Source organism: Magallana gigas, chromosome 5, assembly GCF_963853765.1.
Source record: "Magallana gigas chromosome 5, xbMagGiga1.1, whole genome shotgun sequence".
NCBI lineage: Eukaryota > Metazoa > Mollusca > Bivalvia > Ostreida > Ostreidae > Magallana > Magallana gigas.
The window spans coordinates 33643641-33704588 of NC_088857.1; the positions used below are offsets into that span (position 1 = coordinate 33643641).

Consider the following 60948-nt stretch of genomic DNA (forward strand, 5'->3'; position numbering starts at 1 on the left):
GCATCCTGGTTATTTGGATTGTGCTTCGTTATTCCTTTCAATTAAGGTATGGTGTAAAGTTTCCTTTATGCGACAGCAGATGCTACTGTCTGAGTGTAAGTAAACCCTCCCCCACTGAAAGTAAACCTGAGCCCCAAGGCTGTGGTTAGGACCGTTGTTTCTATAATAATGTACTGAATGATTGATGAAACTACATTGCTATAGGGAAATATGTAATGAAGAATCAAACCCATATAATACAGACTATATCATTCCCCGGGGTCCCAATATACAAACTGTGAGAAAACATCAGGTGAGAAAATGATACAGTGAGAGAGTGCGGAGAAGAAATCTCGCAGCCTTCGTCATCTGGTTGAGTTAATATCATTATCAATGACAAAGGTTCGAAATTCCCTCAAACTCCCAATACTAGCTAAGGTGTACAAAAGGTTGACCCGCACACATCTGTTTTATTTATATATCACATAAAACTTGGATATGAATTAATTAAACAATTATTCTAAATAACATTTTAATGCCCCGCATTGAAAAAAAAATCGTGCGTTCAAATAATGTGGTGTTTTTTTTCTCTCTCAATAACGAGATGATCAAATGAATGGAATTAAAAAATAAAAAAAGAAAAGTTGCGAAATCGAGTATTTTCATTTATGTTCTTTGGTTAACATAAACCTCAAATTTACACTGTACAAAATATCACAAATCTCCTCTTAAAATTTTCTTTAGAGATAAGATGTTAAATTCGTGTCTATTTTGCCAAACGCTATAATTCTGATGCATAGATAATTGTCTACCTCATATTCTTCTTAAATTTGTTAAGTGCAAGATTTCACATCCCAGATGATATCATGAAATTATCCTAAATTAGATTTCACCATTGAGTATGGATTTTCTCAATAGGAATATTGGAGATTGCCCGCCATTGTCATTTTACAACGACATGTGCGAGGAAATAGATCAATAGTTTGCTATGTCCGCGCGCGCATCTAGAGTTTTTAAGGAAAGGACGTTCGCGGATGCTACTACAGATACATGTAAACACAAGTGATATGTATGTCTCTTTTACTTATATCTAACCACGGATTTGTACTGCATAAGAGAGAAACTTCCGGGGGTGTTAACATATCATGCTGCATCTGAACAGGACCGCATTCAAGTAGTATAGCGACCACATCCATTCCAATCATGAGCTATCTCTCTGGCGTAACGTGTCGAACATATGGTGAACTGGAAGCATGAAATCAACCAAGTGTGGCGATTTCACATGATGACATTCTGTCAGAGAAACCGTTATGTAGTGGTCGACTTCTTGGTTTGAAAAAAAATAATTCTGTGAAGAACGAAAAAAAAAATCAATAGGAAAAGGCCCAATTCTTCTTTAAAGAGACAGAGGACAATTAGCGTAGTGAGTGTGGATTAATACCACATGATCTGAAAAGCTTTACGCGGGCTACAAATTGGTAGTGATGTTAGACGAACTAGTGTCTTCTCGGTGTCTGCAGTCATCGGTTAGGCCCTGTGTGGGCTGTTTTTGCTCCGTGTCCAGGATTAATGCTGCACCATGTGCTTCGCTTTGACTGCACAGTGGTCGGTAATTTAAGCCACGCGCCCGTTTATCCCCTTTCATCAGCTTTTGTTCACTGTTTTGCAGGATATCTTTCCAAATTTAGTCTAAAGGACTTTCTTTTCTTCCAAGGAATTAAAGAGCGGATATTGACTTTGAAGCTGTTGTGTCTAGAAGGTAATATTTCTTGATTTGAATACTGATTTTTACAATTTTGGTGCAGTGGGCTTTTTGGGTTTTATAACGATACAAATCTTTGCATTCTTAAGAACACATCAAGGAGATTTGTTTGAAATGCCCAGAAATTCTCATTGATGAAAAACTCGTGTGATTTTTGTTTGTTTATAATCAGGTTGCAAATATAACATATTTACATAGGCCTTTCATCTGGCATCAATATGTTTTCATTTATCAGGCAGACCATTAGCGTATGAGCAAATACCTATGGTGAAAGGGATTCAGCAAATATAATGAGAGGAAAATTTCAATATTCAATTAATCAAATTTTTACTTATTATCACTACTTCACACGACTTTCTTCTGTAAAATTTTACGCATTCTGAAAACCACCGCCAAAGTACCAATTGTTGGATAAGTGTGATATTCAATAAAAAAATCTATATTATAGCTTTGCTACACACAATATAACAAGCTACATTTTTTCCCTCTTCCCCTAAAGTTGCTTTGATAAAATCTACGAGCTGTGTAATTAGAGCATAATTTACATAGGCCTGAGCAAGATTTTTGATATTTTAAGAGATCGCTTATCTGATAAATAATGATAATATTTTCCGACAACATTTTACACTGACGCAGTATGATATTATTTCGTATTCATAACACTGCACTTCATAGCATAGAAATTTCAATGAAATTCCTGCCCTTTGCTGCTTGATCAAACGTTTTACTCGTTTAATGCCGAGTCTCAAAGCGTGGGGGAATTTTCTAGCAGCGTGAAGAGATTGTGTAATATAAGTGCTACCGATAATTATGAAATATCAAAAATATTACCTTCATATTTTTCTGATGAAAATTGGAGTAATAAACATCTGCGATGAACTCTCTAGAATAGCAAACTATGGGGGAAAGAGTGTTAAATAATGCAGGTATTTTACCACCTTAAACGGTTTATAGTCAGCTAAAAGTACGATGCATTGATGATGGTACTGTGTGTGTAATAAGGAATTACTGGACAGCTTATTTGATAATTACCACACCTGTATTTTATTTGATTCCGTGTATCGTTAACGTATACAGGTGCACGTGTATGGTATCCAATACGTAGAGGTACACGTATAGTATAGAAGCAAAGCAGTCATACCGACTCCATCGTGTACATGTAGTAAGCGGCTCGTGCATTTTATCAGTAATCTATAGCATCTAGATGGTAGACAGTAGACTACATGTACATGTTCACGCAGCGAGACGTTTGCAAGCTACACGACAGGGTTCTCCCGAAAGGTTGCTCTCTATGAAGCAAAGAGTGGTCGTGAAATATTCCGAGAGTAAATATATTGACACTAATGGTATTACAGTTAATGCTTTGGATTTGACATTATGTTTCCGGCAATTTGTTGTTCATATTCAAATCAAGAGGGATTAAAAAGGAAAATGGAGAGAAATGTTGATACACGTGTTATTAATTGTTATCTGGAATCTTGCCACTCACCCCCTGACAAAAGGTACTAAAGGTCGCATAGCTAGCTCTCCGTGCATTGGTGTATATGGACATGGTTCATTCCACAAGGTCAAAAGTAACCTAAGATTCTATTCACCCCATACTTCCGTCGAAAATAAAAGTTATTAATTCTTTTGTATGAATTATACCCATACTTCCGTTAAATTAATATCGTCTTTTGTGTCTCTCCTTAAAGGTATTTCCAAAGCGCCTACATTCATTGCCCCGTCCCCCACCCCCTATGGTATTGATTTATTGTGTGTCATGTTTGAATTTCATTCTGAGTGTAAAATTAGAACAGGATTGCCGCGTCTAAAAATTGTTTCACTCCCCCGCTACAGATTCTGTTTTATCGAACGAGTAAGAAATAAAAACACATCCCCACAGAATCTGTCCATCTGAATGTTTTTTTTATTTTTATAAACCACAGAATAAAGGATATATGCTTCTATTATAGGATGCTGCTTTACATCTCGAAATCGCTACATTATATCCGTGTGCTTCGTACTGGAAAAGATGATTCTTTGGGGAATTAACAATCTGTTCATCATCCTGCCGTGTGATCAGCTAAATTAATTAAAAGATAATCAGACCATTTGAACAGTCTTCAATGAAACCGTTTCTGCCTTATTTTGTATTAACAAAGTAGCTATATTTTGTGTATGAATTGTGGAAAATCAATCGGTTAGACTTGAATATTTGGGTCGGCTCTCTATATAGCCTATGTTGTTTTGTCTGGGCGCTTTCTATCTTTGTGGCCTTTAGTGAACACTTGGATTAAAACATATATTTATTTATACATTGTATATCTTTTCCAAGCACCGACGAGTTGAATTAGATATACAAATATGGAAGAATATCCTAATGTACTAAAAAAACCGGAATGTATTTCAGATCAAAAATATTTTATGGACGTATTCGTGCTTATACTTTTGGATTCCATTGAAGCAAAATTTAGTACATATATTTGAAAGTTAAAGTTACGTGCATGTTGAAATTGTTTTCTTTTTTTTCTTTTTTTTTTAAGGTTAAAGTTAAGTGCATGTTGAAATTGTTTTCTTTTTTTTTTAATCATTGACAGCTTTTTGCTATTGATTTGCATTATTCGTCAACTTTTTCCAAACCCCGACTGACGAATTGGATAAAATTATTAACTGGAGCAGAACCCGATTACATTACATAACTAAGGTGCATTTACCCACAGGAAACTAATCTTGGGACGATATTGATCCCCGCATAATGTTCACCTGCAATTAGCCAATTAAGTCAACCCCTGGGAATTTCAGTTTTCATGTGAACAAAATCAATGAATAATATAAACCGACCTCAAATTCCATGTATATAATACAATTCATTGATAATTTAAATTTTATGATTGGCACTGTGGAAAACCGGAAAAGACTTTGTTGGATACTAGAACATCATAACAAAAGAAATAACTATTGAAAAATACGATAGGTGCTTTAAAATTTTAAATGGTTGTTTAACGAGTAAAAATTCGCGTGACATCCAATGTTTATGTTACAATAACGACTTCCTTTTAACTGAATTAATATATCTTCCATTTAACTTTACTATTTTTTTATTTTTTTGAAATTTCACAAGTCATGCATGTTCATTCTGGATTAACCAAACTCAGGTAGAAATTAGACCGTTGCAATTATCAAACTGAATTTTGTAGAAGATATCTGCTTTATACAAATATTTAACAATCATGTAAAATGCACTTTTTTAGAATAATTATTTTATTTGTAACGCAAAAATCGAACTAGGAAAAACAAATGTGGAATTACGCAATTAAAAACATCTTAAGACAGTTTATATAATTTTTTTAAAAATCCATATATTGCAAGCGATGATTTTTTAAGTAAAGCTTTTTTTCTACATCGATTGGGTTATATTGTTTAACAGCCAAGAAAACAATAGAATTCCACCCTGCTTCGCTGTCATCTTCTGTTTCCGCTGATTATAGTGCTTTCCACTGAAAATTGATACATTAGGGGCCCGTTGGATAGCTAACGATTCCTTTGCCATTTTTGATTGAAGTTTCTCGAGCGATGACCGCAATCATATAATGTCGCATAGTAATCAATTTGTCGTTGATACGCCATGACCTCTGTTTAAAACGGTTACAAGTTTCTTTTGCAAATGCTCCAACTTAACATTTCATGAATTTAACATATTTTTAAAAAGTAGTTTTAGATCAACGGATTTTTTTCTCTATTCTGGATAGCCTCAAACACCTGTGGTTACAAAAAAACCCAAACCCTTTTCACAAAGCTGGGTGTGTGATAACTAATAATTAGAGTAACAATAAAATAGTTATAACTGCCCATTAATACTCAGTAGGGGTCGAATTCACTGGTTACCATCCGTATTACGCTTGATCCTGGTGCTAAATTGTTTTATAGATATCGGTTTGGGGTAGATTAAAGACACGTTGAGAATCGCTGACAACACATGCCAACGGATAATCACTCGGTTGCTCCGGCAAAATCTCTCCTCTTTTCCGACTTAAGACCATGGCCAATTTTAAGAAATTCCAAGGGACGATCATCTTGACATTGCTTCTCTCATTTCTTGTTGATTAATACTAATATGTTGTTCTGATATAATGATAGAGATAGGTTACTTTTGGAGAGTTTTCTTTTTAAGAAAAATCATATACCTGAATTACCCGATTGCCTTAATTTCCTGAATTACCTGATCACTTGATTTACCCGAATCACCTAAATTAAAATGAATTTCGTATAAAAACAAAGTGATTGTAAAAGAAAGGCCAGATCTATGTATTGCACCTTCAAGATATTTCTCTCTTTCTTTTTCATAATCAATCTTTATAAAGGAGAAAGAGTCTTCAATTTTCTCACCGAATTTTAAAAATTCGGAAAGTCACAAAAGCACACTAGTTGTATTAAGGATAAGTGATGAGGACGTTTCTATGCTTCTCCCTGTCACCGTGAACTATAATTGAATTCTCTAGGGGGTTAAACGGAGAATAAACAGTGACTAATCTGTTTAGAAGCCTCATTTGCATCGGAGTAGGAGCTTCATGCACGGTCTTAACGGTTAATGGTGATTGTTTTTAATTGATAAAAACCTCAGATAATATAAATTTTGTCTTACTGTTATTTCTAAACTCTTATTTCTGGGAGTCCACTTCCTCACATACATGTATGTATGCTGCCATCTTCCTAAGTAGGCAAGACACTTCTTTCTAGGACAGAAACTTGATAAAGGCAAGTGAATCTCAGGAGTCCTTCCTAGTTGGAGTTTATGAGTTAAGTTAGTGATAATGAAAGAAATCGAGAGTTCGAAAGGGTCGGGAGACCAAGTTTTCTAATTCTAACTGATGTCGTTGATTTTGTACGATAGCAAATTGGCTTCATTTTGGCGTTTCCTGTAAACTCCCAAAGACATGCGCAGTGTTGACTTTGTGACAGTTAACGAGTTCCGTCGTAGACTTTTTAAGCTGGCAGTTCCAATTGGCGTCTTGTCCATGGACGATGAATTATAGAAACTCTTCCTCGTCCGTGATCTGTATGTCCTTTTAATGACCTTCTGGATAGAGCTCCTAATCTTTGATGGAACTTGACTATATGCTCAGCGGTCAACCTATAAATTTATGCAATGTCTGTCCATCTAGATAGATAGATAGATAGATAGATAGATAGATAGATAGATAGATTTGGTTGAAATTCTCATTGGATCGAGAGTAATTCCTTGCTACACAAAAAGTTGTGTATTGGATTGGCTTTGTAGTTGAAGGAAAATAAATAAAACCATACTTGATTTATAGTTTAACTATTTGCTTCGTGAATCCAAATAGCTAAAAGAGAGAACGTTGGTATGTTACTTTTGACGCTGCATGCACTGTCAATAGTAGGTTACCGTATGTTTAATGGAAAAAAGAGTCGTGAATTTTTTTCTTTTTGTCTGTGTGTATGAGTGTTTCTGTATACGTTTATAGAAGATGAATACAACAATATATCATACCTACGGACTTAACCAGAGATTCTGATGTCTGTTACATGTAGTATGTATCTAAGCAAGTAACGTCGCCTTTATGAGATAGTTTTGGAACTGTACATGTATACGTAATTTTTATCCACGGATGAAATTGTCCGTGCTATATTTAGGGAACAGCAACTGCTGAATTTAATCGAAACTGATCTGTTGACAGAAATTGCTTTAGAAAGGTAGTAAGTGGTCTTGACACTCTCCAAGAATACTCGCAGCTCTCTAGCATTGTTTTATTCCAATATATTTACGCAATAGGTGTGACTAATCACCTTTAGAAAATGAATATGTACAACGTGCTTTTGGGATATGGTTAACCAGAAAAAAACCGAACCTCTTTCGGTTGAATTTCATTTAGAGATTTACATGAATTATTAAAGAACATAAAGCTACTGTCTGATCCTTCTCAAACAACATAGATAGCGAGTGATATCAAAGTGTGTTTTCCGCGATATCAAGACTAATGAAAATTGCATGAACGTAGTCAATCTGATGCTACGAGAAATAGCACGTCTAAATTCCAAATTTCACAATTTTAGGGGAGATTCTCACACTGCTAATGTTATGAAGTTTTGTCCAAGTGTTAAATATGGGTTTTACGTCGATAACATGTTATATCGATCGATTGCTAGAATTTCAGCAGTACATTGCATATCGAACCAATGAGTGTGAAGATATGTGTGCCAAAATAAAATAAATTTATACTTATTTCTTATTACAACTAATAAGAAGTAATTAGTTGCATATTAAGAGGGATTTTTAAAGATGTTTCCGCAAAAGGGAGCAAGTCACGCGAGTTTTCTTATACAACACACGCCATCTTGTCATTCATGTCTTGAATTACTCGATCACTTCAGTTCAATACTTTCCGGAGGCAAAAATCAATGCTTTGAAAGTACGTCTTATATATTTAATTATTATGAATGTAATGCTTCGAAAGATATTCAATACCCTTTTTCATTGTATTTTCCACAGGGTACACAAAACAGAACTCCATAAAAGGTTAAGTTTGCCTCCCAGAAGGAACGTTTCTGCGACATTCCAGTTTACCGCCAGTCTCCTCCTCCATTCATCTACCTCAACATTCCCATTTTTTCTCAAAAAAAAGAACCAGTTTACCGAATACCAGTTCATAATCACTTGACGGACATTCCACTGAGATTTGAAAAGAAGTATCCATTGAATTGTGAATGTGCACTGTACTGTTTTTGAAGTGAAAATAATTACTTTCTCTCCGAAAATAAAAATATTTATGTAAATATATATTATCGAAAGTATCCTAGAATGTTGTCACTGCATTTGTACTATTTGGATGACTAAGAAACCCCGTCGTGTTTTGTGGAGTCAAAGAATCATGACGGGATGAGAAAAGTGGAATTCACTGAAATGAAACTTTGAAAAGTTTTGGCGCTCTCTCGGACATGGCTGAGAGGCGATGAAGAAGCAAAACGTTCGGACTTTGTCTCTCATTGTTTGTACCTTTACGTATCTCTTGGTCGGAGCCGCAGTCTTTGACGCCCTGGAATCGCAAAACGAAAGTGACGTCAGGAGAGAACTAAATAGCGAAGAAATGAAGCTTAGAACTAAATATAATATCAGTATATCGGCCTATGATGAGCTAAGAGCCAATATATGGAAAGTACAGCCGTACAAAAATGGCAGGCAATGGAAGTTTCCTGGTGCCTTTTACTTTTCCTTGACGGTAATTACAACTATAGGTAAGATAATCAAGATATAACATTTATAGATCTTGCATACAAAATCCATGTTTGAACAAATGAAAGTCATTATGGTTCATAGCTGCAAATACAGTAAATGTGTAGGTCCTGACATGTTGACAACGAATCTACTCGTATTTGATTACTGTACAGTATGCAGTTTAACCAAATGTACGATAAGATGTTGTTTTACTCTTTATTTATAATTAAATCACAATAAATGGTTTTCTTGCCTCGATGGCTTGTGTATTTTACGTGGCTTACAATGCAAATCTAGACAAGTATGTTAAGGTATTTCTCTTTAATTCAAAACATTTATTCTTTAAATCTGTATTTAATCAGAAAGTAAAACATCCTTAACAAAACCCGTTTTTCCAGTAACTATAATTATTGTCTTGCAAGGTGGATGATTACACCGAAATCTTATTAGTTTTAAAAAACAATAAATAGATAGATAAGTAAATGGAGTGTAGAGTTGCAGAACCTGTCTAGTCGAACACGTGATCATCTGGCATTTAAGTTTTTGCTCCGAAAAGTGGGCCAATCGTTGCGGTTCGTTTCGATGGGTTCAAAAAGTTTTGAAATGGAACATAAAATATGTCAAGAGACCCCACAGACTGTGTTGAAGAAAAAATATTGGAGAAAAAAAGCTAGCCTTAGAGTTGTTTCATATACTTTATATATATCAAGTAGACCACATATGAAGTTGGTAATATGAGTTTTAAAATTCCCAGCAATAACGTCAGACATGGAATTGATTTAATAAGTCTAATTGCTATCTGTGATACATTCTATAGTAAAACAAATAAGTACACAGCAAGTTTAATTTTATTTATAAAAATACTTCTATTTTCATTGGTTTTGATTGTCATAGAATAAATAATTATCAGCCTTGAGAGTATTTCGTTAAAAAATAAAGATCGCATAATAGAATTGTTTTATTGACCAGGTTTTCGTATGCAATCACGATTTTCAATTTGAGTTGTTTATAGAAAATTGCCTTTATTTGAAGTTGTTTCATTTTGCATTTCGTTGAAGACGAGATATTGATTTGATTTGTAAATTGAACACTTTCACAAGGACAGGCGTTGTCAGACTCCTCAGAGAATCCAAAAGTTTATCTGATTTCTTTATAAAAAGCAAAAAAAAAATCAGCGAAAGTGTATCTCTTCTTTGAATCTTGGCGAACAAAGTAATATAATTACATATCCGAACCCAGATGTCCTAATTCTAAGACTGGTAGAACCATCAAATCAAAATTTGTACTTGAAGCAGCAAGGGGATTATCATCAAACGCTAACAGCCGTCAGTAGGAAAACATGTAACCAATTACTTACTGCTTCTTGCAAAATAAACTTACAAAAATATGTACACACACAAAGCCAATCAGCCCCATCGATGTATTATAGCATGAAGGCGCTTCATTACACAATGTTATAGGAATAAACGTCACGCCATGTCCCCTGTTGGAAAGATTTTGTTTGGTTTTTTTTAGTATATATTTTAAATCAGAGTTGTCCAGTTGTCAGTTGTAACGATGCTGGTTCATTGTCAGAGCCCCGCGAAGTTTCTATCCGTTACACTCTTTTTGTTGAAAGCAATGTAACGGATAGAAAACCTTTGGGTTAGGTCAAGGGGTTAATTTGAATACATGTATGCCTGTATAGCCACGAGGACTTAAAAAATGTGTAATTCCATATTTGTTTGCTAGTTGTTTTTCAAGACCTTTTCCCAAAAATTGGGTCGGTAAGTCGTAATAAGAAAAAGCTAAAGCCAATGCCTTTTTACCATCCCCCATTTTCTTGTTTCCAATGTTTTCAACCTTTTGAGCATGAAAAGCTCCTGAACTTGTTTGTTTGCTAAGCACGATTTATAGACGGTTCCACGTCTTGCAAAATAAGCTAAAAATAACGCCATCTTGCCAGAAATTGTCTTACAAGCGATCGATTTCGTCTAAGATTAGCATAAATTCGACCCCAATTTTTCGGTTAAACGCCGATCTGTTTGCAAAGCTCGAAATATCCTGTGTTTGTTTTGAATCGGCTGTACAGAATAGGTTTCATAAATGATGACTCCTCAAAAAAGCGATAATGAATTATAAATATCTTATTAAGTCTGTTTTTTAATTTAAACAAAAATAATTTTCAATTTATACAACAGGAATGATTATATTAGCTCATATTTGCTTTCTACCTTCTAAAATGTTTACAAATTTAACATACTTTAGTTTTCTAAATCTTCCTTCTCACAATTGTAGTTTTGTAGTAGCCAAATATTGGTTTATATACAGTATTCATGCACTGCGAAAAAGTAGTTAAATAAGTCTTGATACGTCTTTTCTTATATGACAAAACAAAAGTCTCACTCGTATATTGAAGAATGAGAACTGAGAACAATGAGATGAGCCACTATTCTTGATCAAAAAGAAGTAATGTCTTGTGACTGACAGTAGAACAAGAGGGTTTTATCTCTTACTCATTCACTGTCTTTATTCGCACCCTGCCCAGGTTGATAATTCTCAATCCTGCAGTTCAATAAACATAATGGCTAGAATGGCCCCATCATCTGATGGGAAAGTCGATTACACCCGTGAAGAAATGTCACGGTGATTTCTCCCATATTAGTTTGTAATTACTTTACCGATGTATACCTACCAATTTTAGGTATATGTCCATTTTTTAACTATTAGAACCCTTGGAACCTTACCCTTGGTGCCCTTCCATTATTGGTCTAGCACTGTGTTCAGTTGACACAACCCAGGCACTGGTGCCTTATTTGACAAAATGAATTAAACATTATTCTAATGATACTGCACTGCAAGGAAATGTCCCAGTTGTCACAGACTGTTATATTATATTGGAAGCACACATACGGTTCATATACATAAACCCATAATAGAATCCATGCCAACCAAGAGGATATGTCATGTTGTAAATTTTGAATTTATCGTGTGGCAATAAATACAAAATTGTTGTCATGTTGTTAATTTTTTATTTACTGCCACCCGATGAATTCAAAATTTACAACATGACAGAGAATCGAACGTGAACTTTTAAGAAGAAAGCACTTCTTTTTTCTATTCAGTTTTGTTTAAATGAAAATATGGTCGAGTTCTCTGTCAGAGAGAGGCCTTTGTATACTGCAGGAAGAGGACGATTTTGATGCGATACGGTGATTTGTTTTAACTTAACAGCGTATAAATCAAAAACGTTTGTTCGAATGCATTTTGTAAGGTTAATATTGTGCAAAACGGAGACAGTTCGGTTCAAAGAACTCAGAAACATTTTCATAAACGAATTGAAATGATGATATTTTGACATTACAATCTGTATACCAAATGTAGGTATATATTTGTTAAACTTCACTAAGACATTGTGATTTCACGAATCTAAAATGTACTTTTTCATGAATTGTCTTGACAATTAATTAGAAAAAAGCTTGAGATCAGCTACGCACGTGTTTTTTTGTTCAGAAAGAATCCATTTGTTTACTTAGGATGGGCCGTTATGTCATATTACACGAAACTGTCTCGTTTGTAAACACCCAGCCAATGGATCATATGGTACGCATGTTAGTGATGCGCAAACGCCACAGACAGAAGTGGCTAAAGCAAACAACATTACCTAAGCAATGAAAGTATTTCGCTAATCTTCTTATGATATTAATGAGAATTAACGTTCAACCACGAACACTAATTAATGATTAAGCTTACAAGAAACAGGAGGATGTACGCGGTCCTACGTGTGCTGCGACTGATTTATGGTAGAGGCGTTGTAGGTTTTTATTCGCTGGATTTAGGAAGGCGCTTTCTTTCCAAAAGTACAATAACTGTATTTTAACAATTTGACGTATCTTTGGCCTCTAGTCTAATTAATTTCTTATGTTGCTCATAAACTTTTCTGTTTTATGCACTCGTCATCTGACAAGACCAGAGTACGGCTATTTATGACCCTCTGCATACCGAGCCAAGTCTGTAATTATGAGATGTTGATAATAACATTTTTTCTTTTTATTGCAAATTAGTAATCAAATTCCCTCCTCATATTGTTCCACAGATGTGCATTGCTATAACTCTCTCACTTTTCTCAATACACTGACGACTTCTTGGCTGAAAAAGTGCTTTTGCCATTATATGTTCTATTGCTTTTGGGGTTTTTTTTTTGTTTGGGTTTTTTTTTTGCATCTACTTGAATACTTGTACATGCAAACGTTTATACAATGTGTGTACATTAGTTTATAAGAGGAAAATACAAATACTTCAATTTATTTGCAATGTTGGCCTACACATCCCTATTTCACTAATCAATCATTTTATCGTATATCTACAGTACTAGACAACTGCAGATACTGTCCTGAAAAAATAATATTAAAATTTGATCTTATATCAGTTTTTGAATTCCTTACATGAATGAACGAATTTTTTTTCACTACAAAGTGTTAGAGACCGAGTTTATTTTTTAAAGTACAGCAGTTTGCAACTTAAATACTAGACTTGTCCGAAATATTGGACAAGTTGTCAATACCCCCTCCCCCACTTTACTGCCCTAGGTGATACATCGACCGTAATGTAGGCCATAACATAGGGTTGATTTGTCAGTCTGGTGCAAGATAAAACACTTAATCTGATAGATTTTATTACAAGACTTTATAAGAAAACATAAACCTTTATCTGATAATAAAACAAGGCGAAGTTTATTTGCTTTCGACAGGAACCGCCAAGTTACCTCCCAATTATAAACTTTAATTCAATGATCTCCCTCCACAGTTTGTTTTGTACGAATAAGAGGAGCCAGACACCATTGACTTCGGTGCATTTAATCGTCTTAATCTTGATAATCCGTCTCAGATGTCAACAATACGCATCTTTCTTTTGTATATATGGAGGTTAATTTCACAGTTGCAGGTGCTTGCACGCGTCTTTGCAGCAAACCCGCTGTTGAAAACGCCCAAAGAAAACAAATTTTAAAACTTTCATCACAGATTATAAAAGAAAAACTGATTTGATTTGATGTCATATTCAAGAGTTATTTGAATTGGGACAAATGCTTCTAAAGGATTGTTACGAAGCAGTAATTATATAAATCCCGTATGAAGTTAAAATATGATTACGTAATAAACCGGTATTGTTGCAGCTGTGATTCAAGAAACCAGCTTAAAATTGCATTTTAAATTTGTTTTTTATGCGAGACATGCAATCATTTTGTCCCATAATTACCCAAATCCCTACCGATGGTAATTTTGGCCGCTGTCTTTTAAGTAGCTACATTTGAATGCTAAATATTTTCGCTTGTACATGCTAAGATACATGCAACAGAATAATGTACAGTAAATACTTTGGCGGGTGCTTTGTTGGTTATTGGAAGTAAAAAAAAACAAGGACATAACAATTGAGAGGAATTATAGACTGGGGGATAATCCACAATAAGTATATTGCAATACGTCTGCTTATTGATTAGAAAATCTGGGCAATTATTGGGAACATATTTTTTTCGGTAAAGCCGCCTTGTTTCCAAATAATTTAATGAGCCTTGTGGATTCCAGGACAGTTAGACAATATTTTGTTAATTCTCTCGTAGAGTCAAGGCCTATATGTAGCTATCCAGATTTGATTGTAGCTTAATTCGTTATTATGTAGAACAATATTATTTACGAAACCGAACTTGGTGAACGCCAGAGTTTAATTACGTGTCTGAAGTGTTAACCCTGTCCTCAGTATGACAGCGTTGTATGAAAAAACATTTCAAGGATGTATTTATCAGTGTATAATTACAGGTATAGCCTAGAAACTTTAACCTCTTGTGCCATCTTGGTGCAAGTTAGTCTGTTGTTGAAGCATTAAACAACCTCTTGTAAAGAATAAGTATCATATGAGGCATAATCGTGCATTATGATTATATTTTAGAGAAGGGTGTCATATTCTGAGATGTGCTTTTCTTCTTTTTTTTCTGTTCTATCAAGTACTTTTTTTTCTTCGACTACAAAATGAAAAGATGCACGCACTTTTTTCTCCCTATGTTTGCCCAGTTAGCAGCGGATTTAAGATTAGAAATGGGTGTGATAGCTTTTAAAACTGCATTGATAAACATGACGATGGATCGCTTCAAAGGAGGATTTAATTTGGTTTCTTAAATGCAATTCAGATGCATTACGATTTTTACAGTGGGTAAAACATCTTGACGTCTTCTCTCAAGACTTAGGCTAAAAGTATATATAAAATTAAACGCGCCTGAAGTGGATTTAATCGTCGCTATCTTGTGGCCTAGCATAAAACAAAAGATTGTAAATCATTAATAGACCTTTACAATTAAAACTCTGATTTGTTCTGATATGTCATATTTTAACATGTAAAACTAGTAATGGTCAAACCCATATAAAAACTGTTTCATCTATGTACATATTATAAACTAGACAACATTGAGATGGTGACCATCTCAAAGGGCCACGCTTAAATTGTGGACAGGTGGATGAAAAGAATTTCAGAAATTTTTTCTTTGACCTCGACCTGTTACTTCGAAATTTTCCAGCTGGCATAAAACTTTTAATTCAATCTCATTACCCCTTACATAGAGGCATTTTTTGCAATCTGAACAGATTAACCAAATGGGAGACAATCTATGGTCTAAAACTGATTATTAAAATATCTGCATTTACCTTCACATTGACTTCGTTCAAAATCACTGCACGTCAATAACCAAAAAGCTCTGTTTAAGTAAAGTATTAGCCAAAGAGAGCTAAGTGGAAAGTGTAAATATGCTCTTAAAAAAGGATTTTTGTTTGATCTGACATGACCTTGACACTTGGTCTACACAAATCATCCAAAGTCACTGCATACCTTTCATCAAAGGCACTATGTGGGTGAAGTATGAGCCAGATTGGAGCATAGGGAGAGAAGATATGCTCCGAACAACGATTTGTCACAAATTTCTGCTATGACCTTCACATTTGACCTTGAAAATTGGTTCAAGGTCAGTATATATCCGTTATTCATTAGCTCTTTTTATGTGAAGTATGGGCCAAACAGGGCTAAGTAGAAAATATATATGCTCTAAAAAGGGAATTTTGCATGATCCGATATGACCTCGAGCCTTGACTAACAAACTTCATTCAAGGTCACTGCACACCCCTTGACCAAAGATAATCTGTGAATGAACCAGATTGGACCAAGAGGAGAGAAGATATGGTCCGGACAAGGATTTTATTCATAATTCTGATGACTTTAACCTTAGGTCTAGAAAAATAATTCAAGGTCACTGCACACCCTTTACCCAAAAGCACTCTGTGGGTGAAGTGTGAGTCTGATTGGACCAAGGGGAGAGAAGATATGCTCTGGACAGACCGATGGAAAGAGGGACATACGGACAGACTGATCACTTTAGGGCGCTCGCAGAGCGGGGCCCTAATAAATAATCAGATATCTGTACCCCGATTTTTATCTCGGTAAAATGAAATAACTTTGTGTTTTGTTGTATTAAGATTTGATCTACTCGCTTTTGGAGTGCGATTCACTCGTAGTGACGCAACCAAAACTATAAAATCAAGAATTTAACAGCAAATAAATCGGTTGAAATATTAATGTGCAACTAAACCACACAAAACATCGTAAATATCAAGTTATTCGATTTAGTCTGAGCATAGGTTAAAATGATAAATGCAGAAACGAGGAAGTTTTTACATTTAACAAAGGTATAGTTACAAGTCCCCTATTGAGTTCCGGCTGCGTTGGAAGAGATGTACATTTGTACCTGCACTGTTTCGGTACAAGTTTTGTTTATTTTGCATACTTTCTTATCTCATAAAACATCCTTGACGATCCCGACATTATCATGATCTGTCAGAGTCTAGCTTCTGATGGTTCTGTTCGTTTAAATAGTGTGCTTTATGTTCCATTGTTGTAACAAGGCAGATTGAACCTTGCCGTATGATAGCAGGGGAATGGTTTTTGCTAAATACATAACCCTGTGGTGTTTAATGAATTGTGAACTTCATTTTCAATGTCGCATGAAAATGTATTTTTAATGTGATGATCAAATTTTGTCCAGACTTAGAGACTCAAATTAGAATATCAGAATATCAGTTTTCAGAAAATTAGCATATATGCTTTCTATAGCATTGCTTTTGACTTCGAAAGTGTAATACGTTTGCAATTTAATATACAATATTAACCAACAATAGTGTAGCTAAATAAAAGGGGCTATTGACGAGAATTGCTCATAAGCAATGGAGGTTGAGATCTGATTTCTAGTTGGCAAAGGACCATTGCCTATTTCTCGAAACGGGGATACATGATCTGTTGATGTTTGATTTATCGGGGGAAACAATGTAAAGTCACGTCCTCCGGGAATCGTTTTTCCTCCCTCAATTGCATCGGTGAAACTAAAATAGTCTGTGAGCGGGACTTGTCTTTTACCAAACACGTGAAGCAATTAAAGTCGTCTCTTCCATAGAAGAGGTCGGTAGATATGTCAGGCGCGAATAATTTTTCCTCTTTCTTACATCTGCTTTTGTCATAAGCTGATGATATAGAGACTTGCGGCTATCATTGATGCCTTTGATTTCGATCAATGGTTTTGCATTTTCGATTTAGAAATCCCGCGGATTGAATCAGGAATAACACAAGGGGTCGACTGACACGTGTTAAGCGAAATCCACGTGTTAATCCCCCGAAATCACTGCCACTCCCTGGGAACCGTTTCTTCTTAATGACGTCATTGGTCATGTTGATTTAGGGTTGCCGGCCAGCGTTCACTCGTCTGTGTAGATTTATCTTTTGGATACATCAGCGATGAAAGGAATGATTAATGAGGGAAAAATAAGTCTTATTTTTTTTAAATACATCATCATCTCGCTCAAATCTCGCTATTATCACGTTCGAAGGGTCTGTAGGAGAACAGATTATCTACTTCAGACAGATTGCAATACAAGCGCATTGCAGCTATAAGACATTTATTATGGTTACCAAATAGCTGTAAATTATTTTACGAAGGGAAACAACTTTCAGACTGGTTGGCTATTTTTTTCCGAAAATAACAGTAACGTTTTACAGTTTAACAGTTTATTTAAAAAATGGCCATATTCGGATATAAAATGATAAATTTGTTCCAAAATTGAATCTTTAATCTATTAACTATGATAATATTAACACTTATGCTCACGCGATTTCTCTCAAGTTTGTTACAAGTATGTGTGCCTGCAATGTGTATATACACATGGGTACAAGATTTATACCAATTGAAAGAAATAACGAAATGAAAACCAATTCGAAGGACTTAATTACTGTACAAAATTACTGTTTTCGCACCTATTTGGATTAGAAAAAAGTCAACACGACAGCGATTTTATTTGTATAAGACTGAAGCAAGATTGACCCATATAGTGCTTCATTTATATTTGATCTGTAATGCAATCCATATCGCTGTGTACAGACAGGACAACTTGATTGAGATTCAGAGTGCGTCTGTCCCGGTCCCCGCCGTGTTGTTAATGTAAAAATAGTCCTACAGGAAACAGCCGATGTAATGGAAAAGTTACATACCGATTGACTTGATGCAAACGCAACTATTACAACCGAAAGAGGGAGAGAGAGCGAGAGAGAGAGAGAATTCTGCTTTTAATATGTTAAAATGAGCATTTATCATTGTATTATTATGCCTCTATTGACCCGTATTGTGCTAACAATATTTTACTGCGTTTTTATTTTTTGAACTCGGAAGAAAATCCGAGTTTATGAACTTAGTTCAACCCTAGAGTTCTATAAGCGGAATGTTGCATGCCCGCAGTACAAAGGGAAAAATGTTCAACCAAAAGACTCCGTACGACATCTGACAGAAAAATGGCTTCCTGTAATCTAATTGTCTATCTGTAATAGCGTTCAGCGAGTGAAGGCATCCAAGATAGTTTTTTCTTGTTACTCGGAGGGATGTCATAATTGTAGTGGAATGAATTTACAAATGCTGTGATGACACATTTGCCGAGAGCCTTCAAAGATCAAGAGGATATTCTGCATTGCTCTTATCGCGAGCTTTGCACGAGATGCACTGTTTCGTGAAAAACTTAAGTTTATGCCACTCAAGAATATGTTTCATGTATGATATATAATAGATGTGACAGAACAGCAACTTGCATACTCATTTGATCTATGAAAACAGGCGAATGAAACGGTTTTAGCATCTATCGATATTAATAGTTTAGTGTTAGCACCTGGTCCGGGGGAGGTGGTATATTATACTGAACAGCTGTTACAAACGATTTATAAACAGATTTGCATAATCGCTTATAATTGTGTCAAATCGGTTGACAAAGTATGTATAACAGCATTGCGTTTGGACTATAGAACGTTTCTCTGCACGAATTAAGATGCGATATTGATATACATTATCCCCGTGTTCATTCACAGCACATCAAGTCTCACCAAAATGTGCTCCTCAATCGGTTAAATACTCCCATTCATCAATAATGATAGAGCTATTTGGAAAATTTCTATCGATTAATTAGTACACACAGAGGCCTGATTTACATTTTATTGGCAGTTTGCAGGCATCGGTGTCTTGTTTGCATAAAACTACTCAATCTGATTCTTCTTCTTTTTTTGAAGTTTGTATTAATTGCCGTTGCCACACGGTTCCGAAATTAAGTTTCAGTTCAAACTGTTGAGCAGTGACGCCATTATTATTACTTTCCGCTGAAAACACCGTCACGCAACGCAACAGGTTCGATTTATAGGATTGTTTGGTTAAAAAATAAAATAAATTCCTTTAAAAAATAATAATTCTTAAATAATTTTTTTGGTCCGTTGATCACCTTTGGTGCATATATACCCTAGATATCGGCTTTAATTTGAAAAACAATGTTGCATGTTAAAAAGAATTATTGTTCCTCGTACAACGCAATTTGAAAAATTACGCACTTGGAAAAATATATCGAGGTTCCTTGATTTTTTTTTAAGTGCGATGATTTGGTTAAATATTTAACGCACCATCAAAGTGCATTGCCATAGCTCATAACAAGTATTTTTTTTAAACTTAACTTCATTGAAAATTGACTCATTTGACGAATACAGAAAACTATCATTCAAACCACAATATTTAGAGTGTCACGACATATATGTATCATCAGTTTTATGTTTCTAATAAAATATTCAACAATTCATATATAGGAATTATTAGCAGCAATGTTCGCAAAATAAAATGAAAACAGTCTAATATTCATAACACTTGAATAATATTTCTATATTTTAATGTCACGGGCATTTTCCAATGGTTGATCGTTTTTAGGTCTCGAAAAAAGCTCATTTAGTGCGAAAACGAAAAATTGAAGAAGTAAAAACAGCGTACTATATCAACAAACTGTTTTGTCGTGTATGCATCTCTACAATAGATGACAATTTTCATTATAAGTACTGTATACACAAGAGGGTTCCGCTGAAGATCGGTCATTCAATATGAATTGCTAAATTGACGCTGATTTTTGCAATCTAATTATATTTGACACACGTCATGATATATGAGAAGGCATAGTAATGATCTATTAATTGCTTTATTATTATGCTAACGACATGTAACTATATTCTATTCCGTATTTTAAAAAAAATACCATGATGGTAATCGACAAAAATCTTGAAATCGTAAAAAATGAAGGAAAAAAAGGTACAGATTAATTCGGAAAAAGCCGTACCCTAATATAAATATAAATCTTCTTCGGTGTTTTTTAAGCACATAAAACCATTTTAACAAGAGCTTGGACTTTGGGTAGTCGTGTCAAACGCAATGTGACGTACGCCTGTCTATTTCATTGCTAGCCATTCAGCCAAGGCTCTCTGAAATCAACAAGATTTGTCTGGCTTTCGAGCGAAGACTACGCAATCGGTGTATATTTTGCTTGAAACCAGCGTCATTTTAACTTGTTTTGACACAAGAAATAGATAGTTACATCATCCTACCGAAAGTCTAAGGCCATGTTAAAATGGTTCTAAATGATAACCTGAAAAAGCACATCTAGTGTGGAAACGGAAAAAAGTAGATTTTTTTTCAAAAACCCTTGCGTTTTATTACGCCAAATTGTTTTCTTATTTTGTGTATATTTTGAGCCCACTAAGAATGGAATGATCTCGGATATGGATATTATTTTCAAATCAAGTATAGTACTAGTTTTGCTCAGATACCCCGAAGTACTGTTTTCACCAATATACAAAAATGCTGTCAAAAGATGTAATACGATTTATTTCATTTTTGATTACACTTCCTTTGTTTAATGTACATGTATACATTTTGGATTACATAAACTTGGACTCTATGACTTCTGTTATCTTTGCAGGCTATGGTCACAGCACCCCCCAAACAGACAGTGGGAAAGTCTTCTGCATGTGGTACGCTCTCGTCGGCATTCCGCTTTGTCTCATCATGTTCCAAAGTGTGGGTGAACGCCTGAACACATTTGTGACTTTTCTTCTCAAACACACAAAAAAATGCCTCAGGCTGAAAAACTGCGAGGTCTCGCAGACAAACTTAATAATGGTGGCTACCATTCTGTCCAGCTTCTACTTGTTTACTGGAGCAGGTGTCTTCACCCACTTTGAGGATTGGTCTTATTTGGATGCATTCTACTATTGCTTCATTACACTAACTACCATTGGATTCGGAGACTATGTGGCTCTGCAGAGTAACAATGCCCTGCAGGATAATCCTGAATATGTGACCTTTAGTTTGATATTCATTCTCTTCGGATTAACGGTCATCTCTGCAGCAATGAATCTTTTAGTATTAAGATTTTTAACGATGAATACTGAGGATGAACAAAGAGACGAATTAGAAGCAGCTGCGGCTGCTCAAACTGCCGTTAGGTTGGAGGGTGACGTCATTACTTCCAATGGCAACGTTGTTTCTGGTGCTCAAGAAAACCCGGAATTCAATGACGTCACATCTGTGTGCTCATGTTCCTGCTACAATCTGGGAAGGCGGAATAAAAGCCGATACACAGTTACTCGACTTCCAGGGAAAATATCACATCTTTTGCCGATGCACAGTGTCAGTTCTGGCAAAGACGACAACTTTATGACAGACATTGAGTCCAATTCAGTTTTACCTTTTCAGCATATTAATTCAAAACGGGCATCGGTATAGCTTTATCACATTTCATTGCGTCATATCACACAAAATGTATATATATATCTGGGGAATGTTTACTTCTATATTTTTACACCTGTTATATGTACGAGTTGCCAAGAGTGTGAAACTATTTCCAACTGTCAATGCATGCATCATATGTTTAGTTTACCAGATTCTATTTTTGCAATCTTGTGTCAACCTATCTATAGCTATATATATCGTGGAACTTGTTAACAAATTTGATGACGCTTTTGGAGACCGTCGCGATTGCGTACATAACACTCTGACGTGTAAACTGTTTATGGGTAATTTATTACATTAGCGGTCGTTCATCAGTTTAGATCACATGAGGATTGCTACCCTGTCAATAGCCTGTAACTTGAGTCGGAATATCAATTTTACTGTCGTATGATGACCATGACGAAAACCTGAGGAGAATAGAAATAACCTATCGGGTAAATAGTATATCGATACCAGCTCGTAGTATACACTAGTATATGTGGGGTTTTTTTTAATTTCTATATAAATACGGTTATTGGTTAACAAACAATTTCTTCAAGTTACAGTAGGACTTTGACTTGCAACTTGAGTGACTACCATCCGTAGAAGCAGCATTTATTGTTTACTACTGTTACTTTTCTAAAAAAGAAGCAAAAAACAAGGTCCTACGTTTTATGATATAGTCACATAATCTAATGTTATATTATTGTTTCAAAAGAAATGGTTTTACAAATAGATAAAAATCAGGGATAAATAGATCGTGTACTTTTACCGAAATGTACAACTAAACAAGCCAATGCAAGCTCGATTGATTTCTAAATGGACGCGAAAAGGTCCATAAGGAATTGTGCAGTACTTCCTGTTTTTAAACGAACCGCGGTTAAAGCATTGTAGATTAGCTAAGCGATGCAAAAACAAAAGTTCAGATAAAATGAAAGTGCATAATTATTTTCAGTGTGTGTTCCGCGAGCCGATTTTTGTCGACATAGAATTTCCTAGCGTTTGTGTATTGTTTTTATTTATTTATTTGATTTAAGCATTTTGCATGAAGTTTCAACCCAGCAAATCATGAACTTATCTTTTTATGTAGCCGAGGATTCTCCAGATTTCGTTGTTATATATTGCAGTATATTTTCTTGTTATAATGAAGAGGGATTGAAGTAAATGTTGAAGTGAATGAACGGCCAAAGCAATAAAATGTATGCCTGTGACGTATAATGTATGAATGGGATATATCTTCTCTTCGAAATGTCTTAGGGCAAAATGAATCATTAGACATGGAAAACGAAACTAAAATATGAAGGAATGTTTTTTTTTCTTGAGGATATTTTCTTGGTTTTTTTTCAAAAAATAAAAGAATTGTGAATTACTAGTATAACAAATGTATTAAATTTCTTTGGTAAGTGTTTAAAAGTAGATAAGAAATAAAATGAAAAACAGAGGATGGTGTTAGGAGTATGAAGAGAGAAAGTAATGCCCGTAAAGACAGATTCCAATTATTTTTTTCCTTTCTACTACACATTGTTCAACTATGATAAAAAGGAAATCAAAACGTCATTTCAGACCCATGAATAGCGTGTAGCAGCGGTGTGTTTATGTTTAAGTTATATCAATGTCGGCAGTTTGATATCCGGTTCCTTTGAACTGGATATTTCCGACAAGTTGTTCATACTACGCTGCAACATATGGCATCCAAATGTTGCAACATTCACTCATAATCCTCATAAATATAGTTATTTGGGGAAAGGAATTGGTAACTCGTTGTTCACAAGAAATATACTGTTTCTTTTTCGTTATCTCTCTTTGTTTTCAAATCCAAAACTTGTATTAATGACAATGAAGAGAATAATTATGGTTCTGTACATTAAACACAATTTATTCCTTTTGTCCTTCTCTTAAAAAGGTGGAAATGCTTTCATTTTGGTTATCGGGATATGCATGCAATATTAGTACTAGTAAGTAAAGTGTTTTTATGGTTCTATTGCTAAATTTGCACCATCAAGTCATGCAATCTAAGCTAGATTAATATTACACTGATAAGAAAAACGATATTTGATAAGAAACAAATAGTTTTCCATTTAGAAATATTCTTAAAAATACTTATCATTGCCCGGCTTCTCAACCCACAAAGCAATTTTATTATGGCATGCAAAGATGTATACCATCTTTATGTAAGAACCAGTGTGAATTTATTATCATAATGTATATGTTTTATGTTATTTTCTTAATTTCAATGAACATTTTTTAAACGGGATACGGCAATTCTTTTGTTGTGGGTTTTTTATTTTATTTTGTCTTAACTCCTAATGCAGGGTGTTGCAAATTCCTTCTTCCATGACCATAAGATGTGTGAATAAGGGCTGAACTTTTTCATATTTTTTGAAAATTAAATAAATTTTATACAAAGTTTCTTGTTTGTTGCTTAGTTGTTTTTTTTTTATTGCTGATGGTCTATAATTCAAGTCCAAATTGTATATAGAACTGTACTTCAAAATAGATAACAAGGTTGTCGTAAATAGTAAACAATTTACGACAATGCATCTCTACATGGTTTTCCATCATTCCAGACAACTTTTTTTCGGCAATTTGTCGGAAGATGGTAACAGAGTCTCAAGAGATATGAGTGAGCTACTGCCTCCCTATAATTGTTATTCTTTATAACGTCCACCGATATCAATTCGCTTCATAGGGAATTCTTTAACTCGATCTTGATTGTCACAAAAGCCATGAACTCGCAAGTTGGTTTCAGAGTTCTTCTCCGGCTTTCTCACCATCAAATCAGCAAATTCCCCTGGAAGTAGTTTAAATTATTTAATCGGTTTTTATTTATCATGGAATTTCTCAGAATAGGAAAGAAGATGGGTCTCATTAACCGAATAACTTCTTGACTTCACATTTCCACTAAATAGCGTTTAGAACTTTTAAAATATCAGTGATTGAGTTGATTGATTGATCGAATGTTTACTTCAGTCATCGGGGATCATATGTTTATTTTACACTGCGTATTTTCTGGAAGGAACAAAACGGGAAACCTTGCAAAGGTTTCATTTTTATGTAACAATCCATATTTAGAGTCAAGTGTATTATTATATTCCCGATATTTTTGCTGGTATTGGCCAATAAGTACGATCCTGTTTTAAATGACGTGTTCATTTATGTGTTAAATTATTTTTGGGAAATTTATTTCATCGAAGCCCTAATGGATTAAGATTTTGTTTAAATGTAAACTTATATAAAGTATTTCACTTTCCTTGCTCAAGAAAACACATTGATTTCTTCGTTGTCATGACGCCTATACGTGAATTATGTTGTGTAGGTATTATTTTATACAGTTTTAAAAAAAGATTGCCGTTTCAAAAATTATTATATGGAGTTTTGTATATATTTTTTTTAATTTGGAACCGTATACCATATACCAATGGATGCGAGCCAACTAGTCCCAAGATGAAATTATCCCATTTTTGCAAGATTTTCCATTTCACTTTAAATACTCAATTTTAAAATACTCAATTATAAAACTCGCTCAAATGCAAAAGTTATCTAATGTGAACTCTTTCCAGCAAGTAAAACAACTATTAACAAAGATACATCCTCATGTAGTAACAAAATTATTATAAAGATCATCATCTTATTTTTTTTAATTCATTTTCCAATATTATATTGTAACAATATCAAAATATTTGTATTGTATGATTGCACATATTGTTGTCTTTATGCATTTCTCAAAATTAAAATCGATAAATTGTGAAATCACATCCCTCTTTTCGCGCCCATTCCATGCAACATATCAAGTATTGATCGGTATGTCAAGAAAAACCCACAAAACTTACACTGAACTTGTTCAAACAGCCATCATATAAAACTATCTTCCATTCAAAAGAATTTAAACGATTTGTCGATGTAAAAGAATTTCATTTAAAAATGCCGAAATTGAAAGAAAGTAATTATTTAATACAATTTCAGAATGGCATAAAAAATTATTTAAACCATTTATTTAGGGTTTCAATGTTGCCTTTCTACGGAAGCATATTAGCGCCACATTGACAATATTTATTTCTAACAGTCACTCAACACACTTGTCTGTAATATTTATACACTTCAGTTTATGTCTGTTCTATATAGACTTCAATCTATAAATCGACACTTCAGTCTGTCGTCAAATTGTGGGAGTAAAGTGAGATGGTGGTGTACACCTCGAGATATCACTACAGATTTAAGTACATCATATTCAATTTATTATCGTCGTTTTAAAAGTCAAATTTAACATAATTGCATGAACATAGAATGCATTTAAAATTAAATTCTTATAGAAGTAAAAAAAAACCTAAAATTCCCAACGTGTATTGAATTCATTGTAGATCAGAAGCTGTCGCTAAAACCTATTGTACTATGTATCGTGAAAGGGAAATATTCAAACTTATAGTTTCTAGAGAAAGTACGTCACAATATTGTGGTTTCATATATGTAGGTAACTCCTTTATCCATTTATAGAGTTTTTCAACATTGGTTACTACGGGTGAATTTCATCTATAGAGATTAGCATTGGGTGGCATTAGGACGAGTGACATACATGTACAATTTGTAGCATAAAGTGATTTGGTGCGAGCTGGAAAAGCTATAACTAATGGATTGTACAATGAAGCAAGCAGGTGTGTGTAAGGGGGGGGGGATGAGACAGGTACAGTATACCTAAAACTAGAACATGTTAATTAAATCCGATTACAAAATAAGTTTCAACCTCTTTTATTTGTCCTATTTCACTGGTTCAAATATATTAATCACTCCGGCCGCCTTCAAAAGTTCAGAGAGTGACCCATTTGTCCTAGCTATAGTCTCGTTTTCATATCTTGATTTCCCACATGTCAAGTCATAAAAGATCCGTCACTATATCTGTTATTGTCATTAGATAAATATATGCATCTTTGTTCGCATATAATGGATTAAATCAAAGATTTACGATCTGGCCGAGGAATGTTCTTTATCCTCCGATCGAGTTTCCGGCAAACAGCCTGCATGAGACATGTGCGACAATCCTTAATTATCCGAGCGGTTATTCGGAAAACAATACGGAGTCGTTTTCGTGTTTTAGCACGGCATAAAAGCAACACAGGATAGGATTTGTACGCCAAAAATCGATGTCTTGAATTTCATGTTACTATACAAAGCGAGACATCTACGCTTTGGAAAGACGAAGTTTCAAATTTGGTGACAATGATTCCCAAAAACTATCAGGAATTGTCAGACATCAATGAGCACAAATGATTTTATTAAAATCAAATCAAACTCTTGTGGGGTGTTTGATGTCATCTATGGTACAAGGATTCAGCAAACTACTACATGTGGTTCCCTCCTTGATAAGCTCTACATTTGTCATGAGTACTACACGTACTAACGTTATAACGTGACTTTATTGCAAATCTACCCTAATCCGTACACGAACCTACGATATCACATTCAATTGTCAAAGTTCCCTAATGCATGTTTATAAAAAGTTGACACAAGTTGAAATAATATACAGTCTCCGGGTTGTGCACTTCCTCTTCTTTGTGATTGGTAGAAAATCCACGATGTGAAAATTTACATGTATTTCATTGGTTGAAATACTGTTCGGCGCAAGGAAGATAATTTTCTGATGATCTTTTTCACGTACGACTTAAAAATTTCGTAGATTTCAAATCAAAACGAAAAAGCAATACAAATGCTAGGAATGAAATTCAGCCTTTGATTTTTTAGGTCCAACTAGTTGAAAGCAATATTCTATAACATCTATTGAAATTATTTGATTTTCTTTTATTATTTTTAATTCAAATACAAAAATGTTTTTAAAAAATGTGATGATGTATGGCTAATATCGGTAAAGTTCTTTGCACCTTAGATAGGTAAAACTACATGGATTATTTGTTAATCAAAATGCTGAATGCAGCGGTATAACTTTGATTTTATCAAAATAATACGAGTCCACGACCCTTCCTAAGACCTCTTTTACCCTACTATAGTCGATATCAACTTACAAGCATTTCTCAATTTTAGACACGCAGGCTTAAAAGACACATAATGACATAAAAATGTTCCACACGCCATGGTATGTTGAGAAATGTGACATTTATATAAAAAAGAATTCAATTATCTTTGATAAACTTGTTTATATTTTCTTTCAACACCCCTACCACTTTTCAACAATGTCGCGCAAACAGGTTTACCTTGTATATTGTTTTATGTATTGCCGTACAGTATTGGTAGTTATAAACAGTTATAAAGACTATACTTTATAACGATAGTTCAGATAGTTGACTGTTGTTGATAATGGCAGTAGAGTTGCTGGGTAATGATGGTCAAACTTTTTAATTCAAAGCCCATGCATTTTGTATATATACCGAATGGCAATAAGCAAGTCTATAACAAGCGTTCGATTTGTATTTTCAGTTCCTCCAAAACACGATGAAACAATTAGTTCCACTCTTGATGACTCCGCATTATTTTTTATTGCATACGCTCTTAGGAAGAGAAACTATTAATAGATATTCACTTTGGTGAAGTAAATCCTTACAAGCGATGATAATTAATTGTAAAGGATTGCACTCTCACTGACGAGGGGTCGTGAACGACGAGGCTTCGGAAGTTAATCACCTCTTCTACATGCTTCTGGAGAGTCAGACCGTCAAGTCTTCCACAGAAAGTCTCCAGCGGCTTTGTATAAACTGGTGATACATACATTTTACTCTCTTTTTTTTTTGGGGGGGGGGGGAGGGGGAGGGGTGTTGGTGTTATAGTGAACATAATTATCAAAAAGCATAAGATGATATCGGGTTATTTGGGTGTTTGCTTGTCTGTCTGTACTATTTCGATTTATTCGGGTTTAGACAATTTACACAACCAATTTTGCCTCATGTGATATTCGCGTGAAAAGATCGTCGCGTGCTCAGTGATTATCACACGAGGCCTCTGGTGACTTCGCGTGAATTTAACGTGAACCCGTGTGAAGTGAAAGTTACGTGAGGCACAATTGTCAGAATAAGCATATAAACACTTTGGTTTAACGATGCATGTACATATATTGGTATATGGTTTATTTTTCCTTTAGTTTCAGCAACAGGTTATTTACAGCTCTTGCGGGGAGCCTGGATTTGTCGTTGGTTTTTTTTTAGATTCATAAGCAGAGGTATATGGAGTGGTCAACCCTACAATTGATTTATATTTTATTAATTTTCAATACAATTTTAGGAAAAGCATATCTTCAATATTCTTGATATTCTACAGAGTGTATGTAAAATCATTGGGTTTATTTGTTAAATGCATAGCCTATGTTTGAACTAATTCTCAATTTATGTTGGTTATAGATATACATGTTTTGCTAAATTATACCTTACAAGGCTTACACCCTGTATATTTATATTTTGTATACACACGTACATTGTTATCTGTTTGAAAAAAAAAATGATGTTTTTGGGTTTGTTTTTTTTTGTTTTTTTTTAAGAATAAAACATTATTGCAGTAAAACAAGACTGTAAAATAACCCAATTAGAAAGAGGGACCTAGAGCCTTTAGAATCTATAGCATAATGTAACCCCGTCCCCACCCTCCCCCAAATCAAATTTACATTAATATTACATACAACACATACATATGTTTTAGTTAGAGGAAGAGCCGTGAATTATTATGCGATATTTCGTGACTTTCATGTGTTATCCTTGTAATTAGAAGTTAAAAGCCTGAAAATGGACGCCTATTGACTTGCCCGTCATAAAACTGCCTTGATGATCTTAGGACGGGTATAGAAGAATGACATTTCACGACTTAGAGTTAAGATCTATTGATTGAAAAAGATCTTAATTTTGCCAATTAACAGTCCAAGATGTTCAATCGCTGACTTATTGACTTTTCAAGATGCGTGAAGTATAAGCTATTTTATTTATTTTGCAATGAAGACAGAGCGCCTTTTAGCGTTTATATTAATAGATTTTCGCCGAGATTTCCTGGCTTTTAACATGCACATAAAAGTCGTAAAACTGAGCATTAATTTGACTGGAACATTGACTCATGAAAAAAATAATTTAAAAAAAAACAAGGAACTGATTCAGATGAAAGCGATTTGAAAATTACTCTGAAAATGGATCAACATTTCTTTTCTATTTATTTGTTTAAATTTAATATTTTTTACATTTAAAAACTTTTTGTATCCTTCTTATGGGAAAAAAATCATTTATCATTTTACCCGCATGGTTTAATTAAATTATAATAGCCTTTTGGAACCATATAAGAGAGAATAAAATCTGACCTTCGATTGAACTTTAAATTTAATATTTTTTACATTTAAAAGCTTTTTGTATCCTTCTTATGGGAAAAAAATCATATTATTTTACCCGCATGGTTTAATTGATTATAATAGCCTTTTGGAACCATATAAGAGAGAATGAATTCTGACCTTCGATTGAACTTTCATTGTTGTAAAATTACTGTTGGAGATGTTACAAAAGGTTATGATGTTGTTTAACAAACTAAATCATGATCATTTATTATCAAAAATTTTTGTGTAGGTTCTTTTTTTTTGTTTGCAATGCTTCAGTGAGGTATTTTGATAGGCAACCAAAATTTGAGTGTCATTTGTTGTTTTATAAGCGAGTTACAGAGCTTCCAATTCTTTGACATGATATTTTTAGACATAAACTAACATTTCATAAAGAAAAAATCCTGATATTTTGGTTTTAAAATTTGAGCATTTTTCTATATGCAAAACTCTTCTTCATTTGGAGATAAATATAACATGAAAATGGCCACAACCATGCAAACCTCTTAATATTAGCATCTAATGTTCACCGATATCTGATGAAAACAGTTGGTATCAGTCATTGAGAAAAAAGTTGAAAGTTTTTCATGCCCTGTTAATGAAAGAAACTTCGAAGGCACGAAAATTATTTCTTGTTGTAAATTAACTAAAATATACATTTTAGTGCCAAACGCAAATGGCCTGCAAAATGGGAAGTAATCTAACTGAGCACAAATCCATAACAAAATAATATCACTTCTATTAATGATTTGCAATGGAATTAGAATAATTTGAGTTTGAAAGCACTTTGTAGCACAAAGGCTACTTTATACAACGAGTTGTCAAATGCATGATAAACCACATGGGTGATATCAAATTTGTCGCCACCCAAAAAATTTAATGTCAGTAGTAGTGTATGAATTTCTATATTTATTATAGCCATATCTCAGAGAGGAGACTATTGCGTTTTAAATCTTAAGGAATTCTTACCCTCGCAGAATGGGGGGGAAACGTTAAATAATGGGGAAGAAATCAAAGGCAAGACAATGCAAATAACCTTGATCATAGCTCCCTTGGGTTCTGAAATCACAAAGATCCAACGTTGGCTGGAGATCTGCGGTCTGAGCGCACGTCACCGTAAATATCGGGGATCTTTGACATTGTAATTCTGTTCATATCCTGATTTCAAAGAAGTCCATTTGCGCCGAGTGATCAGAAAAGAACGACATCTTGCTTGAACAGTCACGGAATGAGATAAAAATTTCAATTGTCAGTGGTAACGGCAGCATTGAGCCCTAAATAGTTTATAATTTTCTCCCGTTTCATCCATACGCTCGCTGAATATCAGGATATAAGGAAGTGAATATGCGAGTTGTAGATTTATTTTTATCTGGACTGGAATTTTATTATATTAATATGTACCGAAACTACATGTAGATAATCACCATTTCCTATCGCTCTAAATACAACTATATTGTACATTTATTTATTCCCTTTCTTTTATATTGATTTTGTCGCGAATCACGATTTTGTGTAAAAATACATCATATAACTTTGTTGTTTTATGACATGAAGGAAATCTGTAATCAAATAATTAAATAGGACATATAAAAGTAAATCATTCTTAAAGTGGTCGTTTTAAAAATACTTTGTACATATATACATTGTAATATGATTTCCATAGCGATGTATCTAAAATTACAAAACTTTTAAAGACTTTGTATATTTTAAGAGGTCCTTTTCATGACCATAACCTTAAAATCATTTAGTTATAAGTTTTCATAGTGAAGAGATTTTTTTTTAATTACGAGTTTCGAAGTGTTTTGAAACAGACTTATTATTACATGTATATGACAATTGCTGAAACCCTGTGTCAGAGGTTTGAATGAATATGACAGAGGGTTTCAAAATTCTTCTACTTATTTTTTTCTTTAATTTTGTAAAACCTTTTAAAAAGGTTACAAGAAAGTCCAAAGTGCAAAGTTGAAGCGAACAGGGGATGCAGTTAAACATGCAACTTGTTTATCTACCTGCTTAAAACTTATATAAGTCAACATGTTGACATGCATTTCTAAAACGAAAATTATAGATTATAGAAAACCATATGCGCTCATGTTGGATGTCACGTACAGGCAATGATAGTGGATAGAAAATTACTCAAAAGTAGGATAACAGCAAAAAAAATCAATAAACTGAATGTAAAATTACAATAACATTGATAAGTAATCAAAAATTGCAAAACAGATTTTTAATTTTTTTTACCTAAATAGTGTTAAAGCATGATGCTTGTACACGCGTACCTCTGTCTTAAGATGCCTTAGATAAATTCATTATTAAAAATATCTAATTCGACGTAATTTTACAATTAACAGTGTAGAAACATTTCAAAAAAAGATGATCTGGTCTATATGAATTGGTAAGTTCATGTACATGTCTAACATACGAGGGTAGCGCGCACATGTCACTGTAATTTTTAAAACAAAAAAATTTCCAATATTTATTTTAGCAATAGCACAATACCATTCAATCAGCACCAGCAAAAGGAAAAGTAAATGTTTTCCCATTAGGGAAAAAAAACACAGAAATTCTAGACTCTTGAGAGTTTCACTTTATTCATTTTCTGTATGAAAGAAGATTGGTCAACTCCTTAAAAACCAGGGTGTTTTGTACGTCTATACTTTATACAACACATACAAATTAATACAATTTTAGGACTTAAGGGAGTATGGGACTGACACCAAAGTAATTAAAATTTTTTAAAAATTGGTTCAACAAATAGCATTGCATTTTTTCTAACAAAATATAACAATTTTTTGATAGGTTAATATGTTTGTTTCCATGGTAACGGTATCCAAACATACCCTTGTTGGAAATACTTCCGTTCATCAAAATACACCACTTACAACAGAAATAAAGCAATGCTACATCGTTTATAGTAATTTTATTTCATTTTTCTTATATGCTATTTATAATACATTGACAGAAGAACAATTTATTAAAAAAAAAATTCTGAAAGCCTCCTCAGTATCATACAATGTGCGACCGAATTTCCTCTGCATGGTTCAAATTTGTTACTTTTTGTGTTGACCTTCAATGCAAAATGGTCAAAAAATCTGTTTTGATATAATTGGAAGTTTTATTTTTGAACTTAAACGAAATATACAAATGTTATGCTTTCACTGGAAAAGGAGAAACTCATATGTCAATGACTTAGATAAAAAGATATTGCAATCTGAATTTACTCTGGTCTGTTTTTACAATTTCGCGCCATTTTCACTTGATCACTATTCTAGTGTAGATAAAATAATCAATACCAACTTTTTGTTCAATAAACATTGAGTCAATTAATAATATCTTTACTACAATGCTGGTACTTTATAAAATTCAACAAAAAAGTAAAAAATTATTCATTTAAATCTCAAATTTCCTCTGCTTAACTTGAAATTCCTCTGCTAAAATACAAATTTTTAAACCATTTGCACCTTATAACACTATACCAGGTAGGAACAAAATAATTCTAGTAGGTATAAACAAATAAATATTTAATTTATGATTTGCTACATGTATTATAATTATTTTTTTCAACTCTGAAACATAAAAAAAGATTGAAATCAGCATTACATCATGTACAAAATGCACAGTACAAATGCCGAATATAATTTTAAGCTATTTTGGCAGAACAACATCCATTACTGTTACAACCATATATTATGGTATGAATTTTTTTTTTAAACTAATCAAGTTTATACTGGACATTTAACTCCTCACATGTATATGTACAATGTAATAGATCAACAAACTTATACAAATAATGCACCCAAATCAAAAGCCCTTTCAACATTGTTACATGTATTACCAATCTAGCATAACTAATGAAGCTGACAATTACCGCTCCAGAACGAACGCTATCAACAATTTTATTATATATCTAACATAAATATTGAAGCAGACAAGAGCACATCCTTGGCTTATCCTTGCAACATCTGCTTTTTATTTGGGCAAAGATGTAGTATAAACATCTTTTGAGATACTGTATGACTTTGAAAGTTAAAGTTGTGTGTTATTTTTTCACAATATAGATGGTTCCTTAAGATTTCCTTCACATGATAAGCATCCAATGTTTTACCAATATTTGTGTCAATGTTTGTCCGAAGTTTTGAAATCATTGTGCTATCTTCATCACCAACTATTGTCTTTATACAAATAGACCCATCATTCACATCCTTGACCATCTCTTCTATCATGTCACTCTCCATGGCCTTCATAGAACTTTCCGTTCCAGTTGATAATGCAATCATGTGGAGGAGGTGTTGATTTGGAATTGAGAGACAAAGTACATGTGCGACAGGATTTCGATCTTGTTGAAAAGTTTTCTATTTTTCCAGAAAATGTCCCGATCATAGATGAATGACCTGAAAGATGGGGTATAGCATCAACTTAAATACTTATACATAAAGAAATATCTAAAAACTGTTGTGACATTCAAACACAAGGATTTCTTAGGATGTACAATTTATGGTTCACAAAGACTAGGCCTCGGACAATTCAGGGTTTATTCAACTACATGTGGTTCGATTTCCATGGCATTCAAAAATTATATAATTTAGAATTTACTGATATAATAAACAAACGTTTTAAATGAATGAAAGACTTTCAATTGGCACACTCATGCTAGGAGTATTAAAAAGAATAAAATAAATGACAAAAAATATATTGCACAGTGATAATCTCTGGGACTAAGGATTCAGTCAAAATATATATGGAATAATACATTAACTTTTACCTTACTGTATGGGGGCTTTAATTTGTTGATATGAAAGAGTATACCCTTGAAATCCATGAAAATTTAAACCAATCACAGTGATACACTGTACCAAACGAAATTACCCAGTAGTTTATGTACTAGTAATTTATCAAATACCTGATAAACCGTCATGACTTCACTCTCTCTATCTATTCTGCCAACCAGCATATTTCTATGTATAGCTCTTCTTCATTAGAAGATCAATACAGTCTAAAAATGGCCTCGACCATCGGGCTCTCTTAAATGCGTATCTGCTTACATCCCTAATTCCACCAAACTCCTCCACTGTCTCCAACCACAATCAGACATTTGGACAACTTCTTCATGGTCAACATCTGTAATATTAAGTTACATAATCAGGAATATTTGCACCATGAGAGAATTTTAAATGGAACACCAGTTGGTTGCAAAGTTGATCAGTAAAAAAAATATATGCATGTGTACTTGATATTATAAAGGCATAAACAGACTCTAAGGTTAACTCAGATTTAACAAACATAATAATATTTACTAAGAGAGGAATAGTTAATATAAGACAATGACTTCTGAAATCTTTACTTTTAAATTACATGTTCTCCAATCAGATAAATGCAAATATTTCAACATGGAGAAGGGCATGGGGCTGTGAAAAGTAATTTTTGAGGGAGCATTATTGTGAAAGACTGAAAGTCACATAAAAGCTCCAGACACTGTACAGGTGTTTTAACGGGAAAAAAAGATACCATCTGAGGTTGACATTGTACTTGACATCTATTTCACACCTATTTGAAATTTATTTTGCTGTCAATATGTAAATTATGAGTTAATGTGTATACCATAGTGTATATCATTACAGAAAGTGTTCAATCTGTCTTTCTATTTTAAAATACATCTCCAGACGTCATGGGTTTCCAATAGTCTAACTCTTAACCCCACACATAATGGCTGTCAGTTTACAATTTCTATCAAAACTAAATCATTTTTAACCTCACTCATATATAGCATCAGAAATTACTGATACAAAATCAAAGTCATCATCATTTGCAGTCTCAACTTGTAGCTTATAGTCTGTCCCGAGTTACTGCTTCCATCACTTTTTGATTATTTTTAATAAAAATACACATACCTGTGAAAGAAATGCTGTTGAAGTCGATAAAAGGGAAAAATATACAGGATATCTTAATTGACAAATTATCATTTTTCACTCATAAAAGTTCACTGGAACAAAAACAAATTTCTTACAGAGATTTAAAATGGGAAATGTTTACATCTTTTCTCCATTCGGAAGTACTCCGAACACCTCGCACAATTTTTCAAAGTTATCATCCGGGCTTATTTATGGCTGATGCAATGCAAATGCAAAATCTCAGCAGACTTTTTATTTTGGGATGTGTATTGAAACCCGAAGAGGTAGAGGGGGCGTTTCAAAACATATAATCTGGACATTTTTTATAATAGTGGATGAACGTAGTTTGAACTCAAAGGTATTTATGATTATCGAAGTATCAAGCGAAAAGAAGTGGAAGCAAAAACTCGGGATAGAGTATAAATATAAATTGAATGCCAGATAATTTGACTAATGAATATGCATAGAGACGACAGGAGATTTCGTATGTGTGGTATGACATCATTTTGAACCATGCATTGAAAATCGACTACTGGAAACATCTGATTATCTGAAACATGTGACGACATGATACACATTCTGATATATGTTAGAATCATGCGCGGATCTAGAGGGGGGGTCGGGGGGGTCCCGACCCCCCCTGGAAAATGAAAATTTATTAAATTTACATCGTAAAATTATCGCGAAAATATGCCTCGAACCCCCCCTGGCAAACACAATTATCCTTCGGACCCCCCCTGGAAAAAATTTCTGGATCCGCGCATGAGAATTAAGTTTAACTATTTAAATGAGAGACATAAAGAATTCTACTGTGTTCTGATATGTGTATTGAACCATAGTGGCATACTTTCAAAGACTTGTATAAATGTCACAGGTGGTGAAAAGTCAAGTCTCAACCGGGACTCGAACCCAGGGCCTCTGGCGTACCGTGCCAGCGCTCTAACCACTGAGCTATTGAGACCCGATATATTGACTGACAGTCACACACCTGTGAACCCGGTGACATACTCCCCCTCTTGGTAGAAATTCGTCCTCGAATTTACGAGTAGAACTCTACGAGTGAAGGAAATGTTGTGAAACATGTTCCTAGGGAGTGACCGTGGGTTTTGTACGTTGGGCGCCAAATGTCACAGGTGGTGAAAAGTCAAGTCTCAACCGGGACTCGAACCCAGGGCCTCTGGCGTACCGTGCCAGCGCTCTAACCACTGAGCTATTGAGACCCGATATATTGACTGACAGTCACACACCTGTGAACCCGGTGACATAAATAATTATAATTATTTTTTTTTATTATGAAATTACATCTCAGGTGCTTGGGGCTTTACTAACGAATATGTACGATGCTTACTTTGTTAGGCATAGGTATCTTACATATCAATGCTTGCGCTTGTGCATTACAACGCCATAGCATTTATACAAGAAAAAATTAATGATGTCCATACCAATTTTACTTTTACTCTAGTCTCAGCAAGATTTGCCGAAACTGAAAATCTGAAAAAACGTCTATCAACAACTTTCAGTCTCGACGAACTTAATCCTGCTGAGATTACAAATACTTTTACTCTATCAATGAATGTAAGTCAAACCTGGACATATCGCTTTTGCTGGCGTCGAGTCATCTTCCTCCATCTCCGATGAGAATTTTTCAGCTGTAATATCAAAATATGTGATTGATCTGCCCAATAGAGCGTCCACGTTCGCACTACACTATCCCTTTTCTGAGCTTTAGCAACCTTTATGTGGCGATTGGTCTTCTCAGCATTCAAAATCAAATCCACGTTTCCTCCGCATTGCCGAAAACTGAACCGATATTTATGTCGTAAAAAAAGAATTTTGGGTTAAATTAACTCTTATTATCATTTATATTCACGATTTATTATTTACAAAACCTATAAAACCCTTTCCACTATAAATTTTATTGTTTAATACCTTAGAATTGAACAAACAGATTTAACGACCGCGAATTGGTTTACGTCATTCAGAGTTGCGCGGTAGATTCAAAATCGTGAGTCCCATACTTCCTTAAGAAGAATTGGCTGTACTTTAAATGAACTACGCACTGAAGAAGCGATACGTTTAAAACTTTGTATATAAATTAATGAGAAAATGGTTCAGATAGTGATGTAGATATTTATGTAAACAGTATGATTTCGGGTGCTATGAAAGCTGCTATCATTTGTTGCCAAAGTAGCTTTTTTCATACCAAATACGGTTAAACATGTCAAAAAGAGTTCAACTGACGTTTTATTTGTTTTACAGAAAAACTGTTTTGAAAAAAAATATAACAAAGACCATCGCGACTTGTTCTATAACCATATCGATATTTTATAAAAAGATGAAAAATTCATATTCGGACTCCTCCTTGGGCCCTAATAATGGCTTTAAAGGAAGGAGATGTCCATGGATTTACACGACTGACGTTTTACTAGTATTCAAGATCTAGAATGCTACAATATTATATTAGAGTGCACACGTGAGCTGGAACCATGTGTTGCTGCCATTGATGACAAACACGTAGCCATGGGAAATAATGGCCGTCTTAGTTCCTTATATATTTAGCAATCTTAGTCGAAAACTGTAAGCCTACTTCTAATTGCGTGCGGGAAATTTTAGCGAGGTTCGCGATAGCATTCTCATCGCGAATATTTCTCGCCGCAAAACAGTCCTTGTAGTATGGTTCAATACATGAGCCTGGTTAAGGCGTGTCGCAAAAAAATAGTTGTCACGATTCTCTTTATTTCCATTCAATCCCCACACTTTTTTGTGCAGGAAAGATTTTTCATACAAAATATTGAATTTTACATACAAAATATTGAATTAACATGAAGCCCCCCCCCCCCCCACTTTTATGGGGTGCTTTAAAAAACAATGAAATTGAAGTTAAATGAAAGGTATACTTGTCCCCCCCCTTACGGATTAGGATTTTCAGGATTTTGGAAAATAACTGTTTCCCTTTTTTTTGGAATGAATCTGCCCCCCCCCCCTCCCACACACTTTAAAAAACGATGCTATATGCCTGCTATCATGGAATAAAGTCGTTGCGATTAAAAGTTGGTTAAGTAATTTCATGGTTGTGAATTTAACCATGCTTGCATGATAAAAAAAATAAAAAACTAGTTGTGCCCTTAGCAGTCTAGCGGGAGATTACATTATATTTTAAGCCATATTTTGAAGTAAAATATTTACATGTGTAATATAATGTTACTGATGGTATATATAGCGAGGTCGCATAGACTATTTAATGAGTAAACTCTATTATAGATCATCAATCTTTGTAGCAAGCTTCTATCTAAATATATATATTTATATGTAGTTTATAAAGCAAAACAGTTAATTAGGTGAATCGCAAAGCCAGTGTAAACGAGTAATTTTCTGTGATATGCTGTGACGTCAGCAACATTCACTACGTTCGTTCGGAGAAGACGGATCATTTATTCAATGTAAAACTAGTGTGAAAGACGTCAAATCCATATGTTCCAAATGAATATGTGTGGAAAACGAAGAGTATGCTAATTCTATATTTTTGTAAATGTCACAAAAACAGAATATGAACGGAAATAGCTTCATTAAAACGGGAAGGGGACATTCCGAGGAACTAAATATTACGTCATTAGAAACTGTCAAAGCTTGAGGTTTAGGAAATAATAATGAACTTAATCAAGAAACCGTCGACCAGATCGAAGTCTCTAAAAAATGGGAATTCTTATAAGAATTACAAAGCAATACAATAAAAGGTCCTTTTCGTACGCGTATTTCATAAAATTCATTAGCTATGGACTAATGAAACATGCAGATCTAATTTATCATTGATTGAATATACATGTAACGAGTAGACCAAGGTAATAATGGAAAACTTCTCTCAAGCTGTTTTCTTAGTATTAAATCTACAGTAATTTGTAAAATTTTATCTTCTAGTGTATGTTTAAAAGTATCCAGATTGTTGAGAGAGGCAGAGCAAGGGAGGGGGGGGGGGGGGTTAAGCATATGATTTGAATGATGATACAATATTTTAATTTGAAATTTTTGCATAATATATTTTAATAATTTCTTCTCACGAGAAAACTTTACGTGAACCGTTAGTAAAAAAAAAATCTGGCATGAATTCATTTTCCGCATCAATTTCACATTTTCCTGTATACAGCTCCAAGAGGGGCAACTTCTCGTCCTATGAACAAAATCTTTCTTATTTACTTATGGGAAGAAAGAATATTAATATCATTCATGATGTCGGCAGCTTTTTTAAGGGGCATGGTCACGATTTCGGTCAAATTCTATTTTTCTGTTTTTTATTATTTACAATGCTTTAGGAATGCATTTCCAATGACCAAATGAAATTGGAAAGTCAGTAGGGAAGTTATAAGCCAGATACAGAGCTCACAATTCTTTGTCATGTACACAAGGCTCGTGTCCTGGTTTTGTTTACATAGGATCAATATACCAGTGAAATTCTTTTTCAAATGGATTTTTCCATCTTCTTATTCATTTTAAGCATAAATAAAAAGATATTAGCGCGTTTACTACATTCATTGTCGGTCTAAAACTGGAGTTTTCACTTCAACGTTCAAATCTAAACAAAAGCTTTATTTACATAGCAAAGAATTGTAAGCTCTGTACCTTCCTTATAACTCAAGGAATGACACTTAAATTTTGGTTGCCGATTTCAAATGCCTTACTAAAGCATTGTAAACATTAAAATCAGGAAAATAATTTTTTACCAAAATCATGACCATGCCCCTTTAATGTGACTATGAGAAGTTTGTATTTATTAATTCAAATAGTCTAATTTCTTTCGATTCGGGACAACACAAGAAAATCGTCAATTAATTTATACTGAGATATTAATGATATTTGATATAACAAATAATTTTAATCTGAGTGATATTTAATATGCAATATCCACAATGTGATAATCAGATTATTTCTCTACCAATCTTGATGCGATGTATCTTCGGGGTGGGGATTTCATTTGAAATTACAATAAATTTACATTTTGAGTAAAAACTTTACAAATTGATGTAATCTTTAAATATCTTATTTCGTATTCCTTTGCTAGGCACTCGACGATAAAAACATTTCTTTTTATAAAATGATAACTTCCTGCGTTTGTTATATATTATAGAACGGAAAAATTATAAAAGTTCTTAAAAAAAGAAATGTTGTCAAGTCAAGTGTTATGTGTCTTGGGGACTAAGTATACTAGTATATCAATTACGGGCAAGGTGCTTCAACCAAAATTGTCAATTTTATGGCCCCTAAGTCAGTAGTGGGGATTTGTTTCTTTATAACGGCTCCGCCCATAAATCATCAATATATATTTTTGCTTTGCTGTACGTCAGGATGCAAAGACCATTTTGTCGTGCTAGTAGCATTGGTCAACCCCACTTCCTCATTTAAAGATCTTATTGGCTTATTGTTTTGGAAACAGATTCCTCAATAAAGCTACATCTACATTTCTGCTGCAGATGTCATTATAATGACGTCTTTGGCGATAAAATTGAATATTCTTGTTGGCAAGTTCATCTTCCCTATTTTACAATTTTTGGTCAATTGATCGGTTGATATTGTTCAAATTTCTAAACCCCCCCCCCCCCTTCCCCTACACATGTTTATTTTTGTTGAACGTGATTTTTGAACATCAACAAAAAATCTTACTATTAGAGAATGTTTCGGTAAGAAATGAACTGAATGTCTACCCAATCTATACGAGTATAACCTGGGTTTGGGCAAAGACAGCGTATATAATTTGGGTACAGAGATGTTTACAATCATCAAAATATCAAGCAAAAATTGATGCAAAAGAGTACCAAAATAAAGGAAATGCAAGCTATATTTCAAACTTGAATTGAATTTCAAGCCAACTCTTAAGAATAGCACTGTATTTTATCAGAGAAACAATACTACCAAGTAACTGTTTAATCGTCCAATGCTACATATCTCAATGAATAGAAAAGAAGTGCCGACTTTTTGTACATTATTCTTAGATTGCTAGTATTAAAACCACAATTCTTGTTTGCTCGCCGCAATGTATAAGAATAATAACTTCGTCTTGTTTTGTCTTGTTGCTGGACCCTCGAAATGGCTCAAATATGGAATTATTAACACTGAAAGTGTCTCATCGCCTTTTATATTGCTCACAAGACCTTGGTCACGTGACACAATTCCCAAGGTTTGCCATTTTTGTTTCATTATTGTTTAGAAACACGTGGTTTATGATGTTGTATAACTTGGGATCTTTCTGTTTTATGTTATTCTTGGATTCGTTTTCATTATTGCATAATCCATGACCACATCTAAGGAAAAATACAAAAAAGCCATAAAGGTAAATAATACTAGTACTTCCACAGCTCACGTCAAATGTATTACTATTCTATTATATACCCTATGATTGTACATGCAGTGGCGTCGGAAGCAAATGGAGAGTGTACATGTGTGTGAGTGGGGGATGGGGGGCTAGGTTTATCAGAAATCTTGAGCAAAAATAAAATGATTATGATGATAGTTATTTCTAACTTTGCAACCCCCGGTTCCGACGCCTGTGACATGTAATATGTACAATAGAAAACAAGATAGCGTATATAACTGTACGTACGTGTTCATGCCACCGGCTGCTGATTGCAATCTCTCCACGTTGAAGAAGCTTGACACAGCCTCGGCAAAATACTCCATTTCGTTACTCATTGCATAGGAATATATGTCCCATGTACAATTCTGCCTTGCGCTTTGGAAAGCGCTTGTAATCTGAAGTCAATAAATTACATATTTTGGTTCTGTAATCAGAGTCCAACATTTTTTTTTTTGGGGGGGGGGGGGGGGGGGCGGGGGGGGGGGCTGGATGGTCGTGGCTATTTTAGACTTTATCAATCTCCTTGAGAAGAAGAGTTTTGTATAAAAATGTGGAGGGGTGAAATTTCAAACCTCAAATATGTGGAATGTTTTCAACTGAAAAATAGTTTATGATCTAAGAATTCATATATGTATAAAGCTTTAAGGTATATCTGATAGGTAATTTGTTGACCACCAAGCTTCTGTCAATCTGATTTTCGAATATTTTGTACCTGGTTCTTTATCGAGTATGGCAATGCACGTCTATGGACAGTATGGGCGAATTCGTGGACAAGAATATTGGATTGTCCACGATATGGATCTGCAACGGAGCACATGACATTAGCATCCAATACGGCGGCCAAGCCGTGCCCACTTCCGCCAACTAATTCAGAAAATTTGCGTCCATCTCTTGTACAAGTGTGCGAACAAGACCCACCACATGTTTCTGATTTTAAAAATAAATAATTTAAAATTATATATGTTGATTAAACCTCATTTTCCTCGGGTTTTTAAAAATTTAACTTCTATATGAATTACAAATTATTTTGTTTTCCTTGGGTATAAAATTAAGCTACTGGGGAGAATACTGCTATGTGTCTCTGAGAAAGTGTTGAGAAGCTCTATAGTTACAAGTTTGCTTGGTTTGTTTGAATTATCTTTTTATTTTTATATTCATATGCAAGAAAGTGCTCGTAAACCATCAAAATGTTCTAGCACCATGCATATATTATCTATATCAATCATCAGATGATACATGTGTGTACGTATACATGTATAAGGGGGCGTGGTAACTTACGGTGGCACTGGGGAGTATCACGTTGAGCGGCGTACTCCAAGAATGACGTCATACCCTCTGCTTTAGTGAAGACTCCCACTTTGGCGTTCACACACAAAGAATGGAATATTGAGGAGGGCATATGCTTCGTCAATCTTGCAGTAGTTAGAGCTGTCTGTATCATAAAAAAAGTACGAGGTACAATAATTGTCGTTATAATCGAACGCGATAAAATGTATAAAAAGCAAAACAACGTAAGAATGGGCATACTCTTAGGTGGGCGCGTTCGGTTACATTGGCTGTTGCTTCAACTGTTAACCAATAACCGGAAGTTTTTATTCTCTGAATCGTTCCCCTTTCGCCCACATAAAGATATTTCAGAGATAGGCCATTCCTTAAATTTGAGAAAGAGGTTAACTAATATAAGTATCATTGTTGATCAAATTGTCAAAACAAAAACATAGTTTATAGCAATAATTATACATATAAATGTACCCATTCTGCTCACCGTTTTTTCGGAGTGATGTTCGTATTCGGGTTATAAACTGGAATAGACAGTATACCTGAAAAAAGGCAACAAAAATTGACGTTCTTTGCAAATTACATATCTCTACAGGAAATACTCTAATGATTAAATAGTGATAAACAACTTTCGTAACGTTGTTTTTATAACCCCCCCCCCCCTTTGAACCTTCAGGTGGTTCACAGAAAAGTTCTAACAAAAGTTTTGCAAATTACTAAGAAAGCCTGAATATGATATGAAGTACATTTGATATCATGTAATTTACGGCAATCGACTTACCAGATACAGAAGCGAAAAAAAGTAAAAGGTTCATGGCCCTATTAACCGCAGCGGTCCAAAGGTAGAGCTACTAACAGTCATTGACTTTTAACTTTATAACAATCTCCGTTTCTGCCTTATCATTGATTGAGACCCTAACACGGAAAGCCACAAGTCACTTTGGTGCGAACTCTTCATTTGAACTTGTACCAGTTTTAAATCATCGGTTCGTTTAAGATATCATTATATCAGATTTCCGCCATACTTAGATCTACGTCGTATCTAGCAAGTATAAGAATTTTATGTAAGACCGGTGCTATAGTTGGTTTACATATACAATATATTATATAGATAACGCTGTATACGTTGGCATGTATAAAGGCGATTTTACCTTGAAAATTTTAGTTAAGTGTCAGGTAGGTACGTTCATAATGCGTAATTATGATTTTTCTAGGACGGTGGCGGTAAATGCGCATTATTATACACTGTATACCAATTAAAAGAACTGTTTTCTGTCATTTATGCAACCTGTGTGTTTTCTGTTTAATACTTAAAAGCTGAAATGCTATCCCCTCTGTACTATCATTTCAAAAATTCTTTTTTATGCAGGTTTTTCTTCCATTCCTATTTTTGTTTGGTTTGGTTTTCTTCTTTTTTTTGGAGGGGGGGGGGGGGGTGACCTTACTTTTTGGGATGTGCTCTTGTTTCTTCGCATGTTGGTCAAAATGTACATGTGAAAAGATGTCTTTTCTATTAGTTTACCAAAGTCGAATAGGAAAATTTACATGCAAAACCAAGGAACGGACGAATGCACAGAAAGCGCATTTTCCGCGGGACACAACAGTTAATAGCTTATCAAAATATTTTTTAAAAGTATATATCGTTACTTGTAGACCTGATGAATAAATTGTTAACCAACCTGCCTCCTTCATAAAAATAATTATTTCTTTCTTATCTTAGAAATGAAATACATTTTTTTTTTAAAGTCATTTCGAGTACTCTTTTTTCCGAAATACTTGACGCTTATTCAAATTGGGTTTTTTTGTTCACCATAGACAGTTTACATGTCTGTGGTACATGTAAACAAAAGGGAAAGGAGAATAAATATAACTGAATAAATGTAATTAATAAGGCTAATACATGCCCTAATTACCCATACTGGTATATTGAAAGGCCCCATAATACTATTATCCACAGCAGAGGGTAAAAATGGTTAAAACCAGCATTCAACAACCAATCTGGATTGTGAAAATAAATTACTTACTATATGTATGTACGTACAGATAGGACAGGAACTTATCCATAGCATGTTCAATATTTGTCCCATTTTCATGTGAAGGCATATATGTTGGTGTATCAGTGTGAGTGTGTTACAGTCGCTTAATATTGGAATTACTAGTTGTAAACTGTGTACACATCTTAAATTGGGTAAGTTTTAAAAAAAGCTTGAGAAAAAATCATTAACTGTTTTCTGTGACTTTTATTGACATCAAACAGTGCCCATGCAATATTGACTCAACTTCTTAAATATGTCATTTCCCACAATCCCTGTTTACATGTAAGCACATTTATGATACTTTTTACGGGGAAACATTCCTACAATAAATATATATAACAAAAAATTAGGCAAAACAACAAAGAGCACTGATTCAGTGAACACCTTGATACGATAACTATTAAATCTTAAACACAGAGAAAATTTCAGAAAACAAAGACAATCAAATGCATATTTTACAAAACAAAAAATGGTTGGAACCTGTATAATCAAATACCTTATTGTTGGAATATTTATTTTAAATCAGTGTAATGTTTTGATACTACACTCAGAGATCGGACAGCCAAACAAGATCCCAAAGCTTTTGCACAAATTGTTTACTACGTGTACGTGTACATCACATTTCATGGCATTACGGAATATGTAAAAAAAAAAAAACAAACTAAAGGTACCATTGTTCTTCACTCACATACAAACAGGTGTGTCACAGCACAATACAATGCACTACATCTACAGCTGTAGTCAGGTCATCAAACACATGTAGTTTTGCTTATCATCTTTCCTCTGATGCAAAACTCACATGAGCTGAATGACATTAACTCAAATTAACTCAGTAATATCTACTCAAAAGCATATGGAATATTGATTTTTATCCAATAAAACAATAACAAAAATAAATAAATTTACATTAACATTTTTTTTCTTCTAAACTTTAATACATGTACATGTATAACTTAACATTTTGATTTTTAAAAAAAAGCACTTTTCTTTCCTGTCATTTCAAATAAAACAAGTTTCTATATAAAGCCTACATTCTCATTACAAAGTGTTAAATCAAACCCTTAGCAAACCATTTCACACCTTATCTAATGCTTATGATGTGTTCCTCTTGCTTTTTCAGCTTTAGAGTTCTTCGGTACATGTAAGTTATGGGAGCCATGCTTGACCTGATCAGCCATGGAGGGCTTGTGACTAACTCTTCTCCTTCCTATATTCTCATGGTCCGGTTCATGGGAATGGGCAGTATGAGTGTGGGAAGGACCAGATTTGCTGGAATTCCCAAGGGAACTAGAAGAGGAGGCAGTCCTTGGGTGATCTTTCCCAGTTTTATGGTGTTTTTTGCTGTAGTAGGACTTATGTACCTCCGTCATAGGAGAGTAAATCGAGTTTTCTGATAAACCACCGATATTGTCGTACCAAGACACCGTGTCCTGGTTATCGTCACTGCCACAGTTATCATAGGTAGAGACGTCGTCCATTTCTCGAGCATCACTACCGGGCATTGGCATATCGCTGAACTGACCTCCATTTGACCCTGAACTAGAGGGTATATCAGCACCATAATCTGCGGACACTTTGACTGAGAAGTTTTTGTCATCTTTAGTTTTTTTCTCTTTCTCCTGGTTATTGTTTTTGTCTTCCTCCTTGGATAACTCGGACTTACTTAGCTCCAAGGCTATTCTCAGCATTTCCTCTTCATCCTGTTCAGTGAGAGGTATATCAGGCCTGTACTTGTCAAAATAGTTCCCATTTCTTGCACTTTCTGTTGATAAAAATTGGAACATGGGCATTAATTTTTCTTAAAAATTCATCTTGAATGCTAGTAATTATTAAAGCAATGCCCAATTTTTCCAAGGCTGGAACAATAATTATCATGAACATGCAGTGTTCACAATTAGTACCGGTAGATTGATGCTATGATATAGGTTACATTGTACATGATTTATGAGCTGTAACAAAAAAGTCTAAATGCTACTGCAGTAGTAAATTATCATCTTCCATCATAATCCAAAGAGTATGTTTTACACATGAAAACATTGTGTCAAGGGAATTACCACAGCTATTGTAATCATATCTTCATGAAATACATGTGTTTTTGGTTCTCTAAGCAACTTTAAATCATATATACTTGCAAACCCACAGGTTTTATCAGCAATTTTTTTTTTTGGAAGTTGTCATTTTGGGTTACAAATTTTTAAAATTTTCATACCAGTCTTTCTGAGTTTTAAAGAACATTTAAGTATACCATTAAGATTAAGCCAAGTATAACAAATGCATATTAGTTATGACATAATTTAAAAGAAAAGGCTTCATACAAAAACATAATCAACTGGGAGTGGAAGAAACACCAAGTAAATAAATCATCAAAAGGTGACCCTTAAAAGATGACCTTCGATCCTTAGCAACTCCCCCCTTATACGCTTGAGGATCCGTGAAAAGGACAGAGATGATCTAGATTTTGTTTTTCTTCCCTTTGAATTCTTACTGGCAGCTGCAGAATCCATGGCATTAATAAACATGTCTAAAATCAATTCAACCAACTAAGAGAGGAAATCAAATACTTTCATTTAAATGACCATGAGCAACATTTTCTTGCCTTTAATATTTCTTTCCTTCAGTGATCAATCTTTTTATGTAAATTTTTTTTTCAGGTAGAGTGGATCAGATTTTACAATATTTACCATTTTGGGAATTTTCCATAGGAGTTCCACTGCTTGTTCCAGAGCCTGTGGTACCTCTCTGAAGAATACCAAACAAGACACATAGAACAAAAACATCTCCAAATTGAACCAGGTTTCCAGCTCACACAAGAGAGTATCAAATACATATTAAGTTATTTTTGTGATGATAAAATTTTCTCTTTTCTCCACCATCACTCCCAAGTTGCAAAAATTCCAATATATAAGCAGTTTTAAAATGCAAAAAAAATGACTTGAACATACTAAAAAAATACAAATTTACCCAATGTACATAAATTTTGTATCACACGGAAAAAAAACAAACATATGGTATTGTCTGTATCTAAATGACGTTATCAAATATTTAATTTATGTGGTAGTTAATCTTAAGATTCATAATGTATGTAAGCTAGGATTCATCTTAATATTTTCAAATATGGAAGAACACAGCAGTAAACAAAATACTGTACCAATGGAGTATCCTCATCATCCGAAATCTCGATATAATCTGTAGGGAATGATGTACTGGTGCTGCTGTTGTTTTGTTGGGCTACGAGAAATGAAAGATAACATATTATATATTCTCCAAATTACTCTTAGTAGTACAATTAAAATATTACCAGGGTATATTCTATTTTGTTCCAGGTTAATTACCTGTATCACCTAACTTGCAGGATTTCTTACCAACTTTGGTTGAAACAGCTGCGGATCATTTTACGTTTTGAGATGGCCTACCTTACCATATCAAAAGTTAAAATTATTGGTGACCGTTTCAACCCGAGTCTGTAAGAAATTCTAGTTGTCACAGCTAGGTAATTAACATATTGGAAAATTCAGCGTGTACAAAAGTACTAGCAATTTTTTTAAAAGGTTAGTGTAGATTTGATTCAGCTAGCCCATTTCTGTGTGGATCTATTCATATATTTTTCTGCAATGTACTAACTGATTTTTTAGAACTATTCTATACTAAACTTAATTAAGCCAATAGGTCTCTCTACCTGTTCTTGAGGGTTGTGGGGGTCGCTCTACATGTATACGGTGAGAGTGAGGTCTGTGTCGGGGTGGCTGACGTTGACCTGACCGGGGTCTCGACCCCAAACCATGAGGGTGGAAGTGGAATAGGTGATCAAAACGAGGCCTCATTTCAAAGGGGCTTTCTTCCATAAACATAAAGTGATCGTCCGGCTCAGAAAAAAAAGAGGAATGAAACGGACTGGAAGAAAATGAGGTAAATCCAAAGCCTGGACCAGTACTGAACATGAATGAAGAGTGTCCTCTTCTGTCTGCAGAAAAAGAAAATAAGAGGTTGTCGACTGGTTTATTAGAGCATTACTCTGTTAGTTAAAGCCAGGTTTTATACATATTCCTTACTTCACTGTTTGTCAACAAATTGAGCTAATAAATAAAAGATGACTTCGAAATAAAATACACACCTCCAATGAGCCATGGGAATAGTCTAAACAGTATATCCATCTGTAAAGCAGAGAAGAAGACAAATGCAAATTAGATGCTCTCCTTTACACGTACATAGCATGAAAAAATATCATTTAACCTTTCGATTTCATGACAATACAAAACTTCATGCAGCTGACTCAAAAAACAGCATTGTTAATTTATTCTCTATCAAATTTACTTACTGAGGCTGATTCATCGAAGGCACCAACATTTGAGGAATCATCATGTAATCCTACAGCCTCTGGTCCTATAGGAGAATATAAACATTGAGTATGTAAACGTATATCAAACAAAAGAAAGACCACACTGTTCCCCTAAGTTACTGTATGACTAGAACTGTTTGTATCTCCTTCTATTAATATACTGGTATATGCTTGAAGTTCATGAAAAATTTCTCCTGTAAATGTTGGCATTTTTTGTCAAACTTAATATGCAGTGGTTTTTTTAAAAGATTTATTAACACATCAAACCCTGTTTACAGTTTTAAAAAATTATCTTTTATTCCAATGGAGTGTGTGTCTTCATTTGGCAATCTTAAAAGCCTTTAATCTGAGGTATTTTGAAAAGATTGGTTTAAACTGACTCAATGTTTCCATAAAAGGATAAGAAAAATTGAAAAATTAAAGCTACTGGCAATGACAACTACAGACATTATATACATGTACAGACCAAACAAATTTTGATCAGAAAAGCTCAATTGAGGCTTCAGTATTAACAACCTAAAAAAAGAAAAACATATATGTACATGAACCCAAAGCTTTTAAAACCTTCAGGAAATAAAGTTATAGCAGAAAAAGTATCAATTTGATAAAATTATGATTTTATTTTTAATTGTGTAAAATGTTAGTAGTTTACCTTCTGTGAGATATTTATAGGCATAACTGATTTCCTGAAATTTCTCCTTTGCATCCTCACTTTCGTTCTACAAATAAATTTAAATTTGTAAATATAATTCAGTATACAGAGAAATATGTAGCCCCAATTTGCTCTCGTTGTCGTCCCTTTCACCCTCATTGTCAGTGGGCAAGTTTAAGACTGGGCAAATTCGAATGCCTTAAATTATACACAACTTTGTCTGGGTGAATTTAAAAAGGGGCAAACCGTTTGCATGTAAAGGGCAAAAATAACACAGGACGAAAATAACTGTTTATAGTATTATGTCAAATTTAAGCAATATACATGAACATGTATATCATTGATTAATATTTATCTATCTGATTTCTGGAGGTTATGTAGTCTACAAATTTCCCATCAGATCCATTTGGTACAGATGTTGAACTCCTCAGTTCAATGTCCCAATAGTCTAAAGAATGACCATGAAAATCAAGTTCTTGTCACAAAAGCTCCATAAAATCACAATCAAAATAATTTTTAAAAGTATGGCTAAAAGTACCCCCCAAAAAATCATACATTTCTTGTTTATAAATTAAAGTTTGATCCAATCAAGGCCTGTTAAATATTTGAATTTTACTGTGCCATTTAGTTGGCAAGGTTTCCACATACATTAAAGTTTTATTCAAATCTTGCAATGTGGGTACAATGTATAAGGTTTCAATCTGTTGAGTTGTACCGTAATGAGTACATTCTTACTGAAGTAAAGTCAATACAAAGTCAAAGCTGACTAACCTTGTCTGGATGATATTTAAGTGCCAGTTTTCTGTAACTTTTCTTAATTTGATCTGCAATAAAATAAAGTTCCTTTGATAAATAATGTAATTTTATTGTCATTCTGATTCTGTTTCATAGAGGATCTGGGAATTAATTCAAACAACACATTTTTAAAGACAAAATCTTCACAGAGTTTATGCTCCAAAAAGATAATGTTCATGTGTTCCTGACCATTTAAGGACCTTTTACAAACTCCTGGTATTGATAGATTGTCTTGTGCCACGGGAAAGAACATGGGGTGTTGATCTTTGAGGTCAAAGAATTTTTAAAGGGGGGATGTCAAAGTCAGAGTTTCAGTCAAACACAGATCACTCAGTTGGTAGAGCACCTAACTAGAGAATCAGGGAATCGGGGGCAAGGGTTAAAAAATATCTGCCATATCTCTTCCGTCTTGAATGTCGCACAATATAGATAAGTTTACTTCATGATATTTAAATGAAATACACATCAAGGCACTTAATCAATACAATACTGTAGACGTACTTTTGTCTGCGTGGTATTAATTTACGCTATGAACGCGGGCACAAATTTTCCGCGGAATTTTTTCCCAGTGTACTTAAAGTGCATTTTGGAATGAAATTTTAAAACTGCATTACATGAATAAGGATATTGGAAGTTACTACATTCTATACATGTAACACTTGCATATACGTGTACCCAGTGTATATTGTTTTTATCTATGAATACTGTCAAACAAATTTGTATTGAGAATTCACTTAATAAATAATTTAATCTCCTAAAGATTTGAATTTTCTGTAAATTTACTTGCACGAAATTTAAACTTCTCCCAGCTTGAGATAACGGCACGTGTCAGACGACAAATAGCCCCAAGCGGGTCTGTCTTTCAATGACCTATTAAGACCCGTGTTTTTACTGCAATTTTTAGATCCCTTTGTGCTCTGACTTCTAAGTGATAAAACTGATCAACTCATAATTTAAACTACATGTGAACCCATAAATTGACAGTTACTATTAATTAAAGATGTGGTGTTTTACAAGACGATTTTAGCCAGCGTCGTAACATCTTGACGGCTAACTAGTGACTACCGACCAGTGCACAACCGATAATTACTGTTCACAGTGAACAGTTCTTACAATTTAAGTCCAAAGTTGGACAAATTCTAGGTAATGAAAATCGCTCAGAACCAAATTTGATAATAATTATTCAAATGATTTTTTTTTCATTCAAAGAATCCGCGTAAATTTTTAACCGCGGATTAAATTGATATTGTGATTCCGCGGAATTATGACCCCGTGGAAAAAAATACGTCTACAGTATTGCAAACCAGACATATCTTAGATTAAAACAAATCCAACCTTCTGAGGCTTCCTCTGTTAAGTTCAGAACCTCCAGACATCGCTTCCTCTCTCTCACGGGGTTCCTCCCCTGGGCCATTCTTATTGTAACTTAGTTAGCTTTAGAATTTCTATAAAAGCAAATGGCATAACTCAACAAAACTATTCACAATACACATACAGTAAAACTCGGTTATAGCAAAGTCCTAGGGACCAATGGAATCATTTCTTATATCCGTAAAGAAATTTGTTATAAAAGTGTTAAATTTTGTTATTATTCACCTCTGCGGGACTCAAAATCAGTTCACTATATCCGTAAATTCGTTATATTCAAATTTGTTATAACCGATGCAAAGATTTGTTAAGAGTTTCACTTGGGACTCAAAAAAACTTCGCTATATCCGAGAATCCTCTATATCCATGTTCGTACTACATGTAAATGAGTTTAACAGTATACTGATACAGGCAATTCGTCATTACTTAAGGGATAATAGGGAAATTATGTACTCTGAAATGGATTTCGCCATCATTGTTATCATTTTGAATTGAATTACATTTCTCTTTATTCAAACTACATCATCTCATCCAAACATTGAACAAGATGGTATGCATTCTGTTGGACCCATCTCAAAATACATGTACTATATATATATATATGTTTGTGTTTGCTAAAGTAATTAAATTATTCATTTACATGGACAAAAAGTGAGAAAATGAATGTAACTTTATCTAAACATAAGCATAGAAAGCAAAAACAACATGTATCTATAACATGCTGACTATTTTAAAGTCTGAACCTTTAAATTGTTTTGCACATCAGTGACCCCAAATCTTTGCCTTCAACATGTCATCTATCTAAAATTTCCTAAAACATAATACTATACAAATACCATATTAAATAAAATATGATTTCCCCCAAGTATCATAGAACGTTGTATAATCTCCCCTAATAATGAAGATTATCTCACAACTGAAATCGCTGTAAACAACAAAAATATGAATCAACAAACCCCATCCTTTGTTATAAACAAGCATACGTTCTGTGTGATGATACATCAAACAAGAATGTGTTCAGATTGGGTCGGAATCACATACTTACAACAAACTGTGTCCGATAACATCATTTTTCTGGACATGTCCCATTTCTCACAAATGCCTCGAAGTCACCATGATGAGTGAAGTAAGTTGAAGTATCAGATTCCTGTTTCTACATCATGAATATGTTACAGAGCGTTAGAGATACACAATAAAGATAAGAATCACTCTACAATGTAGAGCACATTTCACATAACAAATGTCTTAATCTTACAGTTGATTACAATTAAATTTGTTGGGAATATCAAGTGTCTCAGAATGAAAATTTACCTCACATCCTCTGACAGTCGAAAATTCCCATAGGGCTAATACCATAAAAAGCGAAAGTATGAAAAGCGCATGCGTACATTAGTCATGGTCGGTGGATCCTAAGTGGCCTGTTTTCGTTTTGACGCTCCTAATTATATAGTACAACCGATGGAAATATCAAACACTTTAACATGTTTAATGGCAATTTTTCAATTCATCTATAATATAAACTCAAATGCACGGTTGGTTGTCGGTATGGGCCTATGTAAAACACAAAGTGAAGAAAATAGCGTACAAGCATAGTTATTTGTATAGATCACTGAACCACCCCACCCCCCCCCCCCCCCCAAAAAAAAAAATCACATTTGCAAAAACGAACAAACAAATTTAACGCAGCTGACAGTTATAACAAAACTAGAATATTTATAAAACGAATTATCTTTTTAAAAATGTTTTTATAATAGATTCTATAGCATATATGCGCATTCATGTAATTTACTGCGTATCATAATTATGATACTATACATGAATTATCTCATTTTGAAACAAATTACTCGATGCGTACTGTTTACACTCATATATTTGCATTTCCATTGTTCTTTCCCACTGTAAGCTAATAATGAGGAGCTGCAATTATTTCTCTATAATCGCAATTGCTCTGTCAGTATACTATGACGTCATAAAGGTGTAACGTTATATATACTTTTCCATACATCATGTGTTTTTCTCCAACTCGATTAAAATTGACGTATTTACATGTAATATTAAAACATGTTTTTGATAACATTTTAAAGGAATTACTGTTATAACATATCATTGATTCTGTTAACAAATCTATGTGAATTAAAAAGATACATTACAGTCTGAATGTTTACTTTTGATGTAATAGCTAAATGTCAGGTCTAGGCTAATATAGGGTATTTGCGAGTGGTAAAATGCAAATATAAGTAATAAACAACGATTATTTAGTGAACATGGCGTTATGAATAGCAACTGCTCTGCTGGCATATTTTCCATGATGCGCTAGCGCGCATCATGGAATATGCCAACAGAGCAATTGCTGTTCATAACGCCATGTTCACTAAATAACGTTGTTTATTTCTTAAATATACTTTTCCATGACGTTATAGATTTAAACCACTATACGATACATCATGTGTTTTTCTCCAACTCCATTAAAATTGACGTATTTAATATTAAAACATGTTTTTGATAACATTTTAAAGGAATTACTGTTATAACATATCACTGATTCTGTTAACAAATCTATGTGAATAAAAAAGATACATTACAGTCTGAATGTTTACTTTTGATGTAATAGCTAAATGTCAAGGTCTAGGCTAAGACAAGGTATTTGCGAGTGGTAAAATGATGCAAATATAAGTAATAAACAACGATTATTTAGTGAACATGGCGTTATGAATAGCAACTGCTCTGCTGGCATATTTTCCATGATGCGCTAGCGCGCATCATGGAATATGACAACAGAGCAATTGCTATTCATAACGCCATGTTCACTAAATAACGTTGTTTATTTCTTAAATAAGATCATTATGACAGTAGATGACACTCGAACAATTTGTGAGGAGAGTTATTCATTTTTTAATTTACGCAAAGAAAGATTTAATGGGCATTGAAATATTTTGAAATATTGATATAACTGGTCACTGATGTGTTAGAGAGGAGAAAAAAATCAATTTGTGTTGAGATTAATTACACTGATCAAAGCATGTTTTGACGTAATATCAAAATACATCATACGAGTATTTCAAATCATCTATTCGGTCTTTTAAAATGCAAAAAAATCAATATGATAAAAAAGAGAAGATGACAGAAAGAAAACACTGATGATCCCGCTTCTTTTTTTTTTAAGACGTAACTCGACCCTGCGATGCATATATAGTACAACCGATGGAAATATCAAACACTTTAATGGCAATTTTTCAATTCATCTATAATATAAACTCAAATGCACGGTTGGTTGTCGGGCCTATGTAAAACACAAAGTGAAGAAAATAGCGTACAAGCATAGTTATTTGTATAGATCACTGAACCACCCCCCCCCCCCCCCCCCAAAAAAAAAAATCACATTTGCAAAAACGAACAAACAAATTTAACGCAGCTGACAGTTATAACAAAACTAGAATATTTATAAAACGAATTATCTTTTTAAAAATGTTTTTATAATAGATTCTATAGCATATATGCGCATTCATGTAATTTACTGCGTATCATAATTATGATACTATACATGAATTATCTCATTTTGAAACAAATTACTCGATGCGTACTGTTTACACTCATATAAGATCATTATGACAGTAGATGACACTCGAACAATTTGTGAGGAGAGTTATTCATTTTTTAATTTGCGCAAAGAAAGATTTAATGGGCATTGAAATATTGATATAACTGGTCACTGATGTGTTAGAGAGGAGAAAAAAATCAATTTGTGTTGAGATTAATTACACTGATCAAAGCATGTTTTGACGTAATATCAAAATGCATCATACGAGTATTTCAAATCATCTATTCGGTCTTTTAAAATGCAAAAAAATCAATATGATAAAAAAGAGAAGATGGCAGACAGAAAACACTGATGACCCCGCTTCTTTTTTTTAAGAAGTAACTCGAACTTGCGATGCGTAAGCCCTTGGCTTGCATGCGCGGATTTAGAGGAGGGGTTGGGGAGATAGGGGCGGGGTCCGGACCCTCCCTGAAAATTCAAACATTAATTTTACATAATTTTTTTTTTTTTACTAAAAACAGTCCTCGCACTCCACCCCATCCCCCTCGGGCAAACAATATTACTTATTCTTGGAAAAAAATTCTGGATGAATTCATGTACCTCATGAATATGAGGTACATAAAAAGTTATGTATCTTCCATCAACCTAAATACAGCTATATTGATTGGGGTGGGGGTGTCAATTTGTTTTGTGAGTTTTGATAACTTCCCCTTTATTTTTCTGCTGACCTTGTGGTTATTTGTGCGGATTGCGTTCATACAGTATGTGAATGTTTGAAAATCATTAATCCTGGTAATTTTTAAGAGAGAAAAACTATTAAGTATTATCGGTTAAACAAACGATGTGTCCTCGTGTCAAAATAAGGAAGTTGGAATTTCTTCCTCAGATGTTCCCCTTTTTTTTTTATAAACCTCAATCCATTCAACAAGCTTTTCTTATACGTCAATGCCGAATATTTCCTTGTGATTATATTTTGTTCCATTTTACAGAATATGATGGATGGGATATGAAAGCTTTTATAACAATGTGAAAAGAAAATTGATTTTGCCATGAGTTTTTTCTCCGTTAATAAGTTAAAACTTTTAATTTTTGGCTAGAATTTGCTCTTTTTGCGCAGATCGTCTGTTTCGATGAAGAATGTTATTTTTGGAGCTAATTCTGACAGCATCGGCAGTCACTGTAGCGGTATTTTCATGCATAACCCTAAAAAGGTAAGTTTAAGCAATGTATACGAGAGACTGTTTTGATTTCTTTTGCATAAAATTAAAAAAGCGAATGCCGAAACGTTGCAATGGTCACCGTTGCAATGCAAATTCAAAGAGCATTTTATCTGTTATTTTAAAATGCTACATCATTCACCATATGGAATAAAGTCTCAACTGTCGATTTAATTTGAAGCTCAAGAATTAATCAGCAGTTAAAAAAAAAATATCTGTTGCCTTTGTCAACATTACTCTTCATCCACGAGTCTTCAGTGATATAAAAGAAATTGATTTACAATGCAGGATAAATAAAAAAATATATAATTCCTTTCTCTGTATGGCTACAATGAATTGATTTTAGTATAATTAATTGTATAAAACGATGAAATTCGTCTGATTCATATATTGGGAATACATATATGTCTCATTATATGCGATACCACCGAGAAAACTATTAAACCTAAAAATTAAGTAAAGTGTTGAATTTTTAAATATCTTAGAATTGGTGTAAATATTTTTTGCAATTAGGATGTACTGTATATACTATTTTTCAGCTAATAAAATTAACTTACACTGTAAATTGTCTCTATTTTCTTTTTTAAAATGAATAGGAAATTTGGAAAGGAGAGCATGAAGACGCCTTCTGTATCTACCCTTATAAAGCGCTTTGACACAGGTGAATCCAACGAACCAGCGGGAACCACCGTAACATCCCCTCCACGGCGAGTCCAGACAAAGGCCAAGTCCCACCACCTTCAGAGTGCGCCACTCACCCAGAATAAACATATTTCAGGTGCCCCTCCCAGAAGCCCGAGCCCTTTTCGCAAGTGCACGGAACCCCCGCAGAGTTACGAACCCCCTATAAAACCCAATGAAAGCGAACACTCTTATCGAGAGAGCACAACAAGCGATCACGTTTACATTGAATTATGTTGATGAGAAATTATTTATTGAATGTATACATGTACTTTGTTGTTACACTTTGTCTCATTGGCGGATCCAGGATTTGTTGAAAGGGGACTCAAAAGGCCAGGGGTGTGGGGCTGAAGCTTTCAGGTTTTGGAGTAAAACAATTTTGAACTTCTCTAGCTATACTTGACAGATTATAAAATCGATGAATATCAACGAATACTGATTCTTCTGTAGTTCTACTAATTTTTATTTTATCATTATCATTTTTTTATATAAATTTTGATCCAAAAGACCAGGGGTCTGAGTCTGAACTCTAAATCCTTAGTAATTACCTATATCCTTCAAATCTTGCAATATACATCTTTTCATGGTAAAAGAAGTGTTCTTTCCTGCATGAGTACTAGTTTCCAGTTTTGGGGTATTGAAATTTGTATGGCAAGGCAAAAATATATATATAAAATGTGTATGTTTACACAATCGGTGAATTATTAACTATTTAAAACAGAAATACGTGCCATTTTTTGATTTGTGAAATATGGGCATGTGATATTGAGATTTAAACATAAATGACACACATGTGCATGTATGTATTTGGTTATATGATTTTGATCATATGTTTTAGGTAATCAAAAATTGTATAAGAAATGCAAGGGTTGTATATTTCATACAAGGTTGTTTCTAAAGACGACAACGGTTTGTTTACTTGCATGATAAAGTGTTTTAAAATTTAATTAAATTTGATAATTTCATTTTAACTGCAGAAGAAGTACACGTGCATGTACATGTAAATATCTTACTACATGTATGATAACATGTCATAATTAAGCCTCTGATTTTCACTGTATGTAAAAAAAATCACGAAGTTGAAATATTAGTAGATAATTTACAAAAATATATATTATATAAGTAATAATAAAAAGATGTATTTTTAATTTAATACTGCAGTATACATGTATATTAAGCAGTGTTGGTGTTTTTCAACAAAAATGCATTCTATATATATATTTAAATTTAAACAAACTGGGGAAAACAGTATAAGTCCTCAGAATAGCGAATTCTGATGAAACAACGTTCCAGGTGTAGCTATGTGGCTATCATCATTTTCCCCACCGCTGAAAGTTGTACAATCAAGGGTTCTAAAATCATGCAGTTTTTCTTTTCTTTTGCTCACCTGAGCCGAATGCTCGAGCTAGCTTTTCTGATTAAAAGTCCGTTGTCTGTCGTTGGCGTCGTCGTAAACTTTTCACATTTTCATCCTCTTCTCCAAATGCACAGGATCAGTTTTAAAAAAGCTTGGCACAAAGCATTATTGGGTGAAGGGGATACAATTTCAAATGATGAGCCATGCCCTTTCGAAAGGGGATAATAATTTTAAATTATTTAGAATTTGTTGGTAATTTTCAAAAATCTTTTTCTCTAAAACCATTTGGCCAGAAAAGCTTAAACTTGTTTTGAAGCGTTCTTAGGTAGTGTAGAGTTCAAATTTGTTCAAATTATTATTCCCGAGGGTAGAGTGAGGCCACAGTGTGGGGGATTTTTACATAGGAATATATAGAGAAAAATCTTTAAAAATCGTTTGTTTTTTTTTCAAAATCCATTCAGCCAGAAAAGCTGTAACTTAGGTGGAAGCATCCTCAGGTAGTTTAGATTGAAGTTTGTTCAAAACTTCTTCCCCAGGGGTAGGGTAAGTTCACCACCGGGGGTCAAACTTATACATAGGAATACGAAGAGAATTTTTTAAAAAAATCTTTCTATACGTTACACCGTTGAACCCTTTCTTTCTCTTCATACTACACCATTAGAAATCAGTCTAATGCAGAGAGACCCCCCCCCCCCCAAAAAAAATGATAATTTACTAGTTGTACATTTTCTCTGCCCTAAGGAGTCTGATTTAAGGTGATATAACACATCATCACAAAATGGCTGATCGAAACGACATTTTGTTTTATTAAAAGGATTTTATTGACGGCAATATGTAACTTAGTCAAGTGGATAAAGTGTCGGGCTTCCGATCTGTACATCCCGCTCTCGAATCCCACACGGGTTTTCGTTGTTACTTAATTACTGCATTGAATTTATTATAATATAATATTCATTTTTATTCCCAAACTGCAAATTTTTCGCTTATTTGACATATGTACAGTTTATTATCATTATATCTTTCTTAATAAAATAATTTACTGTTAATTTTCAAGGGTGTGTTATTCAACTTAAAAAGGGGGGGGGGGGGGGTGCCAAG

General features: G+C 34.0%; 4 protein-coding genes, 1 long non-coding RNA gene and 2 other non-coding genes across 9 annotated transcripts; 2 read left to right on the forward strand and 5 right to left on the reverse strand.

Moving 5' to 3' along the window:
• Nucleotides 1–945: 945 nt before the first annotated feature.
• Nucleotides 946–24486, forward strand: LOC105334171 (two pore potassium channel protein sup-9). The gene is made up of 3 exons (XM_011437529.4): nt 946–1738; nt 8235–8977; nt 21287–24486. The coding sequence occupies exons 2-3, from the start codon at nt 8695–8697 to the stop codon at nt 22090–22092; spliced, it is 1089 nt and encodes a 362-aa protein (XP_011435831.1). The 5' UTR covers nt 946–1738; nt 8235–8694; the 3' UTR covers nt 22093–24486.
• An 8780-nt stretch (nt 24487–33266) lies between these two features.
• On the reverse strand, nt 33267–38276 carry LOC105321631 (uncharacterized). Of its 2 annotated transcripts, none has more exons than XR_010714044.1 (3): nt 37836–38267; nt 35262–35479; nt 33267–34752 (listed from the first exon to the last, which is right to left on the reverse strand). XR_010714044.1 is itself a non-coding variant. In XM_066084801.1 (3 exons), exons 1-3 carry the CDS (start codon nt 37876–37878, stop codon nt 34635–34637), a joined length of 237 nt encoding a protein of 78 aa, XP_065940873.1. In that variant the 5' UTR covers nt 37879–38276; the 3' UTR covers nt 33267–34634. The 2 variants fall into 2 exon arrangements, 1 of the variants encoding a protein (XP_065940873.1); XM_066084801.1 differs by having other exon boundaries at nt 35404–35479; nt 37836–38276.
• Nucleotides 37138–37210, reverse strand: Trnat-ggu (transfer RNA threonine (anticodon GGU)). The gene has a single exon. It is a non-coding gene; the product is annotated as a tRNA-Thr (tRNA).
• Trnat-ggu (transfer RNA threonine (anticodon GGU)) lies at nt 37397–37469 on the reverse strand. Its single transcript has one exon. It is a non-coding gene; the product is annotated as a tRNA-Thr (tRNA).
• A 3782-nt stretch (nt 38277–42058) lies between the features above and the next one.
• On the reverse strand, nt 42059–44945 carry LOC105329916 (uncharacterized). The gene is made up of 7 exons (XM_034470142.2): nt 44652–44945; nt 44358–44412; nt 44120–44243; nt 43871–44024; nt 43305–43519; nt 42839–42987; nt 42059–42539 (listed from the first exon to the last, which is right to left on the reverse strand). The coding sequence occupies exons 1-7, from the start codon at nt 44683–44685 to the stop codon at nt 42395–42397; spliced, it is 876 nt and encodes a 291-aa protein (XP_034326033.2). The 5' UTR covers nt 44686–44945; the 3' UTR covers nt 42059–42394.
• Nucleotides 44946–46090: 1145 nt separating this feature from the next.
• Nucleotides 46091–54483, reverse strand: LOC105329908 (uncharacterized). Of its 2 annotated transcripts, XM_066084644.1 has the most exons (12): nt 54369–54483; nt 54103–54210; nt 53025–53134; nt 51666–51718; nt 50895–50961; nt 50222–50286; nt 50018–50057; nt 49583–49867; nt 49055–49134; nt 48588–48645; nt 48296–48397; nt 46091–47668 (listed from the first exon to the last, which is right to left on the reverse strand). In XM_066084644.1, the coding sequence occupies exons 3-12, from the start codon at nt 53101–53103 to the stop codon at nt 46992–46994; spliced, it is 1506 nt and encodes a 501-aa protein (XP_065940716.1). In that variant the 5' UTR covers nt 53104–53134; nt 54103–54210; nt 54369–54483; the 3' UTR covers nt 46091–46991. The 2 variants fall into 2 exon arrangements, with proteins under 2 accessions (XP_065940716.1, XP_019923496.3); XM_020067937.3 differs by lacking the exon at nt 48296–48397 and having other exon boundaries at nt 54369–54482.
• Nucleotides 54484–57431: 2948 nt separating this feature from the next.
• Nucleotides 57432–60444, forward strand: LOC105329910 (uncharacterized). Its single transcript, XR_004601661.2, has 2 exons — nt 57432–57806; nt 58409–60444. It is a non-coding gene; the product is annotated as an uncharacterized lncRNA (long non-coding RNA).
• The last annotated feature ends 504 nt before the right edge of the window (nt 60445–60948 follow it).

Bases quoted from the DNA above. Each gene is read 5' to 3' on its own strand.
- LOC105334171 (XM_011437529.4), top strand. From the start codon at position 8,695: ATGAAGAAGCAAAACGTTCGGACTTTGTCTCTCATTGTTTGTACCTTT. The intron at 8,978-21,286 runs GTAAGATAATCA...TTATCTTTGCAG, and splicing joins GACGGTAATTACAACTATAG to GCTATGGTCACAGCACCCCC.
- LOC105321631 (XM_066084801.1), bottom strand. From the start codon at position 37,878: ATGGAGGAAGATGACTCGACGCCAGCAAAAGCGATATGTCCAG. The intron at 35,480-37,835 runs GTTTGACTTACA...TTAATATTACAG, and splicing joins AGCAAAAGCGATATGTCCAG to ATGTTGACCATGAAGAAGTT. The intron at 34,753-35,403 runs GTAAGCAGATAC...CCCATCTTTCAG, and splicing joins AGTTTGGTGGAATTAGGGAT to GTCATTCATCTATGATCGGG.
- LOC105329916 (XM_034470142.2), bottom strand. From the start codon at position 44,685: ATGAACCTTTTACTTTTTTTCGCTTCTGTATCTG. The intron at 42,988-43,304 runs GTACAAAATATT...TATTGACTTCAG, and splicing joins CATACTCGATAAAGAACCAG to ATTACAAGCGCTTTCCAAAG. The intron at 42,540-42,838 runs GTACGTACAGTT...ATTTTTCCTTAG, and splicing joins GCAGCCGGTGGCATGAACAC to ATGTGGTCATGGATTATGCA.
- LOC105329908 (XM_066084644.1), bottom strand. From the start codon at position 53,103: ATGGCCCAGGGGAGGAACCCCGTGAGAGAGAGGAAGCGATGTCTGGAG. The intron at 50,962-51,665 runs GTTAGTCAGCTT...ATTTATTTGTAG, and splicing joins TTAAATATCATCCAGACAAG to AACGAAAGTGAGGATGCAAA. The intron at 48,398-48,587 runs GTAAATATTGTA...TGGATTCTGCAG, and splicing joins TATGGAAAATTCCCAAAATG to CTGCCAGTAAGAATTCAAAG.